Source organism: Lycium ferocissimum, chromosome 5, assembly GCF_029784015.1.
Source record: "Lycium ferocissimum isolate CSIRO_LF1 chromosome 5, AGI_CSIRO_Lferr_CH_V1, whole genome shotgun sequence".
NCBI lineage: Eukaryota > Viridiplantae > Streptophyta > Magnoliopsida > Solanales > Solanaceae > Lycium > Lycium ferocissimum.
In genome coordinates, this window is record NC_081346.1 from 34,073,437 (window position 1) to 34,144,674 (window position 71,238).

Sequence of the window (71,238 nt, forward strand, 5' to 3'; positions counted from 1 at the left end):
GTCCGGCATACACGCGACCCAAACCTTGCCTTGCAATTTTTTTTTTTTTTAATTTATGCTTGAGCGGGGGTTCGAACTCAGAACCTCATGATTTCTGCGTGAAAGCTCAAAGTTGCAATGCGAAGGGCAAAAATTAAAGACCAGCAATATGGGAGGTATAATTTAAAGACCACAAATATGAGGGGCAAAATTTAAAGACCATCCCAAAAGAAGGGCAATCCGCGCAAAAAAATGAAGTTGAGATCCAATGGGCTTGAGTGCACAAGTAACCACTTTTAGGGTCATTTAGAATATAACTAGTATTTGCAATATATATAAAATATAGCCACAACTTCTTCAAACTATCATGAAGTTCATTTCTTGCAATTCAACTTCAATGCAGTATTCTGGAGTTCATTTCTTGCGGCTCAAACTTCAGAACATTGTCTGAACTTCAAGATATTAATTTATTTATTTTTACAATTTCTACCTTGTCTTTCCGTAGACAAAAATGAAGCAGCATTTCGAGAAAGAATCTACTAGAAACTCAAGAGAATCAAACTCAATAGTATCACTTAGTGCTCCTAAGTATCAATTTCCTCAAAAATAGAATTATTACAACAACATACGTATCAATTAATTTTTACATGTACGTACTCAAGATATCTCACTATATGCTTGCGTATTTATGTTCCTTTCTTCTATATCCAAGAAAATGAGTTTCCAAAGGAGAGGGGTTGTAGAGAAAGCGAGAGAGTAGGAGGGTTTAAATTTTTATTTTTGAAGAGTGACTTAGAATTACAGGGTCATTCGCACAAATGCCCTTATTCGGGGGTGGTCTTTAATTTTTGTCCCTCAAATTGCTTGTCTTTAATTTTTTTCCCTTCGGCATTTTGTGGCCGAAAATACCCCTAGATTTTAAGTTCGAACCCCAGCAGAGTATAAAAAAATTCACAAGGCATAATTTCGCAGCAAATTAGGCCTATTCAAGCAAAAGTTAGCCCTTAGCCTAACTTCTGTAGAATCCCAATAGAGTAAAAAAATAAAAAAATTATAAGGCATAGTTTCTATATAGAAGTTATGTCTTAGAACTATTTTAGTTATGCCTTATAAGGCCTAACTTGGGAGTACATCATAACTAAGTCTTTCGCAAAATCTTGCCTTGCGAAATTATTTATTCTTTTCTTGAGTGATCTCAAAATTCGTGATATTTTCGATCACTTTTTTAGGCAAACGAAGACAAATATTAAAGTCGAGCAATTTGATTTGAGGGACAAAAATTAAAGACCACGGCGTTCGAAGGACAATCCGCGCAAGAAAATGGTTTTAAACGGCAGGCCTAAAAATGGCTATTTCTGCACTTCACCCCAGCTTATGATACTGAGCCGCTAAACCCAAAAAAAGAAGAAGAAGCTAATCTGAGAGAAATGGCGCTTCAGATACTGAAGCTACCAATATCTCGCTGTTGCAGCAATACCTTCTTTTTCTCCTCCAAATCTAGCCCAAACCTCTCTGGTATTACTTTCTTTCTCTTCTTTTACATAACATGACCTCAAGACTTTGTAAATTTGGAAGTTTCTTTGAAAAGATTGCAGTTTTTGACTCTTTAAGTCCAGGGGGGCTTAAATTCTTTATCCGTCTTGTATTGAGCTGATATGTATTTAACTTCTTCATTGTGGGTTTATACATACGGCATATCTGATACTCCCTCTGTTTCAGTTTATGTGAACTATATCTTTATTAATCTGTGACCCTTTCTATATTGGGAAATTTTAATAGCTCATTTGGTTGGCCACCTGAACTTTCACCTTGTTGGTGAGGTTCATTCCCACCTTGTAATACCTTCCTCCATTTCTCCTTCCCCTAATCCTGTATAATAAAAATATTTTTTTTAAAAACCCCATCTATATTTGAAAACAATTTTTCAATAATTTATAGTCACACAAAATATATGTGACTCATTTAACCCCACAAGTTCAAAAGTCATTAACTCTATGCCCAGTCAAAGAGTATTAATTATTTTTGTTACTTGTATTGTTCAGCGAGATGGTTGGAGTTCAAAATGCGCAATCATCTATCTGTAAGAACCTTTGCTTCCATGACTACAGACAAGGGCCAACCAAAGAAAAAGTAATCTCTCTTTCTTGCTTTGTGGTTATCATATCAATTTATGCTTTGACCAAAATTTGCATTCGTTTGAACTTACAGTAGTGTGCAATTTCTCAACGAAAAAAAATATCAAAAACATGAAAAAAGCATACTTGTAATTCGATTTGAATACTGACACACCAACTAAACATAATGGATGTTTGGAGGATAGAATTAAAGACAAATCAGTTGAGATAAATAGGTTTTATTGAACTCATTTTTTTTAGAATGGTGACATTAAGCTCAGCTTAAAATTGGGCTTTACTAGATGCATTTGTGTTTTACTATTTTGTGTAGATGCCATTCCCTGAAATTGTACTAAAGGCGTTCGTTACAATTATGTTTTTACATGACACATGCCAGGCAACTTGTCTTAATTAGATGTCTCTTCAACCATTCAATTGCACAATTCTCATATTCTTTCCAGAGCATTATTGTACTTTAGTCATGCTTACTGTATGCATTTTTATATTAGAGATGTGATTTGCTATGTTCAATTGTACAAATGTTGTCTCGTGAACGACATAGTATTATGTAAAAGTTGCACATGACGAATGAGGTTTGCGTAGAAGGATGATATCCACTTCATTAACTAGAGTCGTCGCATCCTGTCTTTTAACCTTCAACATTGAAGTAATACCACATTTTGCCTTTCCAATTTTACTTAAAGCTATAAAATTTAGCCAACATTTGCTTAACCTGTACATCTGGTTAGACTTGTATATGGTTACAAGAACCTTCCTAGTTTTCACATTCTAAAAAACACACTTGTGCACATATGTACTACACAAATCTCACACATTCTGGTCAAAGATTTAATTAAAAATATTAAATAACTACGCCTCAATTCCGAACAAGTTAGAGTTTTCTATATGAATCCTCACTGGCCATGTTACTCCATATAAACTCATCACATGCTAATATTATAAAAATAAAATAAAAAGTACTAGAAGTTCTTTATATCTTCTACTGAGATAAAAATCTCTGAAAGGCTAAAAAACTCCTAAAGAAGCATATCCTGTAAAGTAAAAGTGCTAATATGACTGAAACGTATTCTCAACTAATAGGTATAGCCTATATATATCTTTTTCTTCCAATGTGGCCCTTTCTTTTACTACGTTTGGATGAATCCCAAGAGATTGTAGGTCCTTCGAGACGACTTCCTTCCAAGTGATTTAAGATCTACATCGTCCCATTTTGGTAGGCATCCTTCTATCACATAACACCCCGGTAGCAAGTCTCCATTTCAACCTTCTGATTTTGATTCTTGTCTTGGAATAACGAGCCTTTCAGATAGAATTGTTTGCATTCAGGCATCACAATCCCATTTAATCTCACCTTAGTTTCGGTCTTCTTATGTTGGCTAAACTTGCAGTGCATATATTTAGTTTTACTTCTACTTATCCTAAAAGCCTTGCTCTCTGGAGTGCTTTTCCATAGTTCAAGATTTTGGTTGACAACCTCGCTGGTTTCGTCAATTAGCACAATATCGTCAACAAATAGCATACACTATGAGACCTCATCTAATTTTGATTCTTCTCTTGGAATAATGAGCCTAGATATCTGAATTGTTTGCATTCAGGCATCACAATCCCATTTAATCTCACTTTAGTTTCAATCTTCTTATGTTGGCTAAACTTGCAGTGCATATATTTAGTTTTACTTCTACTTATCCTAAAAGCCTTGCTCTCTGGAGTGCTTTTCCATAGTTCAAGATTTTGGTTGACAAACTCGCTGGTTTCGTCAATTAGCACAATATCGTCAGCAAATAGCATACACTATGAGACCTCATCGGATTTTGATTCTTCTCTTGGAATAACGAGCCTAGATTTCTGAATTGTTTGCATTCAGGCATCACAATCCCATTTAATCTCACCTTAGTTTCGCTCTTCTTATGTTGGCTAAACTTGCAGTGCATATATTTAGTTTTACTTCTACTTATCTTAAAAGCCTTACTCTCTGGAGTGCTTTTCCATAGTTCAAGGTTTTGGTTGACACCGTCGCTGGTTTCATTAATTAGCACAATATCGTCAGCAAATAGCATACACTATGAGACCTCTCCAATTTTGATTCTTCTCTTGCAATGACGAGCCTAGATATCTGAATTGTTTGCATTTAGGCATCACAATCCTGTTTAATCTCACTTAGTTTCGCTCTTGTTATGTTGGCTAAACTTGCGGTGCATATATTTAGTTTTATTTCTACTTATCCTAAAAGCCTTACTCTCTGGAGTGCTTTTCCATAGTTCAAGATTTTGGTTGACACCCTCAGTGGTTTCGTCAATTAGCACAATATCGCCAGCAAATAGCATACACTATGTGACCTCATCTTGTATTGTATTGGTTAGTTCATCGATAACAAGGGTAAACAATTATGGTCTCAATATCGATCCCTAGTGCGAACTCACAGTCATTGGAAGCTCCTTTCTATCTCCTCAACTGTTCTCATGCTAGTGACGACTTCTTTATACATGTCCTTTATTTCACTTGTATTTTTAATATGAATTACTTTTTCCTCCAACACCCCCAAAGGACCTTTTTAGGTACTCTATTATATGGTTTCTTTAGGTCAATGAACCCATGTGCAGATCTTTGTTCCTCTCGCGACAAACTTCCATCAATCTCCTTAGCAAAATTATAGTCTCCGTTGTAGATTTATTGGGCATAAATCTAAATTGGTTCTTTATCACTCTTGTAGCGTTCCTAAGGCTACACTCTATCTCTTTCAGAGTTTCGGCGTATGACTCATGAGTTTAATACCACGATAGTTTGCACAACTTTGAATGACTCCGTTGTTTTTATAAATTCGAGTGGTACTCTTTCTCCTCTTATCAGGTACCCTACCACTTCTCAATGTAGCATTAAATGGCGTGCTAAGCTATCATACTCCAACCTCTCCAAGCCACTTCCAATTTCCAAACCTCCGTGGGGTTACCTTCTGGACTACATGCCTTTCTAATGCTCGTACTTTTTGTGACATGCTTTACCTCTGCCAGCCTAATTCTAATTGGAGTGGAGAAAAGGCCCAAAATCATCCACCATCTTTGAGTTTAGGTTCAAAATCATCCACATAGTTTCAAGTGGAGCACTAATAATACACAATACTTGCAAAAGTGGTGCACTTTTGCACACAACCCAAACAGCTGGTTAAGTTTTAATAGATTTGTTGTAATCTGCTCATCAAACGACTACTTCACCAAACAAAACAAAATAATAGTATTAGTTTTACAATTACAAAGGGAAAAACAAATCAATATATATCTTGAAAATTAATGAAGAACCAGTTATATTTAAACATTTCTAGCCAAGAGGAAAACGGATTGGGCAAGCAAACGATGGATTCCCATTGAGTTTTATTGATCAGTGTGTCTCCATCAAACAAAAGCCTCTTGCTCCTAAGTTTCTCAAGCAGTAATTTTGGAATAAACCTAAATTAGTATGTAAAATTAGTGTTCAAAAATTGGAGAAAAGAAAATAAAGAAATGTATTGGGTGTCTGACATTGTCATAAACCCATTGCCCCATACGAAGATCACAATCTTCACGTAGCGATTGAGTTTTTTCTTCTTCACCATCTTCAGTGAGCATTTTAATCCTCTGCCTTTTCTGCCCAGTCTCTATTCCTCCTTCATCCCTTTTTTCAGTTCTCACAACCTTTTGCTCTCATTTCATATGTCTATATATTCACATAGTCCGTTTAATTTGATTCAAATTGGGAGCTGCTCGTGAATCCTCCAGAAAGTGAGAAACACGAAAGTGATTGTTCTGGAACATAAACCTCACTGCATGTGCCTAAGACAATTAATGGATCCGTGGAGGCTATGACCCAAATAACATATTAGGATTGGGTAAGTGTGGATTGAACATTGGGTTTTGTTTGGTGAAGTGGTCATGTGATGAGCACTAAGAGAGTGGAGCAAAAAGCAGCCAAGGCAACCTGAAAGTACAAAAATCAGACCTGCTTAATCAATTGGCAGTACTGGACAGTGTACTAGAAGTAAGAATTCTAACTGAAGGGGAAATGGAGGAGAAGGCATCACTATTGCTGAAGTATGAAGATCTTCTGAAGAATGAAGAAGTGGCCTGGAGGCAAAGGTCCAGGGCCATCTGGCTCAAAGAAGGAGACAAGAATACAAAGTTCTTTCATAAGACTGCCAATGCTCACAAAAGGTGCAACAACATTGATCACTTAATGATACAGGAAGAATTAATCACAGATCCACAGAGAATCAAGAATGAGATAGTAGATTTCTACAAAACACTCTACACTGAGACTGAAGAATGGAGACCTGCAAGCAATTTTGGGAATTGTCCAACAATAACTGAGCAAGATAAGAATTTGCTACAAAGCAGATTCGATGAGCAAGAAGTTTTGGGGTGTTTGAAAATGTGTGCTACGGACAAGGCACCAGGACCTGATGGCTTTACAATGGGATTCTTTATCAAATGTTGGGAGGTACTTAAACAAGACATCATGGGGGTGTTTCACAACTTCCATTCCCATGGCCTATTTGAAAGGAGTTTCAATGCAACCTACATTGCCTTGATCCCTAAGAAGAATGGTGCAAAGGAGCTGAGGGAATTCAGACCTATAAGCCTAATAGGCAGCATTTACAAGATTATTGCAAAAGTCTTGACTGAGAGGCTGAAAAAGGTGATGGAAAAATTGGTAGATTCTCAACAAATGGCATTCATAAAAGGAAGGCAAATAATGGATGCCATACTAATAGCCAATGAAGCAGTAGACTCAAGACAGAAACAGAAGAAACCTGGCATCCTTTGCAAGCTAGATATTGAGAAAGCATTTGACCATGTGAATTGGAACTTCTTACTAAGCATGTTACAACAAATGGGATTTGGAGTACAATGGGTTAAATGGATGAAATTTTGCATATCGACTGTCAGATTCTCAGTCATCATCAATGGTTCTCCAGAAGGATTCTTCTCTGCTCAGAGAGGTCTCAGGCAGGGTGATCCCTTGTCACCTTTTCTTTTCATAATAGCTATGGAAGGTTTGAACAACATGGTCAAAACAGCCAAACTTAATGGGTGGATTAAAGGCTTTGAGGTAGCCATGAATGGACACAACATTCAGGAGATTACGCATCTTCAATATGCTGATGACACCTTAATTTTTTGTGATGCAGAAGTGGAACAACTGAGAACTTTGAGAATTATACTGGTCCTTTTTGAAGGCATTTCTGGGCTGCATATTAATTGGAGAAAGAGTCATCTCTTCCCAATTAATGAAGTAACAAACATGGAGGATTTAGCACTGATCTTGGGGGGAGAAGTGGGGACTCTTCCTACTACTTATCTTGGCATGCCACTGGGGGCCAAGTCAAAATCTACTGGTATATGGAACAATGTCCTGGAGAAATGTGAAAAGAAGCTCTCAAGATGGAAGTGTCAATATTTGTCAATGGGAGGAAGGCTCACTCTGATTAACTCTGTATTAGACTCTCTACCAACCTATATGATGTCCCTTTTTCCCATTCCTGTGGGGGTCATTGAAAGATTGGACAACATAAGGAGGAACTTCCTGTGGCAAGGTAAAAAAAAGAAAAAAAAAGCCTATCACTTGGTCAAGTGGGAAGAGGTAATTCTCAGCAAGGCTCAAGGTGGATTGGGAATTAGAAATTTGAAGAATCACAGCAAAGCCCTCAAGTTGAAGTGGTTATGGAGGTACTCTCAAGACCCTCAAAGCTTATGGAGCAAGGTAATCAAGGCCAAATATGAAGTAGAAGACAACTGGATGACTAAACCAGTGAACTCAACTTATGGAGTTAGTCTTTGGAGGTCTATAAGGGTACTATGGCCAGCTCTAAAGAGTCAAGTTTCAATCAGAGTGCTAAATGGTAACAGGACATCCTTCTGGAATGATAATTGGCTGGGGAATGGAGCTTTGAAGGATCTATTCTCTGACATATATGCTCTAGCTCATCACCAACACAGATCTATAGCTGAAATGTGGTCACCTCAAGGTTGGGAATTGATACTCAGAAGAGACCTGAATGATTGGGAGATAAGTAGAATGGTTGAGTTCTACAAACAACTGGATGACTTCACAGGAACTCAAAACGGGGATGACACATTGAGATGGCAGGGACATAGTAGTGGAAAATTCAGTGTTAATGCAGCCTATAAAATGATAAACCAACCAACACCCCAAGTCACCAACTGGCCCTGGAAGCATATTTGGAAGACCAAGATACCATGCAAGGTTGCATGCTTCTCATGGTTACTGGCAAAGGAAGCTGTGCTCACACATGAAAATTTAAAGAAGAGGAACTGGACTATGTGCTCAAGATGTTTTCTCTGTGAAAAAGAAGTAGAGACAGTTGGTCACTTATTTTTGCACTGCAGGATAACTGATCAGCTATGGAAGATCTTCATTAATCTCAGAGGCATAGCCTGGACAATGCCTAGAAAGATTACTGAAGCTCTCTTTAGTTGGGAGGCAGCTGGAGCTGGAGCAGATGACATAAGCAGATGGAAGATGGTCCCTGCTTGCATTTGGTGGGCAATTTGGAAAGAAAGGAACTCTAGATGCTTTGAGAACAGCAGCAACACAATGCAGGAGATCAAACTTAACTGTATTAAGCTTTTTTCTTTTTGGTGTAACCAGATCTACCCAGAGGATACTATATCTATCCTAGACTCATTAGGTTCCTGTTAGAACTGTAGACTGGTTTACTCTCTTCTGCTCACTTGTAAATATGGTTTCAGTACAACCCATGTACTGTTTTGTGTTTAATACATACAACATGTTACCTTCTCAAAAAAAAAAAAAAAGTGGTCATGTGATGAGCAGATGAAAATAGAGTTAAAACTTAACCAGCCATTTGGTTGTGTGCAAAAGTGCACTACTTTTGCAAACATTGTGTATTATTAGTGCTCCACTTGAAACTATATGGATGATTTTGAACCTAAACTCAAAGATAGTGGATGATCTTGGGCCTTTTCTCAATTGGATTGGTACTCTTTCTCCTCTTATTAGGTACCCTACCACTTCTCAATATAGCATTAAATGGCGTGGTAAGCTATTATACTCCAACCTCTCCAAGCCACTTCCAATTTCCAAACCTCCATGGGATTACCTTCTGGACTACATGCTTTTCTAATTCTCGTACTTTTCGTGGCATCCTTTACCTCTGCCGGCCTAATTCTACTAGTGTAGCTAATGTTTCTATGGGATTAATTTACCTCCACCTGTATGAGCTTACTCATATTGCCGGTTTCAAGTCCGGCTAAAGGAGGAGGGTTACCGTAGGCTGACAGCCTGCGTAAAATAGCTAATTTCATGATGAATTCTCACAATTAAAAACGTAAAAATAAAAAATAGATTCAACTAAAAACATTATGTTTGGTATCATCCTAAAAATAGCACTAACACTGGAATTGATGAGCATGAAACTGGACCAAAAGAGATATATGGAAAGACAAGCAGGAAAGGTCAAAGCTTCAATTAACATCAACAACACTGTTCCAAAGGAGCTTTGGAACCTTATTTTTGATATGAAGTTCAAAGATGGTGAACCTAGAACTAGAGGGAGGAATCTAGCTATTAGTCATCAATGAGAATACAAATGATGTCATGGAATGTGAGGGGGCTCAATGAGGATAGAAAGAGGGGAGTAGTCAGGAATCTGATTAATCAATGGGTAGCAGATGTGTACATTTTGGTAGAAACTAAATTGGTGGGCAGTGTAAATAATATTATTCAAAGCATATGGGACCATAGATGGGTGGGGGAGGTGCATTTGGAGGCTGTTGGGACTAGTGGAGGAATACTGATCTTATGGGATAGGAGAGTTTGGGAAGGGGAGATGGTGGAGTGTGGCAATCAATGTATAACTTGTAAAATGGCCGGACAAAACTTAGGTTTTACTTGGTTTCTAACAGCTGTCTATGCTGACTGTAAAAAAATTGAAAGAAGGAAAGTATGGGGGCAGCTATACTCAATGAAGGAAAGGTGTGCAGGGCCATGGGTGGTGGGGGGGGGGGGGACTTTAATGTCATCTGATACCCTATTGAGAGAACAAACTGGCTGAGAATCAATGGAGCTATGGCTGAGTTCTCTGAATGCATAGCAGAACTGGAGTTAGTGGATCCTCCTTTATTTGGAGGTTCCTTCACATGGAGAAGAGGTGAAAATCATAGAAGTGCTTCCAGAATTGATAGATTCCTCTACTCTTCAACATGGGAGGAACAATTCACTCTTATTAAACAATCAGTTTTGCCTAAGATAGGATCTGATCACTATCCTATTTTGCTGTCTTGTGGAGAGTTGAACTTCAAAAAGTCTTACTTTAGATTTGAGAACTGGTGGATCGGAGTAGAGGGGTTCAAGGAAAATGTGAAACTGTGGTGGGGATCATTCGTGGTAGACGGGAGGCCTGGCTTTGTTCTGGCTAAAAAGCTGAAAATGTTAAAAGAAAAACGGAAGGACTGGAGTAAAAATAACAGGGGCAACTGGAAACAGAGGAAGGAGGATATTCTAAATCAATTGGCTAGTTGGGAGGCAGTACAAGAACAAAGAATTCTTACAGATGATGAGGCAGTACAAAAATCAAATTTAGCTATGGAGTATGAGGAAGTAGCAAGAAATGAAGAAATAGCTTGGAAGCAAAGATCCAGGATACAATGGCTGAAACAGGGAGACAAAAATACAAAATATTTTCACAGGATAGCAACAGCTCACAAAAAGGTTAATTCCATTGATAACCTGACAGTGGGGGGAAATGAGGTGACAAACCCTGAGGACATCAAAGAAGCAATCCAAAACTTCTACAAGACTTTACAAAGAAATAGAGGAATGGAGGCCAGATCTGGTGGTACATGAAGTCAGAGGGATTACTATGGAAGAGCAAGAGTGGCTTCAAAGACAATTTGATGAAGCAGAAGTTCTGGAATGCATAAAAATGTGTGCTATGGAGAAGGCACCTGGGCCTGATGGATTTCCTATGTCATTCTATTTAACTTTCTGGCAGATAATGAAAGATGACATACTGAAAACCATTCAATATTTTCATGAGAATCAGAAGTTTGAGAAAAGCTTTAATGCTACTTTTATCGCATTGATCCCCAAAAAAGCAGGAGCATCAGAGTTGAAGGACTTCAGACCTGTAAGTCTCATAGGTGGGGTTTATAAGATAGTAGCAAAGCTACTATCTGAAAGGCTCAAGAAGGTAGTTGATAATCTGGTGAACAAGCATCAAATGGCTTTTATAAAGGGGAGACAAATCAGGGATGCTGCACTTATTGCCAGTGAATGTGTGGACTCCAGAATCAAAGGGGCAGAAGCAGGTGTCATGTGTAAACTGGACATAGAAAAAGCTTATGACCATGTTAAATGGAAATTTTTGTTGAGCATCCTTAGACAGATGGGCTTTGGTGAGAAGTGGCTGAAATGGATTGACTTTTGCATTAAAACTGTCAGGTTCTCTGTTCTTGTGAATGGAGAACCTGTAGGTTTTTTCCCTTCCGAAAGAGGACTTAGGCAGGGTGACCTATTGTCCCCTTTCCTGTTCATAATAGCAATGGAGGGTTTTGATAGCTTGATGAGGATAGCTTTGCAGAATAGGTGGATTAAAGGTTTTGAGATAGGGGATATTGGGGGGCAGAGAAAAGAGATATATCGTCTACAGTATGCAGATGACACAGTGATATTTTGCGAGCCCAAGGTCGAACAGATTGGTTACATAAGACTTGACACTATTTGAAGCATCTTCAGGCCTAAAGGTAAATTGGGGAAAAACCAGTTTGTTTTCAATAAAAGAGGTACCAAACATACAAACTCTTGCTCTCATTTTAGGATGTAGAGTGGATATTTTGCCTACAACTTATCTAGGCATGCCTCTTGGCAGCAAACACAAAGCAGGGGAAATTTGGGATGGAACAGTAGAGAAAACAGAAAGGAAATTGGCAAAGTGGAAGGCACAATACTTATCTCTAGGAGGAAGACTTATTCTTATCAATTCTGTCCTGGATTCTCTTCCCACATATGTAATGTCATTTCCTTTACCCTCCAATGTTCAGAAGAAATTAGATAGACTTAGAAGGGAGTTCTTATGGCAATGCTGCAGAGAGGGCAGAGGTTATAATCTGGTTGAATGGCAGACAACAATGAGAGGTAAAGAAAGGGGTGGATTGGGCATTAGAAACTTGAAAGCACAGAATAATTGTCTGTTGATGAAGTGGCTATGGAGGTACAACCGTGAGGAGAATGCATTATGGAAAGAGCTGATCAAGTGCAAGTTTGGTGAACTCAATCCTTGGTGTACTAGAGTGAGCACTGGCACTTATGGTGTTGGAGCATGGAAAACAATCAGAGCTTTATGGCCCAACATGGAAAGTAATATGCAGATGACTGTAGAAGATGGAAAAAGAGTAAAATTCTGGAAAGATTCTTGGAAGGAGCTAGTTCCATTGAGGGAAATATTTCCAGACTTGTTTACTCTATGCAATAATCCAGAGAGCACAATAGATGAGATGTGGAGTGCACCGGGCTGGAACTTAAATTTCAGAAGACTGTTGAATGATTAGGAGGTGGAAAGGGTGGCCGACCTGTTAAGCAAAATTGGTGATTTCAATGGCACCAACAATGAACCAGACACCCTGAGATGGAAGCATAATAGTGATGGGAAATTCTCATTAAAAAGGGCTTACAAAAGGGAGTGTAATCTATAGAATAGAGAGCAGCCAAAGCTTTGGAGAAACTTATGAAGTGCCCAGTTCCAAACAAGGTGAAATGCTTCACATGGTTGGTGGCAAGGAGGGCTTGTTTAACTCATGAAGTTCTAAAGAGAAAAGGTGCCATCATAGTTTCCAGATGTTTCTTGTGCAAGGAAACAGATGAAACCAACAAGCATCTATTTCTACATTGCAAATTCACTGCACAACTGTGGTCCTTATTTCTCAACATAACAGAGACACAATGGACTATGCTTGAACACCCTGCAGATTTGCTTAGCTGTTGGATGAAGAGGGGAGACAGTAAGAGTCAAAAGAAATGGTGGAGGATAATCCCACACTGCATACGGTGGACAGTTTGGAGGGAGAGGAATGATAGGTGTTTTGAAAATAGATCCAATTCCCTTCAGAAAGTCAAATGGAATTGTATAGTATCTTTCTACTTTTGGTGTAAAGAAATAGGATTAGAAGATATAAATCATTTGTAGATTTATTAAAATCTCTGTAAGTATTTCTATTTCCTTTTTTTATGTTCCTGCTGTAACACTTTTGAAGGTCTCCAGCATGTCCTAAATGCTGATGAATACACAATTACCAGTTTCAAAAAAAGAAAGTACAATAGCACTAAAAGCATTGTGTTCACGAATTCATTCTTCCTTTACATATTGCTGGGCAGGAAGTTTAAGATACAATATGCATACTGAGGTTACAAACTAACGAAAGAACGCTAGATGTTAACTACATGTACTCTACCGACATATTTGGCTCTTGGGTCCATCAACTACTAGGTGGTGGCATCATCAACTGAGCTTCAATTTTGGGTTATTGTAAAGGCTCTGGGAAAACTGTCCTTTCTTCTGCCTGGGACTGTTACACTTTTAGCTGCTTCAGTAGCTGTTTCACTATACCGAAGCTTAGCTGTTTCACTATACCGAAGCTTGTATTAATGTTCCTCAAATAGAGGTCTAGGCTCTTTGTGTATGTAATTTTATTGACTATTTTGGTCCTTTTCCTGCCATCATATTGACTTAAGCGTTCATATGATTTCATTAGGAAAAGGAGACTGGATGAATTGTGTCTTGAGAGATTTCAGCAATACAGCCGGACATTTATACAGTCATGGATTCTTCAAGGTAGTTGATATTCATCAAGTCTATTTGATACTTCTTTTTGATGTCTGGATTGCTGCCGATATGATAAATAGAACATCTGGATAGCTCAGTAACATTTAACTTTTGGTAATCAAACCTGATTTTAGCAATTCTCATTGCAGAGTGAAGAGACTTCCCGTCTGTGTTCTTATAATTTGGTTTGAGCTGTTTAGAGTTAGAATATTATTCTTTATGGAAGAGTTACAGGTAGAATAGCAAATATTTGAGTAGTCTGTGTAACAATATTCTAGATATCATTCGGAAGGACATCACCCTAGTGGAGTAGACACTAAAATTTTCTAGACACAATGTTTCAAGAAAGATAATTTTATAACAGATTTCTATCAATTCTATCGTGCCTGGAGTGCTGCCTATATAATAAGTAGAACATCTGGATTGCTCAAACCTTGAGCTTTTGGTAATCAAACCTGATTCTCATTGCAGAGTAAAGAGACTTCCTATCTGTGTTCTTATAATTTGGTTTGACTTGTTTAGACTTTAGAGTTAGAATGTTATTCTCTATGGAATGAGTTACAAGGTAGAATAGCATTACTTGAGTAGAGTCTGTATAACAATAGTCTAGCTATCATTAAAAAGGACATCACCACACTAGTAGTGTAGACACTGAATTTCAGAGGTAATGTTTCAAGAAATATAATACTATAACATACATCTATCAATGCTTAATTATATTTTTTCGGGTGTCAATTTTTGTACATCTATGTCAAGTGGGCTTATTGAAGAGTATGTCTTTGTCTCTGCGAAGAAATGAACGTTGGCCTAACTAAACCCCAAAGCTAGCTCATGAGGGGATGATTGCCCAATACTCTATATAAAGAGACTACAATCCATTTCCTCAACCAATGTGGGACTTAACATTTCCCAGTACACTCAAGACAACTGGAGCGTGGATAACATAACACGGAGGTCCAGCATTGAGAAATATAATAACAATGATCGATGGATCTTGCTGTGATGCCATGTGAGAAATCTAAATGAAAGAAAGAAATGAAGAATGTAGGTTATCAAAAAAAAAAAAAAAAAAATGAATAATGTAATCATTAAAGACTATAATATTTGTAAATACAAGTGTGCTCTTACCTAAAAGTTTAAGCGGTTAGAGAGAGTACACTTTTATTTACTTAGTTATGTCGTTTACACGCCCCTTCACGTGCGGGCCTCGATTCTTTTTTCGTGGACCAAGTATGTGGACCTTCTTTTGGATAATGGGTGACCTTTGTCTCCAACACTTTAGTTTCTCTTAATCTTTTGTCTTGTATCTCAACCTCACAAAATGCAAAGCTTCTCTTTGGGCTCATTAGTCTCCAACTATAAAAATTTATCCAGATCATCTTGTAGTGGTTGTTGAATACCTTCTTTATGTCAGGTTGACAACTTATTGTAACTTCTTTGCTTAAACTTTGCTTTCAAGTTGATATATCCTAACTAGCGGTTGATTTGCTTTTATCACTCTGCCTCCATCTCCTTAACTCCCAACAATTTTCTAGCTTAGGCAAAGTGCTTGTGGATGGAAAAGTCGTTACCAAAGCAGGGACTCAAATCCCTGATAAAGCTGTTGTTGAGATCATGGCTGAAATTCCTAAATACGTATGCAGGTGAATATTCCTCCTCTGAGCCTATAATTTTATTTTTGACATACTTTGCAGAGATCTCTGAGCTCTTTGACTTGCTTGTTGATGTATCTTTAGAGGAGGACATAAACTGGAGGCTGCTATTGAAAACCTGGGGATTGATGTCACAGGAAAAGTAGCTCTCGATTCAGGCTTGTCTACTGGAGGATTTACTGATTGTTTACTTCAGTATGGTGCTTCATTTGTCTATGGAGTTGATGTAGGATATGGACAGGTAATATCACCAGAATTAAAAGCTGAGGCTTACAAGGCTTCTACTTTTTTGAATTTCCTATACTGGTATTTACTCCATTCAATTAAGCAAGTTAAGGTCCTGAGTCATCAAATTTGAGATATCTGGAGACAAAAATGGAAAAGACACTGAAATATACCACAGTGTCTTGCTTGTTGGAGCAACTCTAGCGAGTAGCTTTTTGTATGTCAATAGATAGAGAAGGAACATTGGTGTAATGCATTGCAAAAATTCTAGTGCAATAGAAAAGGAGGGGAAAAACTTGCAAGACCCACCATAAAACCTCTTATAATAAAATTAAATTGCAAAAATATAAATCATAACTGAATAGTCGGGGTGCGCACAAGCTGGTTCTGACACCACTGTTATAAAAAAAAAATCATAATTAAAAGTAGCTGTCTGTACGAAGCAGAGCTGAGCTCTGTAGCAGCTGGAAATGGTAACCAGAAATTACTTCTATAATAAAATAAGCGGTGCTGGTGGAACAAGGTAGCAATGGTAAACTTTATAAAAAATAATGCAGCGGTTGATGTTTTGAAGAATCAGTTTTTTGTTCTCTGTTCTCTTTTTGCAAAGTATACTAGTGGCACATAAAGAAAATTTCTACACACTAGAATCCTAGAGCATTGAGCAAGAAACCAAATCAAATGTATGGATGTACTGCCATTTTGAAAAACTTTCCGTATGCTTTGAATTTAAGTTCAGCGGTTAAAAATCCTGAATTATGAGATTTTCCGTCTATGTTTGGTCGCTAGATAATATCTTCTTTGAGATTAATTAGTGGCCAAACAGTCCTGGATCCATTTTACATTGCTGAACATTTGGTTATTTATATTTTAAAGGCTCGCTGATTTCTTCACAGGTGGCTGATAAAATTCGTCGAGATGAGCGTGTAAGTGTTATCGAGCGTACAAACTTGAGATACCTTTCTGAACTCCCGCAAAAGGTCGACTTAGTAACTCTGGACCTCTCCTTTATTTCGATACTTCTGGTAAGCTTTTTCTTCTCCAAAAAGCTACCAATGTAATTGCTTTAATGTTGTTTCCTACATTAATGATTTAGCATATAAAACTAGGCTGTTCCATTTCTGTATATGGTTAATCAGCAATGTTTCTTACATAGACGGTGTTCGTCAATACCTAGTAATACTCAAATGTTCATTGCCCCCTATCCAGGTGATGCCTGCAGTTGTCAATTTGATGAAGCAAGAAGCTACTTTAGTGACTCTGATTAAACCTCAGTTTGAGGCTCGGAGATCCCAAGTAAGCATTTTTGAGAGATCCTGCCTGCATTTGTAAAACATTAGTATGGCTTGAGAAGTGACCCTTTGCAGACCAAATATCCATATACAATAATTAAAGCACCCAGCCCCTATGCAAAATGTTAATCTGCTCCTGTACCCTTCGAAATACAGTCTATGTTGGATAAAATTGTAATTGTAAATACTAACAATTGGGTTTTTGGGGAAAAACCAAATGTTGTGAAATCTAGTGTAAAAAAGGTCTATTTTCCACCAACAATTGATGTCATTTTACATTTAACGAAATTTTCATTTTATTGTTTTCTCAATATTTAGAACTTTGAAATCAACTGAAATTTTGTTTACTAAATCTTTCTTATTTGAGTAATAATGTAGGAAGCCCTAATATTTAGGCGTTTAATCAATTAAAATTTTACCTTATATAAATCCTTTCCTTATTTTGACTATGCAATATAATTATATCCTTCAAAAAATGCAGTTAGGCAAGGCCAACAAGCTCCTTACCGAAAAATCACATAGAAATTTATGGGTGCAACATTCTCCTAAGTCCTAGTTGCCTTCACAAACAACTGAAGCATACAATTTTCTCTAGCAATTAAGCAACTAAGATAACTGGTAAATATGGAAAAGCAAATACTTGTACCAGAGGGACACAAGAAATTGTTATCTATTTACGAAATAGGAGTAATATTCCAAAAATTTACACTTTTTACTTTAAATTCGTATTTCATAACTCAATCATGTTTCTTCCCCTCCGTCCCAATTTATGTGACACTCTTTCTTTTTGTTCAGCCCCAAAAAGAAACATCTTTTTATATTTAGTAACAATTTCACTGTAAACTTCCCATTTTACCCTTAATGAAATGTTTTCTAGCCACACAAATATCTATGGCTTATTTTGGTCCACAAGTTTCAAAAGTCTTCCTTTCATTCTTAAACTCCGTGCCAAGTCAAACACTCTCACATAAATTGGGACGGAGGGAGTAATATTTATATGATTTTAAAAAAATTGTACTCATTAATATGGGCTACACGCGCAATGTGCGTACCCAAAGACTAGTAAATAAATAGAAGTGTTACTTCTTACCAACACTTTAATCTCAAAGCTCTTATCCGCTAGCTTAGAGAGGGAAATTGATGAAGTCTAAGGCTTCTGTATCCATGCAAATTCATGTTTACACCTCTGATGGACCTCATTGGTGACTATCTTTTTCATGTTTTACATTACATTGGAATGTCGTGCATATGGTAATGAAAGCTGAGATGCTTCTATCTAAGTAATTTCATACCACACTGCTTCCCTCCGTCGCCCTTCTAAGCTGACCCATATTTTGACATTGGTTAATTGCATGACTACTCATCTAATAGCTTAATCTATTAGAGAAATGACTTCTATTTATTTATATTAGGTCAACAAGACGACCGTCATCCCCGTTATGCGGGTTTGATTCTTTTCTTGGACCAAGCATGTGAGAAATATTTTTGTTGATGGTGGCAGTGAGATATCAATATAGGATCTCTGCTTGCTTTGATACAATGTGGAATTAGGTGACGACCTCATCTGAAAGTGTAATATTTATATCGGTCTGCAACGAATGTTCTAAAATGGGGAATTTTAAGTGGACTAGACTTGGTATAGTACTTTTTTTTTTTTTTTTGATAAGGGACTTGGTATAGTACTTTGACTTGATGAATGAACCAATTTTGCTGAAGCTTCGTTGTAATTGAAGTTTTTTCAGTTGTTGGTCAACTCCTAGCAAATGCAATTAAATGAGCTTCTTGAGGTGGTGCTCTCGTATGTGTTTGGATGTGAAGGATTCTGCATATGGAAATAATAGGGTATAAGCATCAGCTTATCAATGTCCTTTTAAGCCAAGTGATGCCTCAATCAGACTTATTTTTTTTTTTTTTTGACAATGGTGACTTGTATATTGAGAAAAGGCACTAGCTTAGTGCCAAAACCATAGATACAGAGAAAATAGCACAGCAGATCCAAATATGAAATCCTAACAGTTACAAAGCACCTATCAGATCTATTAAGGATAACCCATCAACTGAAGCTTAATCATTTGTTCATATCTAGAGTCTTGTCTTAGTAGTTAGTACTGCTTTCATGATGCCTTGGCTTTTATTCTGCTGTTAAAGATATCTCTATGTTAATGTTGTGATGGATTTTGCATGTGAAGGATTCTATATATGGAAATATAGGGTATAAAAGATTGGCTTCACCGATATATCTTTCAAGCCTTTTGTTGATTCAATCAGATAAATAGTTGTAAATATTCCACTGATAACTCAGTCATTTGCGCTTATCTAAAATCTCTTGTATTGGTATTGCTTCCAAGATGCATTGGTTTCTATTGTGTTCTTAAGAGTTGCCTTGATTTTGCAAGATACTTCCATATTTTGATGTAAACTTTTATATATATGTTAGGTTGGAGGAGGTGGAATTGTAAGGGATCCCTTGGTCCATCAAGAGGTAAGCTTTTTCATTTGTTTACTTTTGATGCTTTATGACCTACTCAAAAGCTGATTATCAAGACTTTTTTTTTGGATTTATTTCTTATTAAAAAAACTGGTTATTAAGACTTTTGCTTTAATGCTAATGATATTAGTATCTTGGTACTTTGAGGAGGGACGATGGCTATATTGAAAGCAACTGATAGTCTTTCCAACTTTTATAATCAGTCCGAAGGTATGAAAAGCCAAGAAAATATTTGGTCAGTGGGAGAATAAAATTTTCTTTAGAAAGAAATGACATTTGAATCCATGCTATAATAATCTTTTGGACAACAGTTTCGACGAGTAGCTACATTAATATGTGAAATTTCTCTGAGTGCATTGCTCATATTGTTACTTGAACGTTAATTATGTTAAGATCTCTCATTTTCTTGTTGATTTATTCTCCTGATGTCTTGTCTTAACATGATGCATTTTCAAACAAATCCCCTTTTCTCTATATATATTACATACATAGCAGTTTGATGTTGAGGTGACTGCTTCCCATGAAGTTGTTCCACTTCTACAAGGAAATTAAACCTTGTATAAATTCATACTTGGGGAAAGCAGTAATAAGCTAATCACCCGTCTAATTTCATAAAAACAGACACCTTTGTGTTTTGTTAGTTAAACTGATTTGGCAGCTCATGGACAAAGTACATCACAGTCGACACTGTTAATGGCTAGTCTTTGGTTATTTTATACTCTATTCACTATTGGTTATTAATGTTTTCCCCAATTTGGCTGCTCAACTAGAAATTGAGTGGATAGGGCACGAGAAGGCTGAACAAGTAGGTCAATCAGAGGGAAGTAGCCAGTAAGACTGCTTAACTTCGTTCAGCACTCTACTGATTTTTGTTTTCTTATATGAAATACTCTGTTAACTAAAAGTCATAGTGTACTCCCTCTGTCCCTTTCTTTTTAGTCCGTCTCAAAAAAATGATGCCTTTCTATATTTAGAAATTATTTAACTTTAAGACTTTCCATTGTTCCCTTAATCAGATGAGTTGTAGCCATGCAAATATCTATGGTTTGTTTTAGACCACAAGTTCAAAAAATCTTTCTTTCTTAAACTCCACGGCCAGTCAAAGTGCATCACATAAATTGGGAGGGAGGGAGTAAGATACAACAAATTTAGAGTATATTTCGCCTTAAAGTAATCAATCCAGTATCTCGCATAGTTCTCTTCTTTCTGTCATTGAGTCCCAGAAAGTCACATTCGCGGATGCATATAATACAGGAGGAACGGGGAATAGGTGTGAACATTTTTTTCCCTTTGTACCTGGTTAAGTTTTTCTATGATATGCTGCTAACTAACAATGGGTGAAAGTGAGAGCTCTGACTAGATTAAGGATTTGGATAAAGAGAAGGGGACTTCTGTCAACATAGATAGGATGGGAAAATCAGTGATAGGCTAACCAGCAAAAAAGAGAGCTGAAATACACAAAACTGTAGCATTCCATTTGATTGTACATCTAGCTGTTTCGTGTCATGGAATATACTAGGTCTCACGGGCATGTTGCTTTTGTCAGTCTGCTTGTTTGTGCTCGGGATGTGCCATATGGCTGAACTCTTGGAGAAGTCAATTTTGGTTCAGTTATCAGTTCTCAATCTTTTTAGTAGATTTGCCAGTGTTTAATGGGATTAGAGCGGGAGGAGGAGAAGAAGAAGACGAATGACATGGAATGTGGTGCCACTTGCATTAATGTGGGTTGTCTGGAAGAGAGGAATAGAAGAGGTTTTAAAGGTGTAGAGTCGAGTTTCCCCCAGTTAAGGAGTAGCCTGCGTTCCCTTATTTTCTTTTGGTGCACTCAGAAAGTTCCCTGTTGTATAGACGATTGGGTGGAGTTTGAAGAGAATCATATGTTTTTGTCGATGCTTTTCCTTTTGGTATACATCTTGTATATGGCCGTTTTATGGCCTTGTTTATGAAATGAAATACCTTTACTTGATCGAAAAAAAAGAAAAAAAAAAAAGGGATTAGAGTATTTTTACCATCAAAGGAGATATCAGGAATCTTGGCTGGGTGAGGTACGATGAGTTTGATAATTTTCACTATAATCTCACTTGAGGGGAATCTGGAGATGCTGGAATCCCACTTGGTTCTAATGTTCCTTCTTCAACATCCCCATCTCCTTTTCCCATCATCAAATTATTTTTGGTGTTTGGTACACAACTTTTAGCAAGAGAAATAATTGAGAACAGAAGAAGTTAATACTCCTAGTCACATCTCTTACTGTTATTGTTGTCACGAGATGCTTACCATTACTGTCATGCAGGTGATTGAAAAGATCATAAATGGGGTACAAAACCATGGATTTCAATGCAAAGGTTGGATTGAATCTCCTTTGAAAGGAGCTGAAGGAAATATAGAGTTTCTAGCTTGCTTCAATCGAGCAGTCATCAGTGAAGAAGTTGAGAAACAGTAAGCCTACGTAACATTTGGGATCAAACATGTATTGTACGGACATGCTGGATACCTACCAAAAATGTTAAAGAGCACAACTTCTAGAGGAGCTGGATTCGATTCAATTACATGGAAGCATAATTTTGAAGTCGGAAGGCTAGATAGTTTTACGAGGGCCTTTTGAGTGTGGTCCTTTCTTCTCTCTATAAATAAATAATGAATGACTACACTTGCAATGACAATTGGTTCAAAACCAAATATTCAACTGCTGTTTTCCTTGATGGCTACCCACCTTCGAGTCGACTAAACTCTTGGACTAGATGAACGGGAAAGAGGGAATTGTATAAGGTATTTTTTTCACTTGTGTACGAGGACAGTGTTGAAGGAAGGAAGATGGGATTGGAGTTTCTAATTTATGTTGTGTAGCTTCTGCTTTACAAAGGTGAAATTGTAGTCCATTTGAAACATGTAGTTTATAGCGATACTAATGTTCTACCCTAGTCTCATGTTTATATAATATGACGGTTAGACGGAAATGGAATGAAATGTACGTCCATATTGTTTATCGAAAAGAAAAACGTGGGTTACTCAAATACCTTTGCACAGGGTATATGGCTGTTCCTCCAATGCTTACTAGCACAAAGGTATCTTTTAGCACAGGTTATATACTAGGGTTTCCTTGCATGATTCTCTTGCATCTTTGGATCGCTCAGAGTTTGACAAGAAATGCATGATCATATGTGAGTATAAATCACTAAGAGCTCCACGATGTGTTGCTGTTAGTTTTCATTTTTAGCAAATGGACCAGCCTGCTTTATCTAAAATGAAGACCTCCACATTCGGAATCTACTGGATCCCAAAGTGTAATATGAATTCACTTTGAAAAAGTTTGATATTTTAATCCGACCCGTGGTGTAAACTGTCAAAAGTTGCCAAGGTTACGCATGGGATGCTGCTAGTAAATACTATCAAATAAAGAGAATGTAAATTGTTGCAAACATAAATAAGCAGATAGAAGTGCGATCATATATTTCAATATAAATAATTATCCCCTATTTTGACTGTTTTGCAACTGAATGTAATCCTCACCAGCGTACACCATAGGAGCTCATTGAAGTAAAGAACCAAGGGATCCTAACATCCGACATAAGATAGTAAACACCGCACAAATTTTGCATCTTAGCAGATGATTTCATTTTTTTGCTACTGTGTTGTGAAGAACATTTACATTGAGAAGAAAAAACTAAATCTATATTATACTAGCGACATTTCTAGACCTGTTAAGTGTACAGCTCATACATCTAGAGACAACTTTAAGGGGATTTTAAGACCAAAGATAGGCAATACAACTGAAAACCACGAGGTTAGATATTTCTCAACTGCAACCCCCACTTGAGACACCGCCGAAGGTTCATTACTGAAAAGTAGCTTCATCCAGTCACTAGTCCCACATGGATGTAATGTATACCATGGCCGATTCAGGTACGGGTGCTCCTACAGATAATTCAGCATTCAAATTAATACGGATCTCATCGCTGTGCACATTCATCACATATATTATTTTCCACTGAAATTAACTTCATTCTAATAGGTAGGAGGCATAGTGGAGAAAAGCAAACTGCACTACCAGGAAGCTTAAAAAAAGCTAAGAAATGTCTTAGCTGCACATATTTCTTTTGCTTTTTACTGGTGAAGGAGGGTTAGGGACGAAACAAAGTAAAAAAGAAACAGAGATACTATTTGAGAGGATATGACAAGGATCATCCAGGAAGATTCAGCAATTAAGGGAGTTTTGCCGGAACCTAGACTTTCGAATGGCCTTAAACAGAAATGAAAGAGTTGGTTTTTTTGTTATGTGAGAGAAAAACTCATGTGTTGGATGATTTTCTATTACTTGGAGCCAAAGGATGCTCAATTACTTGGAGCCAAAGGATGCATTGCTTGGAGCCAAAGAATGCTAAGATGTGGAGGAGAATTGAAGAGCTCATGTAGCACACTTGGAGCCCAAGTCATTTTATGCCTATAAAATGAGAGGCAATTCTTCCTTGTTTAGCATCCCAAAAGTCATACAATACATTGTAGTGAGTAGAGAGTTGAGAGAGCAATTCTCTTAGGTGTAATTGGGAAATCTCCCCTTCCTTTGTTAATAATATAAAGGCAACTGTTCTCTGGTGGATGTAGGATCATTTGAATCCAAACCACGTTAAATCTTGTGTTCTTTCTTTTACGTTTCAGCTAACAATTGGTATCAGAGCGTTAGGAATCTTTGAAGTTCCTAGGAGGAAGACCAAGCAAAGACGAGTTCCATGAAGTTTGAAATCGATAGATTCAGTGGACGCAACAACTTTAATATCTGGAAGATCCAGATGATGGCGTTACTGCGGAGGGAAGGTTCAATCCATACTATTGCTAGAAAGTATCTCGATGGTATATCAGCTTCCGACAAGGAGAAGATTGAAGGGGATGCACTGAGCGTAATCCGTCCCTTGCACCTAACGTACTTTATGAAGTGAGTATAAGTACCAAAGAGACGGCCAAACAGTTATGGGACAAGCTACGCAGCTTTACCAGACCGATGGTGACAACAAGGATGTTGTTACAACGGCGTCTTCACACATTTAAGATGGGGTCAAGTACTTCGTTTACAAGATCATTTAGACGCGTTCAATAAACTTGTCATGGACTTACACAGAATTAAAAAGGACGAGGACGACTTCGTATGTGCTTTGCTATTTTCATCGACTTCGTGATATCGTGATATCGAGAATTCAATAATGTATAGCAAAGGAGCCTATCGACCTTGAGCAAGTGCGACAAGCACTTAACTACAGTGATGTGAGGAGGCATCGGAAGGAGACAGATGATCGGGCAAGTGGGCTCTTTGTGAGAACCCGGGACTACGACGGGGAAGAAAGCAAATCAAAGCACAGATCAAAGTCTCGTGTGAACAAGAAGAATGCAGATTGTTGGGGCTGCGGCAAGAAAGGGCACTTTGAACGAGATTGTCCAACGTCAAAGTCCAAGGAAAAGGCAAGTGCATCCACAGTTGGACAGGTGCATGATTTTGATAATGATTATGTACTTACAACATCGTGCAATAATGAAAGTTATGGAAACAAATGGGTGTTAGACTTTGCTTGAACTCTGCCTATGACGTTCCGAAGAGACTGGTTTAGCGGCTATGAGAAAAGTGGAGGAACCATAGTAATGGGCAATAATGCAACTTGTGCAATAGTTGGCATTAGCTCAGTTCGGATTCGCTGCCATGATGGAACCGTGAGGACTATTACACAAGTCTGTCATGTTCCTGATCTTAAGAAGCATTTGATCTCCCTGAGTACTCTGGATAAACAAGGCTATAAGTACAGCGAAAGGTGGGAATGAAGGTGACTAAAGGTTCTTTAGTCATCTTTGAAAAAGGCAACCGGAGGATGGCCTTTACACATTGGCGAAGCGCCGTTGTTGCTGCTGCAATGCATCTACGACGCAGATTATCTAATGATGACAAGGCAAGATTATGGCACGAAGTTGGGTCGTATGAGCGCACGTGGATGGAGATATTGAGCAACCGTAACCTTTGGAAGGTGAGAAGATCAAAGACACTTGAATTTTGTGAGCAACCTTTGCGTTCTAGGGAGACGAGAAGAAGGTCATCTTCGACGCGGCAAACACAAGACGGAAGGGTGCTGGACTACATCCATTCGGTTATGTGGTCCTCTAAACTTCCATCAAGGGCGAAAAGAGGTATCTTCTCACTTTATTGATGATTTCTCACGAAAGGTTTGGGTGCGTTTTTCGAAGGCAAAAAGTGATGCTTTTGAAGCATTTAAAGAGTGGAAAATTTTGGTTGCGAATCAAATAGAGCAAAAAATCAAATATCTTCACACAGACAATGGCTTGGAGTTTTGCAGTGAAGAATTTAATGATTTCTGCAAGGTTCATGGAATCTCAAGACATAAGACTGTCAGGCACACCCCACAGCAGAATGGAGTTGCCGAGAGGATGAACAGAACTTTTCTTGAAAAGGCTCGTTGCGTACTCACTGCACAAGCCAAAATGTCCAAAGTATTTTTGAAATTTGAAGCGATTCATGACTAGCTCGTATTGTCAATCGATCTCTCCGGCGTGGCGATTGACTTTAAGACTCCGAATGAGGTATGGTCGGTGAACCCTCTAACTATTCATACTTACGAGTATTTGGGTGTACAGCTTATTATCGTATTGTGAAGGGAAACCTTGAACCAAGGGCTAAGAAGGCCATATTTGTAGGGTATGTGGATGGAGTAAAAGGGTACAAACTTTGGTGTTTGTCTTTACTCAAATTTATAGTTAGTAGAGATGTCACCTTTGATCAATCCTCTATACTTGATCCCCGTAAAGTTTCTGTGGAGTTTTCAGGAAACGAGAATAACGAGCAGGTGAAGCTTCCGGTGGAGCTTACCAAGGAAAAGGATCAAGAGACTCAGGTTAAAGATGAGTCAAAAGATGTAGATCTTGAAGAACTTCTTTGTGAAGGAAGGAGAAAGGCGGATACGAAGGCCAAACGCCTTATAGACCAAGCAAATCTGATTGCATATGCATTCGTAGCGGTAGAAGAAGAGATTAAGGATCTTGAGCCCTCCTCGTATGTTTAAGCAACTTATTGCAAGGGTGCTGCACAATGGCGGTTAGCCATGACTGAAGAGATGGAATCTCTTCATAAGAATCAAACATGGGTCTTAGTGAAAAGGTAAAAGGGGAAGAGAACAATTGGATGCAAATGGGTCTACAGAAAGAAAGAGGGAATTTCTGAAGTGGAAGATGCTAGATTCAAGGCGAGATTGGTTGCAAAGGGTTTCAGTCAGAAGGAGGGAATTGACTACAATGAGATTTTCTCTCCGATCGTGAAGCATAGCTACGATTCGCGTGCTACTAGCATTGGTTACAATTTGACTTGGAGCTTGACGACTTGATGTCAAAAGCTGCTTTCTTACATGGTGACCTAGAAGAGACAATCTATATGGATCGACTCAAGGTTTCCTAGCGGGGAAAAAGAAGATAATGTATGCCAAGCGAAGAAGTCTTTGTATGGTTTGAACGATCCCACAGAACGGTGGTACAAAAGGTTTGATGCATTCACGTTACTACACGTGAATTCTCTAGGAGTGCGTTTGATAGTTGTGTGTATCCACGAAGATGTCTAGTAAATGATTTATTCTTGTTATATGTTGATGATATGCTTATTGCTGCTAACAATATTACAGAGATAAATGCTTTAAAGAAACTGTTAAGTAAGGAATTTGACATGAAGGATTTGGGAGGCTGTGAAAAGAAAATTCTTGGTATGGAGATTTCAAGAGAAGACGGTGTTGTACATCTTTCTCGGAGAAGAGGTACATTGAAAGGGTTCTCGAGAGATTCGATATGCGTACGCAAGCTTGTAAATACACGCCGTTAGCTCACTGCATTTTAAACCTTCGGAGTTACAAATGCCTCGTCCGAAGATGAGGTGGAGCATATGTCAAGGTTCCTTATGCCGGCGTAGTTGGTAGCATTATGTATGCTATGGTATGCACGCGTCCGGATATTGCTCAATACGTAAGTGTGGTAGCGAGATACATGTCCAACCCGGGAAAGAAGCATTGGGAAGCCCCATCGAGTGGATATTGAGATATCTCGAGGAGGCTTCGATGTTGGTCGACTTTTGAAAAGGTGGTGGAGGTATTTGATTCTCGGTTATGTGGATTACGACTATGCGGGGGATCTTGACGAGAAGGGTCCCGCGTTGGGATCGTCTTTACTCTTGTTGGCGGTGTGTCGTTAGTTGGAAATCGACTTTGCGGTCGATTGTCGCTTTGTCTACGACGAAGCGAGAATACGTAGCGGCGGCGGAGGCGGTGAAAGAAGCTATCGGTGAAAGGTTTAGTGGCGGAATTGAGTTTGGTTCGGCAGGAATCAACCATGTTGTGATGGTCGATGCTATTCATCGATTAAAAATCAGAGATTTCATGAAGACCTAAACACGTTGATGTCGATTTCATTTTATTCGAGATGTTGTTGAAGAGGGAACTATCGAGTCGTGAAGGTTACCACAAACAATACAGCTATGACATGTTGACAAGATAGTCCCGCTAGCTAAGTTTGCACATTGCGAGGACTTAGCGGGAGTACGCGTCAGCCGTACGACTTCGAGAGAACAGTTGTTAGGTGGAGGTGGCGTGTTCGACAATGGTTTGATTATTGCTTGTTTTAACTACAACGGGGGTTGATAGCTTAGAAGTTTTGGCCAAAAAAGTTGTTCATACGCGTGCTCGGAACACGAACGAGGTGGAGATTGAAAGAGTTGGTTTTTTGTTATGTGATGAAAAACTCATGTGTTGGATGATTTTCTATTACTTGGAGCCAAAGGATGTTCAATTACTTGGAGCCAAAGAACGCTAAGATGTGGAGGAGAATTGAAGAGCTCATGTAGCATACTTGGAGCCCAAGTCATTTTATGCCTATAAAATGAGAGGCAATTCTTCCTTGTTTAGCATCCCAAAAGTCATACAATACATTGAAGTGAGTAGAGAGTTGAGAGAGCAATTCTGTTACGTGTAATTGGGAAGTCTCCCCTTCCTTTGTTAATAATATAAAGGCAACTGTTCTCTGGTGGACGTAAGATCATTTTGATCCGAACCACATTAAATCTTGTGTTCTTTCTTTTACGTTTCCACTAACAAGAAAATAAGAATAACACTGGGAATACTTGAGAATTACTAGATGTTGGCAGCGGTTATGATTGTTGACTGTAAACTAAGGGGGTTCATGGTCATGATATCATTTGCAAATACTGAAGCATTGCAAGTTGAAGTTTGGCCACCAGTACTTGCAAATATTAAGTTCACTCCAGTATTTGCAAATACCCGTGAACTAAGTTGCTCGAATCCTCCAAAAATATTGTCGTACCGTGTCGGATCCTCCAAAAATGAATAACTTTTGAAGGATCCAACTCACATCCGACTGCTGAGCACATAGCTGGTGAAATAATGAAAAACTTGTTTGAGAAGTATTTCAGGTTAAGTACTGGTTCCCTCAAAAAAACTTCAAACTTTTTTCCAAGAACTTCAATACTCCCTGATAACTTAAACTGCAGCAATGCATTATTCCTCTCCGTCATGCAGAGAGAACCCTGATTTTTGTGGCCATGAAGAATGGTAAAGGCTAAAATGCAATGACAAACGAGATGATTTTTGTTATTAGAGTAATAGAGTCTGGTAGATTAATGTAGATGCATTACATAGTGAGGCATAATGGGATCAGGCCTTGATGGTTAAATGAATTTGAGAGGAAGAGGATACAGATCAGAAGTATTTCAGAAAAGTAAGATTGGTTGAGATAAGTCTTCTTTTTAAATAGAAGGTGAAGCCACATAAACATACCAAGTGCAAATTGAAATTAAAGGTGAGAAAACATGATCAGCTAACAGAAAATAAATGAAGCAAACATACCTCCTGAGTTATAAAGGTCCATTTAGATATTGCTAGTTCCTTTGCAGTATAGGCAGGAAAGTCCTTTTCCAGGTCTTCTATTGCCAAGGGTTCTCCATCTATGGATGTAGCATGATCAGAACAATATATCTATGCTGGTATATAAATGATCATGTATTAGCTGAGACCTAAGTTGCTCGGACTCGGGTGTGGGTATCCGGGTATGGATACAAGTGCGGGGATTAGGCTAAGAAAATTCAAAATTATAAAAAGTAGAGCTATAAATGTTGAGAGATATTCTATGAATAACTTACATGTATATTCTCTAAAACACGAAGCAGCAAAAATGAGACAAAAGTACTATAATATTGAAGGTATGTCATTTCCCTTATCTTTAATTTTGAGAAATCAAAATCTCAATTTTCCCCCAAATTTGTCGATGGACTCCGGTCAAAGTATCCGAACTTGGTTGACCGTATCCCGCTCCCGACCCGTGTCGAGACGGGATCGGCACCAAAAATGGAGAGTCCAAGCAACTTAGGCTGAGACAGAATTGCATATTAGAAACCCAATACAGACTAGCTTGCTGTTTGGTTTGAAGTAATTAATGAAGCAAAAAGCTGATGACAATTGACAAAGAAGTATGAAGTATACGACAAACATGTAGTAGAGGCAGAATTTAAACTATGCAGATCATTGGGTTGACCAGAGACTAGAACTAGTCATCATCTTTTCCATTTTATACATCAGACGTAAATTGTACAAGCATAGGTGAGATATCAAGTATCAAGTTCATCATGAGTTGTCTGGCCAAGATTTTCCGCTTACCTCAGAAAGAAAATGTTACAACTAGTGTCTCAGTGGTGCAGTTGTAAAGATGCTATCTTGTTTTCAATCACCACTAACGTTGTAGCAATCAAGTCGTAAAGAATGATTTTATGATCACAAGACAGCCGGTCAGTGATCCTATAAATGTATGATTCAGAAATAATTATATCAAGAAGCAAGAAAACTATTCTATTCAGAATTTTTCGGCATAAAATGACTACAAACATACCACTGCAGTATGCACGGAAATAAAGAACGGGAACCCTGAAAGAGGAGCTGTAGATGACATGAAAGTCGTAATGATGTCTTTCTTTGCCGCCCTTTTGAACCTTTAGAGGAAGATCATGTGACAGTGTTCAACCACTTTTAGTTCAAAGACAGATAAGAGAGGAAAACTGGAACAGATATATCAAAGCAAAGTATGTGGTATTGAACATGGAGCAGGGATATGTATAAATGTTGACAGCCACATACTGCGATGGAACTATAAAAGATAATGAATCCAAAACTGCATCAGACACAAAACTCACCCCCCCCCCCCCCCACAAACCACCAAAACAAAAATAAAGTAAGATTGAAGATTGATATTTAGTGAGTGAGGTAGAATATCTAAAAGAGGATCAAATTGTTGATAAGAGCACCAACATCTACCAAATTAGCATCCAATAGATAGCACAAAATTACCGGAAGTCTTATTTACAAGAGTTCAGCAGTTAAAACCTTCAACGCACGTGAGTAAAAGATAGATATTTTGAAACTCAAGCACTCTATCAAATAAAATGTTGTTTCCTAGGTAAACGAAATTACTCCAAGAATAAAATGTGTAACATACCAATATGGCAGTATCATCAAATACATCTTCGCTAGAGCAAGTCAAATCTTCTATTCCATCAAGACCACATTGATGTTGATCTTCCTATAAGAAAAGAAAGAAACTAAATCAGCAAAGTCTTACAGGTACATAAAATCTTTCTCCTTTAGTGCCAATTTAAGTGTTTTAGTTTGATTGGGTACAAAGTTTAAGGAATAAAAGGAGACTTTTGAATCTTCTGGTCCTTAATTAAAGATGTGTGTAATGTACTAAAATGTCCTTTGAATCTTGTGGTTTTAAAAGGATGTTGAATTGTCAATTTACTAAATATAGAAAGACACGCTCTTTTTGGACAGACCAAAAAGGAAAGTAAGACACTTAAATTGAAAAGGAGTAAGTAATAATATAAGTTAAATTGAAGTTCCAAGGATGGACCTCAGTGGATCTAGGAAGAATCATATTCTCCAAGGATAGATATCCTTGTACCTGCATAAATTGCAGAAAAAGCAAAAAAAAAAAAAAAAAAAAAAACAAGTTTAAATTACTATATAGAACACGACGAAAGCATGTATAAAGCAAATGGAACAAGGACCAACACCGGTAGAAGCAAAACCAATTCGCTTTGGAGAGTTGATCCATGACCAGTGAGGAAACCCTAGAACCAACTTGTTCCATAGCTCAGCGAAAGTAGAAGCAGCAATGTGAAAATGAGTAGATGTAATGGTACCATCCCATGAGGGGGAGATGTCAATTATGGCCTTATCTGATGACATTGATTTCTGCCCCAAATATAATGGACAACAGAACATGTAATTCAAGACTAATGTATTGAAACATAAATAAATAAATGAATTATGTAGCCATTGATTTATATATATATATCTCAAATTTAACACCAAGCGATACAGGATATTGACTTGCGCAAATATAGAGAAAGATGGCTGGGTATCAGAGGATTACCTCTTTGAAGGGAATTATGGAATCTCTGCTTAAGAGTTAATGTATTCAGTTACAGATTTTCAAGAAAGAGGCGCCAAACACGACGATATGAAGTAATTGTCAACCCCCAACTTCACATTGTAACTTCAATTTCTAGCTCCAACACAAATATTCTCCAATTGCCTACTGTTAATGATTTTCATTTGTTTTGATGTGAAAAATCAAGAGTGCGTTTGGACTTTAGATAAGTGCTCGTAAATTGATAAAATCACCAAACATCATAATAGCTAGTTTGGTCAAGTTTATTATTCTCAAAAAATGCTTATTTTAAAAAGAAGTTCGGTGTGTGACCAAGTTTCGAGAAAAATAAGTGATTTTGGAGAGTAGCAGAAGTTGTTTTTCAGAAGTTAAAAAAATGGTTTTTCCTCAGAAGTAATTTTTTAAAAAGTATTTTTGAGAAAAATACATTTAAAAATATTTTTTTAGAAGCCTAACACTAATTGCTGCTCAAAAGTGTTATTTAAATTAATTGGTCAAATACAAATCGTTTCTCACCAAAAGTTCTTTTTTAAAAAGCACTTTTGAAAAAAATAATTTTCAAATTAAATTGATTTTAGAAGTTTGACCAAACAGGTTATAAGTTCGATCACTCAAGACTTATCTCATGACTTTTTAGCTTATATGCCATTTTTTTGTCTGATCAAGATCTTTATTAAATTATTTATTTTTAATATTCTTTTTGTAATTCATAAAATACTATTTCCAAAAGAAAAACCCCGACGCCATCTCCATTACATTGTCGTGGTCCTTCTCCATGTAAATAACTTTTAATTTATACTTTTTAAAATAATTTTGAAGATATTTGAGTTATTTTAGTAGAAAAAGTGTTGGTCTTACCAATATTTCTTAAGTCGTAGTTATGTGAGGCCCGGGCTTAACTCAAGATATAAAAGTAAATATTTTAATTAAAGAAATATAATTTGTGTTAGTATAAGTGTACAACAACAACAACAACCACCATATACCCATTGTAGTCCCACAAGTTGGTAATTACGTTAGTAATAATTAAATTTCATATAAGTATATTTTCAATATATGAAAGCAAAATTTTCATTCCGCTCCTTTAATATTTTAACTTTCATTTTGATGAAATTATTTACTTCAAATCAAATGTGGAGCCAGAATTTAACATTTATAAGTTGTGTATCCTAATTTTAAGAAGTTATTTAGTTAAATAAATAATCTATACATAGTTAATGAACTTTTAAAACAAATACATAATTTAACTTGTGCGGCGGATGGGCTCCTCCATAATTAGGGATTAGGGGTTCGAACATGGATGTGAAAAAAATCTTTGGAGGGGCCCAGCTTGAATAGAGCGCGATACGGTCAAATTATCTGAATTAATTGGGCTCAAATGTGGATATTGAGCACCAAGCAGAAAACAAAGAACGTAGAAAAATGAGGTAGGAGGTTCGATGAAGCTTTTGAAAAGTAGACCTTAAAAACAAAAAATAAAAATTAACTTAAATAAATAAGATTAGGACCTAAAAGTAATTAATTAAAAAGTTTTTAAAAAATTTGAAAATTCTTGTGAGGATTACAAAAGTCCCTAAGTTTGCTCTTATATATAGTAGTAATATATCAATTGCTTGTTATAAATTTTTAACCCCTCATCCAAACACCTAATTTTTTCATTCATACAGTTATTGTCAACGCTTGAAGATACTTTTCATCAGGACAACAATGGTAACATTTCGCCCCAAAAGTCATTGGGTAGATGATAGAGTAAATGATGTCCAAATAAATAATACCCTTTTCTAAAGTTCATACGTTAATTATGTTTTTTTTGACATGTGATTCGTAGGTTAATTATGCTAATCAAGTCTATCTAATATTTAACCACTTCGCCTCTCAAAGTTGTGTCCTCTTTCTTTTGCATTGTGCTATCAATCGGAACAACATTTATTTACAGTTCAGGGTTCGTAGTCTTTTTTTTTTTTTTAAGAATAAAAAGAAAAGGGGAGGGTGGGGGGAGAAATGACAAGAAGATATTGGAACATAAACTAATTGAGGAAACCACATCCCTTACACTCTGTTTGGATGGTCGTTACCCATGGTTTCATAATGTACAGTATCGTATTGTATAGTATGGTATTGTATTGTGCTGTACTGTATTAATGAACAAAATGTTTGGATAGACTGTGTTGTTTGTTGTGGTTTAATAACATTTTTATTGTTTGGTTTGACTGTATAGTACTGTATAATAACATGTAAGTTTATTAAAATAATCTTAACCTTTAAGTAGGTTGTTGGTAGGGGTGGTCATTGGTTGGGTAGTGGGAGTGGTAGAGGGGTGGGTGGTGTGGGGTGGCGTGGGTGGTGGTGAGGGGTAATGGGTGGTGGTGCGGGGGTAGTGGATGGTGTGATAGGGGTGGGGGTAGGTGGATTTAGGTGTGATGGAGGGTGGTGGGGGTGGGGTGGGCGGCGGAGGGTGGGGTGGTTTTGGGTGTGATGGACGAGGGTGGGTGGGGTGGGTTTGGGTGTGATGGAGGTGGGTGGGTGGGGTGGGGGTATTATGGGGAAATGAAATACGTAACCATGAAAAACCCACTAAATCCATGGTTACAAAAATGGGGCTTTTCATGATTATTTCACCACGGATTACAACGGGTTTACAACACCATACAACACAAATTTAAGAATAATGGAAACAAACATGATTTAATAAAACAAGACATTAATGAACCACCGGAAACAACCATCCAAACAGCAGGTTAGTACGTCAATGTTGTTATCACATTGGTTTATTCTAGTTATCTGAGTGATTCAATGTATACGGCACCAAGAACATTCTATAAATATGAAAATTCTTCTGGAATTTGGATAGAGTTATGAAATAAACTAAACCCATTCGCATGTTTAGCTTGTAAATATATAAAATCACGTAACAGAGTTAGGAAGTTAATTCCATTTTCTGTTAGTCATTCTTTCTTGAACTTGGAAAAACCATTCCAAATCGGGGGAAAACAGACATTAACGCACAAGGAAAATCCGATGATTCCAAATGCGTTTACAAGATCTATGAAAACCTTCTAGTCATTTGTTCAGGAAAACCAGTTTCTCTCACTGCCCTCTAGGCCTTAGCCATTTAAGAGCAGATCATCAATCAATCATCCACAATCCCTGGGGGTATGGGGAGAGGAAGGAAAAGGACATTTAAGAGACATAGGCTGTAATTTGACAAAAGAGCTTGCTAAGAGGGAGCTAGTTAACAATTCTTTTTCATAATATTGTCATAAGATCACAACTCGTACACTTAAAAAATAAGAAGTCTACCAATGCCCAAACCTGGAATGTAGAAGTAATTCCGCATTCCATGGTAATCTGAGGAAAAATCAGAGCAGGCATTGTTTGCTTTCATTTTTCGGCGTGTATCTGCCATACTCTTCAGAAACATGTCAAGCTGCAGTTGAGACATGGCAAAGATTTTCACCATTCACATGATCAATGAGCTATGAGGCATCAAAGGAATGATATGCAACTGTCATCAACTTTGAGGCTTTGAAGGAGTAGGGGATGATGGGGGCTTCAAATCTGGGTACTGCAAGATATATAAATAAATATAGTCAGTCTTTCACAAGCCTAAAGTTGTTCTCAGCAAAAAGCATTCTGATGGTTCTGTGCAAAGAGGAGAGATAAAAAGAAGCTTTGCAGAACCGTTCTTAGCATTAGTACATGACCTAAACTGACTGACATCACCAAAACAGATAAGGAAAGGAGACACAAGAATTAAGCGTTCCACTTTGGTGAGTTTGGCACTGTTGAACTGCTGCCTACCGTGGTGGTCATGTAATAATTTTCGAGAAAGAATTTAGATCAATTGGGAAAAAGAACCACGAATTAAAGCATAAAATGAATCCATCGCAGTCTCTATGAGCAGCCAACTTGGATACCGAAGAAGCAAGTGGCACATGGATATATTCAAGAAACATCCCAAGCACCCTTCCACTACTCCTGAGGTGCACTAAATATAGTCTTTTAATCGCTTTGCAATATCAGACACTTGCTCATGGATGTGTAATCAGGGTGGGAGGGCGTGCACTTATATGTGTGCATGAGAGAGAGAGAGTTCATACATTTGGATATGGGGATGATGACCTAGGACCGCATTTTGTCACTGAGGTTGAGTCAGCAGACTTCTTAACAGAACCATTGCTTATCTGCTCAACTTGGGTCACGCCTATAGCAGATGGAGATTGACTATTAATTTCATTTGCTTGAATTACCCCATTATTGCTGTCTTGCGGCTGCAACCCTTTAACCTTCTTCTTGGGATAGATATGAACAGATGGAGGGAGAAGGGTTTCTTGGATCTCCTGCAAGAAAAATTAAACATTTTAACTGAAAAGGATGAAATTATTCTGTGCAGAGTTACTGGTAACTAAAAGCATCGAACTTCTGATTTCATTCCAAGACCAGCAACATAAGGAAAAAGCCTACGGCCACATTTTCAGACTGCCAATTAGGCCAAGGCCAGGTAGATGCAAGTTATCATGACACAAAAACTATTTGAATCTCTTAGCATTTGAGAAACGACAGACTTCTACACAAAGAGCCCGTTTGGATTGGCTTATAGCTTAAAGCTGTTTGCAGCTTATAAGCTGAAAAAAATAAGTTGGGGTAGTCCAACTTATTTTTTTTGGCTTATTTATAAGCTGCTTTAGATAAACTAAGTTAAATGGGTCCAATTATTTTTTTGAGCTTATTTTAAGCACAAAATGACTTTAAGCTGGCCAGCCAAACACTCAAAAAGCTGAAAACAGCTTATAAGCCAACTTATAAGCCAATCCAAACGGGCTCAAAGAATATAAGCAGATTACTCGAGCTTAGTTACGCAAAATAGTACAGTTGAACATGAACGAAGAGATTAAATCAGCCTAACTCAAGTACTTGGAAGAAAAGAAGAATACCTGCCATCCTTTCTTGCCTCGTATCCCACCTCGGATAGCATAAGCCTCTTTAAGTCCATTTTTGACCAATAGCTCAGCCACTTTAATTGAGTTTCCATCAAAACTACCTTCCACATCAAAGAAAGATATCCGTCAAACTCTTTGAACTACTCAAATAGCCGAGTGTTACTACGTCACTATCTGCTATTACAGCAGCTACCTTTAGAAGCATCCAGTGTTGGTCAGAGCAGAGGCCATAAAGGCAACTCTCAGTAGGCGAGAGACATATTCAACAAATACATATTTGCTAAGTGGGAAACTTAGCTATTCTCTTCTTTGCAGGAGCTATCTGATCGTAAAACACAGTTATAAGGCTAATATTGTATTGGGTTGACATCTTGGTAAGCAAACACCCTCGTTATCCCCCAAGGAAATCATCAGAGATAGAAGGTGAGGTAACTTAGAAAGGAAAAACTTCGGTGGAAAGGGCATTTACACCTGCCACTACTTGGACAGCCAGGAAGCATCCTAATCGCAGCTCCACCCACCCCTCCAGCATCTACATGTTAGTTGACTGTGTTGACAGCCTCCTGGCATCCAGAGGGGGGACAGGTGCAAACATCCTTCTCACCCAAGTAATGCAGTCGAATTGCTACAGTCATGAAGAACATACATTAGGAGCGAAATAGAGGCTAATCCAAATCTATCCATAACCTCCTCGACTAACCATAAAGGTGATGGTTAGTTGACATTATAGAAGATCTTACTTTACAATAACAGATGCACTTTTTTTTAAGAATATTTTTAAAACGATGGTGTCCAAACCAGCTTGCAGGCACCTCGACCATTCCACCGGTATCTGCTAGTACAATAGCATTTGCACTTTTTGCATACAAAGAGAGTTATTTGATTTAACGAGGAGAAGGGTCACAAGAGAACTTGCAATATTATTTGGCAAATATAGGGGTGATAAAGAGATGTCTACTTACATACCCTAAGGTGCACGCACATTACACACCAGAGACAGACACACCGCGCACACAACACGCACATATGTACCGATATATTTATGGAATGGAAGATGTTTGATCCCAAACAGGAGCAGTCTAATAATTACAAGTAAATAGAAAAATATTATTCATAATTTTATATCTTTCTTCCACTATGAGCCAAAAATAGAAAATTGGATATTGACACAAAAGCTTGCCACATCTTTACTATGCCAAAGCAGCTAATATCTATTTACATGGGAAAACATCGACCAAAAGCTGCTTAGAAAAGGCCAATCAATACTGCCACTGGAGAAATTAAGTCATCAGTCAAATGCTTCACTTTGAACTCACCGTTAGATGAATAAGACAAGTATAGAGTTAGAAGTGAAGGACTCAAAGTTAGTAACAGGCAGTTTAGTTAGGCCCCTTTACGTCACATATATTTATGGTTATAATGTACAACATATGATCCCAAACATGGAACATACGATGCCAACGTGCAACATACAATACCAAACGTGCAACTAAATAATCAATATACAGGATATACACTATCATCATACATGAAATACTTATGCTCACTGGCATGATAATTACCCCTACTGTGCAACAATACTTACTACTACATGTGAAGTCCTGCAAGTTTGAAAAGGCCATTTTGAGGTGACCATACTATGACTCATATAGGAAACACACCAAAGATATTATTCTATCTTAAAAACAACTACTCCCTCTGTCCCAAAATAAATATCTTACTTTCCATTTTGGTTCGTCCTAAAAAGAGTATCTCTTTCTATAAAACATTCTACATGGCAAGTTTAAAACCACAAGATTCAAATTGTACAACACACACATATTTAATTTAGGGCTATAAGATTCAAAAGTCTTTGTTTATTCCTTAAAGAGATTATAAAATAAAACAACATATAATGAAGCATGAGGCGTCAAAGGCTTAAATGTAAAAATTCACATACATATATTGGTTCAATCTGTACTAAGAATTCTACTAAACAAAATGTTGACCACACTTACTTGTCTATAACACAAAGTGTAGTATTTTCTCGCTCCTTTAAATTCTCAAACACCTTCTTAACAAAGGCATCGTCATCTCCTTCACGGAATTCAACCTGCATTACACTCTTATTCAACATTCTCAAATTAGGAGAAGGCAAATACTCCAAACTCTTTTTATCCCGAACATCTAACAGCTGCAAATTCGGGTCATCACGGAGCTTCCCAAAGGCATCAACGGCTGAGATGAACTTATACTTTTGCAAGTACTCTTCAGCTAATGGGATCACAACAAGCCAAATGAATGTAACCCCAGCAACAAAAAATGGATACTTGTTGAAGAATTCATCAATAGAGACCAAGATTGCTTCTACGTTGATTTTAGTGGGAATTTCTTCAGTGGGTATTGTAGTTTCAGAGGCAAGGGAAGTAAGAGGAAAAGAAAGACTCATACAAAGGAAAGATAGATGGAGTTTTGGAAAGATTTGTTGGAATTTTGTAGAATGATGAATTGGGACTACAGTGGAATTGTATGGGATTTTTCTGGTTTTAGGGGAGTTGAATTGTATTGAATTGCAGGTGAATTTGGGAGAGGATTTGTGGGTTTTTAGAGGTAAACAAGTTAAAATGCCTACAGAAAGAGACTCCATTAGAGAGAGAGGACTGAGAAGGGAAATGATGTTCTGGATTTGGTAAAGAAGATAGGCGATAAGATGTGGCGCCATTTATAACTAGCAAATTACTGTTTTAGACCTTTTTTTGTATTATCTGCACTTTATAGCGAAAGAATACTCCTACTTATCAATAAATTGAATTAAATTTGCACTTGATTCACATTTAAAAAAATTTAGAAGTCATTAAAGCTAATTAGAATCCTTATGCCGAGGGTCTACCGGAAACAACCTCCCAAGATAGGGTAAGGTCTGTGTATACTCTAACCTCTCCAGACTAAACTTTGCGGGGATTCCACTAAGTATGTTGTTGTTGTTGTAAATTTAATTAAAAGTTTCTCATAATTAGAGAGGGTAAAAGGAGGATAATTCTGAAGAAAAATCATGTAAGTGTTGTAATTAATTAAACTTCAAACAGGAGACATTTTAGCATGGAGAAGTTGAAAAAAGTTTTTTCGAGGATAAGTTGAATTCACATACGTGTAGTTTGGTCAGCTAACAAAAGGATGCTTTCATTAAGTAGAAAATGCAACAACCAGATTATGTTATCATCAAATTCACGTCATAATGAGATTATTTGGGGAACATTTTATTTTAGAAACAATTGAATTACAAGTTATCTACCTTCCAAAAGTAACACACACTATAACAAGTGAAGGTTACTGCGAATAAGTTTTTTCCGAAATTTGACTCCTAATCCTCTTTTTATTTTGTGCTTCAACTTTTTCATGTAAATTAGACAAGTTAGGCTATTATCAAGGAAACCTTGGATGTAGTATACGAAGTAAATGTGTTCCACAAGTTGTAAAGCCGGATAGGCAACTTTCACAAAATTACAACTTCAGCACCTGCAGTATCTATCCATGATCTTATGTGCAGAGAGGAATTTAGCGTCTGGATGTTTCTATAAAAGTGCTTTGACAGTCATCATGCCCCTGATAATTTCTTCTCAAACCCTGCAACAAAATCTTCCATGCATGACCTGTATGTTTGCATCCCTGGGACTTTCTTGGCCAGGTCCAAACCCATAGACATCCACCTCTTTGCTTCATCCATATGCCCCATCCTCACAGGGACAGCTGCTCTATTCCATGCTGTCATGGCAAGCCATTTCGCTTCTTCAACCGGATATTCTCCTTCCTTCAAACCCACCATTATTCGATGTGCTTGCTTGTACGTCTCCATTGTTGCATCATCATTAGTATCAACTCCATGGATGCTTCTTAGACTAACAAGTTTCCTCAGTATGAGTGCCACACTTACATAATCAGGCAAAGGCAAGGCCAGGAGGGTAGAGAGGCAGGTGCTTAATGCAAAGGTGGCCACCTCGTGGTTGGAGCGTGGTCCTTGTGAAGCGTCAATGCCAATCTGAAGTAGATGCTTTGGGTTGCAACATTTTGAGTCTGCAAAGCGCTTTATAAGGACGAGCTGTTGGCTTCCCGTGTCATCAAGCCTTGAATGTAGATCAAAAGCACACCAAGTGTACACAAACAAGAAATTAGGCTCGATGATGGCCTCTAGCTTCTCATATTCTGTTGAGCTTGACATTAACATCTGCATCAAGCATCACATGACAGTTAAAACCACGTCCTGGAGATAATAAGTATAATAGCTCCATTATGTTGCGGCTGAGAAAGCTCCAATAGATAAGAACCAAAATAACAAACAACAAAGCAATAAAATGTGAAGGACAAGCAAATAAATGGAAAAAGAACTATCCTATGATCGAAATTGGTTACCTTTCCTGCTTTGTCTAGCAAAGAAATAGCTTCCTTCACTTCATTTTCCGATAACGTATTCGTTCTTTGCTTCTCATATGAGATTATTGCAGATACTGTCATAATCAGTGATTTACAAACCATTACATTGTTTCCTTCTTTCTCTTCATCAATTGAAGAACCATAAAACTCTGATGCCAATCTAAAGAACTCTGCACAAATTGCATATTGGTTTTCCTGTCCTGTTTTAACCCCCGAATTCCATGCATTCACTGAAAACCAATTCCTTTCCCTTCTTCCGATCTCACCTTTCCCAAAAAATTTGTCAGCACCCATCTCACATAGCCGAGAATGAGCTCGTTTCATCTGCTTTAGGATATCAGAATCACTCTGAGAATCCTGAGAGAGAATCATGACTAAAGTCCTGAAAACTACAACCTCAGTTGTTGGCATCTGTTTCCCCCTGGAGTAGAAGTTCAAGAGAAGTGACAGAGAAGCAGCAGCAACTGGTAGACAACGGCAAGCAATAGCTTCATGAGCTGCTAGAGAAAGGAATTCAGTGGTGAAGTCAAGGCAACTTGGCATTGCCTGCACCTGAGTAATAGCACCATCGCTTTCGTTCTTTTGCAGGTAGATCTTAAACTGCAACATACATATATATCTCAAATTTCACATAACCAAACAATTAGGAGCATCAAGCAAGTACACAGATTTTCAGAGAGGGGAGAGCAATCACACCTTCAGGAAGGCACTAGCTATATTCGGTTCAAGCTGTGAAAGAAGAAAAAGTATCAGATCAAATTGTTGAAGAGACCAAATGTGCTTAATCTATTGAACGCACCTTCTCTGCCTCGTTTATGTATTCTTGAGCACGATCAAGCTGTGAAAGGCCCATATAGCACAGACATAAAACTCTAAATCCCTTTGCTTTGAGATTTCTACTCTCTATGTCAGAAGGGACATAAAGCATAGATTTTTCAAATATATCAGCACTGGTCTGGAGATCTTTTGATCGGAAGCGTTCTGCTGCGCTGTGGAAGAATCAATAGTAGATGTTAAATGATTCATCGAAATCATTTCCATTTTATATACATTTGCAATAACATAAAAAACCAGAAAGAAGAATTGCTCAATGCTCTCTTTTTTCTTTCTATACGTCCATTCTCTGCTCAGCTTTAAAACAATTATGATAGGCTGCTAGTAACTGCCAGAAGCTTTCTATTTCAATAAAATAGTTATGCTTCTGTCCCGACTAGTTGAGGTCCGCTATATGAATCCTTAATAACCATTCGACTACATCTAATAGTAATGCGTAATCAAATTGAGAAAGCAACTTCTTTTCTTAATCTGCTTGAACTCATAACTTGTGAGTTCAATGACAAGGATCAGAATATGAAAGAAATATTGAGCTGGAAAGCAATATACCAATTCCAGAGAAGAGCATGCATAGCTGTTCTCTCCTTGGAAGCATCCTCTCCACTCAAGAGCGTCCGAATCCTGTCATCAGACACCAGGTCAGATACCACCTTTGCCCTCAACCTTGCCTCTTCACCACCACCAGAAGGATCCCCTATTACCTTATTCACCACCCTAATTGCTGCATCAGCACTTACATGGCACCTTCCAAGAAGTCCTAAAAACACTCCTTTCACAGCTGCTCCACCAGCAGCCCCCACAACTTGAAAGTATGACTCAACAGCTGATACCCAAACACCTTCAGGAATTCCCTTATCCACAACCATTCCTCTTAGCTCCTTCTCCGCTTCCCCGTACCTCCCCAATCCCAACCATGCTTTCATCACCAATACACTAAGACTCGGATGCTGATCCTTCTCACCCTCTCTCAAAACCTTTACACATTTCAACACGCTCTCAAATTCATGTCTCTGCAAATGAGATGCCGCTAAAAATCTAAGCGTCTTCGATCTCAGTTCCTTCAAACCTAAAGTCTCCTCTTTCCTCTTAACAACTCTCAAACCCCTTTCACACAATTCCAGTGCCTCATTCATAAGTCTCAATGCTTCATTCACTCCAGAAACTTCGTTTTTCGACAGCATTGCTTTTCCAAACACCAAATACTGATTAGCTAAAGCTTTATAATTCTCCGCAACAGCAAACAGCACGCTTTTCGATCGACTCAATAAAGCAATCGCTAAATTTCTATCAGACACTTCCCAAGCCGTTCGTGATCGTGCAATATTGAGATCTAACAGAAGCTTTTTCTCTTCATATTCTGAAATACTAGCGACATCAACTTTCGATAACAGATCCGAAGCTTTCTCGAAGCAATAATTCGCAAGTTCAAATTTACCAAGGTCATGCCAAATAAGACCTGTTGTTAGAAAAAAAATTAATTCAACATTGTAGGAAACGATAATTGATTAGGATTTGGTATTTTAATTCATGCCTAAATAGAATTTATAGTCAGGAATAGATTTTCCAGTTTATAGTCAAAATAGGTTTCATACTACTCCCTCTGTATCAATTTATGTAATACCCTTTCATTTTTAATTTGTCCCAAAAAGAATGATGCATTTCTATAATTAGAAATAATTTAACTTAAAACTTACCCTTTTACCCTTAGTGAAATAATTTACAATCACACAAATATCTATGGCTTGTTTTAAACCACAAGTATCAAAAGTCTTTATTTATTTGTTTGTTAAACTTCATTCCTAATCAAACTCTATCACATAAATTGGGACGGAGGGAGTAAATAATAGTAGAGAGGAGTTTATCAATAAAATGGTTTCCATGACCTGTTTTGTAAAAGAAGGATGCGGATTTAAACGCCGGTGAAGGGATACCGGATACGTCAATAGCGAGGAAGAGAAGGTCAGCTGAGATTTGACGGAGTTTGGCGTGTTCCTCATGGTGTTTATGGGCAGCGTTAGCATTGGAGAGATCGACACAAGCATTCCAAAGGCGATAAGAGAGTTTCCAGATGTGGAGTTTAACAGAGTTATTAGGGAAAGGAGAGAGGGAATTGAGCTGAGAGATGCTACGCCTGAGGTCAGTGGAGAAGGAATCAGTTCCATTTCCAGGTACGTGTTTTTCGATGTCTTTGATTGATGATTCGATTTGAGAGCAAAGTTGATTGTGGAGATCATCGTTGTTCTGACGGGGATCCGGAGAAGAGAATTCGTCAATTTTCATATTTGAGGAGTGATGCGATCGCGATGGTTATGGGGATTTTGAAATGACTGGTAATGTCATAGTGCTTCGTTTTGGAGGGAAATGACTGGTAATGACAAGTCGACAGAATGCCAAGTGTTACAATTATTTTAGAAAATAGTTAATTAGTTATTAGTTAGTGTTATTTAATAATATATATAGATGTAAATATATATAAAAAAAAAAGGAAAAAACAAAAAATGGGAACTCCCCCGTTTCAGTTTTATATAGGGGGCAAAAAAAAAAAAAAAACTTTAAAAAAGTAACTGGATACATACAACTCCCACGTTTTAGCTTTATAATTTGGCAATTAATTTTTTAAGTTGTACTACGGAAAACACTTTCCTAAAAATTGTGAAATAGGGATACCACGTCCCGTTTCTCCATGAACCCTAAAATTAGGGATACAAGTTTTTCATAATGGAGCGATTAAGAGCGAAGCAATAGATCACGATGCGGTGGTATTTCTTTTCATAGTTTATGATTTATGGTTATATCTTTTATTAACAGGAGGAATTTAAATTAAGCGGAGTTGTGTTTGGAAAAACCAGAAATAGTCCTTTTTCAAGCTTATTCGAGCACTTTAATTCTATTTGTGGAAAAACTTATTAGTGTTTTGTAGGGGCGGCATTCAAAGTGTTGGCGAATATTATTCAAAGTTTGAAAATGATGAAACAAGAAATCAAGGAATTGGGTTTGTACATCATGAAGAATTTCATGGTTTGAAAAGTGTAACTTTTCACGGGCAGAAGACCATTGTTGAGGAAATACGGGATCCGTATATTTTGACATGTGTATTTTTTACACCGAACTATTCGGTAATAAAAAAATTATATACTTTAGATTCTATGCAACAAAAGTATTACTCCATTCTCTCTCTTGTTTGTTGGAGGATCATTTGTTTTCTTGTGGTGAGTACTATAGTGGCTAAAATAATTTGGATGAGTCGAAATGTTTGTGTAAGCTATTGTCAGTCTAAAGATTTTTAACTTTTGAAAGGTGAATGCAAATTCCTCACTGTAATTCACGCATACATGATAATGTGTGATGTGGTATGAATAACTTTCTATTCTTTGCCTCGTTATATCAAGGCCATGGATTCATTAATATCCTTTTTTTTTTTTTTTACTTGTGTTGGTGGGAGGAAACCTAAACTAACAATTGTATTAGTTTAGGTTCTACTGCAACCGCGCCAATAGACGGGCGGTGTTGATCATGAGAGAATTCATATGGATGTCCATGTCACTTTCATGAAATAATAAAAAGAAATTCTTTTTTATAGCTTTAAACATAAATTATTTCTTTGGTCAATATTTTTGTAGATGTTATATAAAAACTTAACCATGTTCTTTGAAACTTTTTGGATTATAGCTTTCGACAACTAAAAATTACTTTGTAATTTTGAATCATTTCCTTAACCTTATAATAATTGTAGGAGCAACAACATATACGCAACATTTTGGGGGCGACTTTGGGGATCAAGCCACGTTTGATTGAATCGAATGATAAGCACGTTGTAAATTTTCCGGTTTGTTAAGTCCGAGGTTATTAAAACAATTCTTGTCTTTGTACAATTAGCAAACTCTTATTAATATAAAAGCGTTTCATAAAGCTTTGGATCAATTCTGAAAAAAAAAGCTAAAGTCATTTCAAATTAAATTTTAACTCTTTATTAACGTATCTCAATTTACAATATGGTCGGTTGTGGAGAAAACAAAGGCACTAAATTAACCGGAAGTGTTGAAGTTAAAACATTGAGGCTTTGATACAAATGTGAGTACCTAATTATAAATAATCAAAAAATTTTAATCATAATAGTTGTATATCACTAGGAAACTTGGATTGTAGCAACCATTGTGTCGATCTAGAGCATGGATGGTCTTATTTAGCATGCGTGAGAGCCGGGAATAAGTTCTATTGTAAAAAATGCGGGCAAGCCCTTAACCATTAATTTTTTTTTTTAATTGTTTCTATAATACTCTTTCCAGAGTACTAAAATTGTGATATCTTTGAAAACAAATAGTTTGTGTGAAATATGGAGTTATTTGTGGTGAAAGTTTAGATTTAGTGTTCACCTTAAACTTTGGTACGATGTCATGTACTTTTTAAATTGTAACATTATCATGATAGTTAAGTTTATTTCAGAGACATCTAAAGCATCCTAATATATTGATACAGTCGGAAAAATTAACCAAGAATGACAACAATCAAAAGAACGGATTGCTTTTGCCATGACCATCAATAAAGCCAAAGGTCAATCATTGTGTAATGTGGGATTATTTTTGAAGAAGCCGGTGTTTAAACACACATGGAAAACGGGTATGTTGCATTTTCTCGAGTAACAAATAGAAAAGGGTTGAAGATCTTATGTTATGATGAAGATGGAAAAATAACAAATGAAGCTACAAATGTAGTGAATAAAAAGGTAATTTGCGTAAATTTTCATTGAATAAGTGTCAAGCGTGAAGAATAAGAAGTTCAATGTACATATGCAAAATATATTAGACAAACATAAAGTTGTAAATATTTTTCTACATTTAATCTACTTTGTAAGAGTGTGAATAGACCCTATCTTGTTATTTGATAAATTATCTATCTATATTTGCGATTCAAATTTAAATTGTATAGTTGCGGAAAGATGGAACGTGATTGTTGCTAGGTATGACATAGTAGTTAGAATTGAGTTTTATTAGTAAAAAGATATAATGTCTCTATTTAAATGAAGAAAAATGGTGTTGAATTTTCCTATTTATTTGGGCATATGATCGTGATGTGATTAAATTTACAGAATTCCGGATGCAAGTATTACTTTCAATGTCATGATTACCTTGAAGAAAGTATTTTTTTATTTCTACATAAAATGATATTGCTATCTTTGACTTACATGAATTCAAATGAGTAGTTCTTGCATCAAGGATATCAATTTGGTATCGTGTTTCTTGCTTTTTAAATTAAAGGGTGCTAACATGTTAAGAATTCATCAACATGGATAAAGTTCAACAAAAACGGTACGTTAAAGATAGTAATTGTCTTGGTTATATTGTTGAATATTTGCTCCTTTCACTTATTAGAGTGTGCTTATGTAGTTATCCATTATCCATCTCGTGAGAAAGTGACAAAACAATCGGTTCTATTTAGGAAGGTATAAATATTTTATACGACGTCGGAATAGAATCTCCTAATTCTTTTTTTGAGAACGATAGAAGAATGGAATTATGCAAAAAGAAACTCGGCATGATCTTATTATTGACAACATATCACTTAATCTTAAAAAATAATTGGCCTTTTACTGCTTTATACTATCAAATATAAAGTTTTGTTTGAGCTAAATTGCTTTTGTTGTGTTGATCGGGTCTTTATAGAAGAAGGTGAATCATTCTTTGTGATTCTTTGATGGTGAAGATGCCAATGGGAAGCCATTGTGATCCATACCATACTTAACGATTACTTGGTGACTTCGCTAACTCCAAAATCGTAAGCTTTTAATTCCTAATTATTCGAAGAAAAATTTCACCTATTACGGAACTGCTTACTAATGTAGCTACAAATGTTTCATATTCGGGTGAATATCAAGATTACTAGAGTTTGTTGATAAAGAAATGGTTAATAATGAAGTTGAAGCAACTATATATACCATGGGAAAATGTTATTACTGATCCGAGAATATTATATCCAATATGTCACATATGGATCCTATACATCTATTTCTTATCTCTCCTTTCTATTTTTCTTTTGAATAATTTGCGCATTTTAGTATGTGATAAGACTAATGCGAGAATATTATATCCGCAATATGTCACGTACGGTTATAAAGTTCTTATCTCTCTCCTCTCTATTTTTTCTTTTGATATATAGTAGTAACTGGGTTTTTGGACATAAAAATTGTGAAATTAGATTTTCAAGTTGAAAATCTTAAAAAGCGGAGTTGTGTTTGGATAGAAATACAAATTGGAGTTTTTAAATTCTTGTCAGTGATTCCGAAAATTGTGAAAATAACTTTTTCGAGTTTTTTGGATTCCGAAAAATTATATACTATTCCCTCCATTCCAACTTATGTGATATAGTTTGATTAAACATAGAGTTTTAGAAAGAAAGAAAAACTTTTGAAACTTGTGGTCTAAAATAAGTCATACATAGTTGTGTGACTGTAAATCATTTCATTAAGGATAAAAAAGAAATTTTAAGTTAAATTATTTCTAAATATAAAAACTTATCACTCTTTTTGGAATAGACTAAAAAGTAACATGTATTACATAAATTGGGACAGAGGGAATAACAATTTTCTGTCCAAACAATTTTTCGGAATAAAATTTCATAAAGGAAAAAAAAAAGAGTAAAAATTATCCATGGTCAAACGGGCACTAAATTAACCATATGAATACAAAAGTCTCTTTATCATTAGTCACTACGTCGATTCATGTGATACGCGTTAAGTAGCCCTTAACCTTTTTAAGTACGTACTGTGTATCTTTGACAAATATTGTGTGAAACAGGTGAAGATTATTCTATCAGGAAGTGCAGTAGAGAATCTAATATATGATACAGTAATTAACCAAGCAATCAAAAGAACGGAGCTTTAGAGCTTTTAATTTATGTAAAAGCACATTCACTCTAACGGGTAGTTTTTTGCAGAATGAGTCAGTAAAAGGATGGCTTAAGCAATTAGTTATTATTAGATGTAATAACCGTGAATAGAGCCCGGAACTTTTTTAACCCAAAAAATAACGTTTGGAACCAAACTAACTATTTAAAAAAAAAAAAAAAAAAAAACCGCACGCGCGAGAATTTGTTGAAAGGGAAAGTGTACATTTACACTTTGCTCCTTTCACGCACAGATTCTGTGCGTGAAATCCTATTTTCCCCGACCCCAATCTTTGTTCTTTGGAAATCAAACTCAAAATTAAGCTTTTTTCCGTACTTTGACCGAAGATTAGTCACGTTTCAAAACATTAGAATATAAATATTTTATACAGAACTTAATATTTTTTTTAGCGTAAAATAATATCGGCTCATTACATCAAGTATCCATATATGTTTGGATCGTCGTTTTAGGGGTTATAAAGTGCCTCGAAGTAAGTTTGGAAACTTGTTATCTTTAAGTTTTTTTTTCGTACTTTGACTGAAGATTAGTCACGTTTCAAAACGTCGGAATATAAATATTTTATATAGAACTTAATTTTTTTTTTTTAGCATACAATAATATCGGCTCATTACATCAAATATACATATACATTTGGATCATCGTTTTAGGGGTTGTAAAGTGCTCCGAAGTAAGTTTGGGATGCATGGCGTGTAGTCAAATCAAGCATGGGGTGTAAATACACTTGTATTGCGCATTGAAATGTTGCGCAATATGAATTAATGTCTAATGAAACGGTCAAATAATACAACATTGTATTGTCAAATCGGTCCTTCAAGTGTCATAAAAAAGCTGAAATTGGCATGCATGATGTATTGTCAAATCAAGCATGGGTGTCATAAAAAAGCTGAAATTGGCATGCATGATGTGTTGTCAAATCGGTCCTTTATGTGTGATAAAAAAGCTGTAATTTTCAACCATGATGTGTTGTCAAATCATGTTATATTGCGCATTGAAATGTTGCGCAATATGAATTAAATTCAAATAAAGCGATCAAAAAATGTAATACTATATATAACATGATTGACAAGCAACTAGTATTCACTTTAAAACGAGTTATCATGGCATTCTACACCCAATTTGGTAATCTTGATTCTATTACATGTTTTATCCCAACAAACATATTTGAAGCAATGGGTAGGACATGGGAACTAGATGATGATGATTTTCATTATTCAAATAACCCTAACAAAAGATTCAGTCGAAAATACAATAAAACAATTAGAGAGGAGTGGAATTGGCATGTTAGGGAGGTCGGAGCAAAAGTTAGCTTCAGTAGGGCTTAAACGCCCAAAAAACGTGCTATGTCAATGCCTCGTGCAACTCCACAAGAGCTTAATCGTTTTCGCAAAGAGAACAATCGGATGCAAACACGTTACCATAGGGTAGAATATGGTATACAATCTAACACAAGATTTAGATCCAAGTGGGATTCGGACTGTGAAATGTCCGATGAAGATTAATATTTTTCTTATAATAAGGTAACTAGGTAGGGTCATAAAGACCCCCCCTCCCCCCGTCGAGGGTATTTGGGGGTTTGCAAACTATATAAGTAACCCTTTCTTTTGTTATTAGACTACAACGTATTCAATGTCGAGTAGTAGAAACGCAACTTGGTCTTTACTCCTTCCAAAAGAACCAAATAGCAGTGATGATGAGAGTTCAAATCATAGTAGTTTTTCGAGTGATAACAGTGAATTCAAACTAGACGAATTGAATCCCCACCTTCTTATAGAGCGTAATGATAATTTCTACAGTGTGAAATATTCAAATTCGCGAGAATATTATTGCGGGTTATGCCGAGAATGGTCACATCGTCTTGCCGAATCAAAACGTCTTGTTCGTAACTTGAAAAATCTCAACGCTCCAATCCCAACAAGGTACTCAATAACCATGCCTCGAGTAGGTCCAGAAACCTACGAGTTTGCCGTACAAAGGATTAGAAAAGAAAACAACAGAATGTTGGCAAGACGTTGTAGATTTTACATGCTAAAGTTCACCGAAGAACAAGCATCATCAACCGGTAGAGAACTAACATCTCCTGAAAAAAGATGTGTGTTAAGAGACCGCCAATATCGTTCTGAGGACGATATTGAGGACTTCTATTCTGATGACGATTAGGGTCTATTTAGGCTCACTGTCTTAGATTATGGGTTCATTTAAGTTTCGGACTAAGGCTATTAATTTATATTTTTATTTTATGATGAAGTCATCAATTTGAATTAGTTTGGCATGTTTTTAATTTGCTTTTATTGTTAAAGTCTACTATTAATTTATATAAGCACCTTAGAGTTAATAGTACATAAAAAGTTCAACAATTGACAATTTAACAAAGAAACACAAATAAATTAGTACATAAAGGGTGCGAATTACATTATAGGGGAAAAGATACAACTAGTAAAACACATAATCGATAGAAACATTAAACTTAATAAACAAAATATATATAAATAACAAACAACAACAAGATAGCACAAATAATCTTCCACAATTTAAGTTTTTCTTTCAAAGCTATTTTCTCGTGTTGAGCATCTCTAAGGTAAGCCTTGAGCAAAATTCATTTTTTTTTCGGAACCATTGAGCAAGACCTCCAAAAGTTCAATTTTTTCTTCAGCTTCCACAAGCTTAAATTGCGAGTCCAACTTAGTGGTATCTCTACAGATACGTGAAGTCGCGGTATCTCTATCAAAAAGTGGATCTTTAAACTTCACCGCCACCGTTTTATCTACGTGAATGCTATCTTCCCACTGAAAGTGTTTGCAACCGCCCATATCCTATAAACATTACAAGAAAATCAGTTTTTTAAAGTAAAATATGCGGATAACGTGAAAAAAGAACACTAAAAAATGTAAAAATACTTACTTCGGGCACTTTACAACACCAAAAACGGCGACTCGGATTATCTTGGGTCTTTGATGTTTTTAGTTTACAGTAATAACTGCATTCACAAATATCAGGTTGTATAGCAAACTTTGAAGTTTCGGAACTTTGAGACATGTTTTTGAGAGTGCAAAAGTGTGTTGAAAGGGTGAAAATGGAGGGAATGAAAGAGAAGAGTATGCTGGAAATGGGAGGCTTCTGGTGGGTTTTTGTTACGCCTTTCACGCAGAGATTCTGTGCGTGAAAGGACCAAAGTGTAAATGTACACTTTGGCCCTTTCACGCACATATTTTGTGCGTGAAGCCTAGTTTGTTTGTTTTTTTTTTTTTTTTTTAAATGGTTAGTTTAGTTCCAAACGTTATTTTTTTGGGTTAAAAAAGTTCCGGACACCCGTGAATAAGGCATGAGGGTGACAAAGTGGTAGGTACAACTACAAAGTTGAGCAGTGTTGCTGCACTACTATCTCTATCTAAGTAGAAACATTATATTCCTCACTATTAATTCGTCCTATATCTCTTAGTAATTGGAGTATTATTTTAAGCATAAAATACTGACAAAGATAACACCTAGAGACAGTGGCAGATTCAGGATTTTCACTCAGGGTGTTTGGAAAAATAATTGAACCTAAATATACATTGTAATATATGTTGAGGGTGTTCAAAAGTTAATTTATGTACATAAACACATAAATTTACCCTAAATATACACTGTAATTTTTTATCCAGGGTGTTCGGGTGAACACCTTGGCTCTTGGTACATCCGCCCCTGCCTAGAGAACGCTTTCAAGATTTTCATGCACCAAAATCTGGTTACGAATTTTCACCTCTATAGGAAGAAAATGAGGCAAGGACATGGACTCCTCTGATTTTTGCAGGAGGTCTACGAATAATCTTCTAATCCACCTAGTTTTGATTCTTTCTTTTCCTTTTTTTTTTCCTAAGCCAAGTCGCAGTATCGATTGAACGAAAGAGCAAAATCATCGAAGTTCTTGTGCAATTCTGTTCACAGCTCTTCTTCTTGTTTCTCAATAAACTGCTACAAAGATCTCAAGCAACCAACAGAAGATAGCATAATTTGGCAAATAGGCCAAGGTGATTTGTCTTTCTGGTATGATAATTGGAGTGGAGAGGGTGCCCTATACAAACAGCTTCCACAAGAATATATTCCTGTCAATTGTAAACTGAATGAGGTCTACATGAATTATGTGTGGAATTGGGATAGAGCAGGTTATAGAGTGCCTTTGATAATAAGAGCTGCTATACAGCACATTTCAATTCATTTCACCACAGACAGGGCTGATAAACCAAATTGGGCTTTGAATCCTGAAGGCAAGTTTACAGTTTCATCAGCTTGGGATTTACTGAGGAAAAAAGCAGTTGGAGACTGGCATGATAAAGATAAACCAAATTGGGCTTTGAATCCTGAAGGCAAGTTTACAGTTTCATCAGCTTGGGATTTACTGAGGAAAAAAGCAGTTGGAGACTGGCATGATAAAAGAATTTGGCATAAGAATTGCCCATTGAAAGTCAATTTCCACTCATGGAAAGTCATAAAAAATAAGCTATCTACAACACCATTGGAAGGTTCAAAATTCATGGGCCTTCTATTTGTTGTTGCTGCACTATTCACATAATTGAAACTGTTGAGCACCTGTTTGGACAAAGTGATTTGGCTAAGGATCTTTGGTCCAAAATATGTCAACCTTTGGGGATCAAAGTCCTAAACATCCCTCTTAGACAAATTCTGGTAAATTGCTGGATTTTGAAAACCAAGAACCCTGTAGCAATGCTTGTCAAAGGCATTCTTCATCAGGTGGTATGTTGGGAGATCTGGAAAGTTAGATGTAATATCAGATTCAGCTTCATCAATTTCAACAGTGCTATGTCATTTAGAAATATATCATCACACATCTTCCAGATCACCAACTGGCAATTTCCCTTACTGCAACCAGAAGCTGACTGGTATACCTTCTGCAACAAACTGAATAATAACTATTCCAAGATGCCAATCAAGTCTGTCAAATGGTATCCTCACCCACCTGGCTTCATCAAGCTCAATCCTAATGGAAGCTGTAAAGGAGATGACTGTGGGGGAGGTGGTGTAATCAGAAACCATAATGGCAAGGTTATTCATGCTTTCAGTATAAACATGGGTAAAGGGACCAGCAATTGGGCTGAGGCAAAGGCACTACAACATGGTGTAGAGTGGTGTTTGAACATGAGAATGGAAAATTTCATCATAGAAGCTGACTCATTGCTGCTAGTCCAGGCTATTGAAGGCAAAACAAAGTCACCATGGAACATCTCTCAAATTATAACTTGGATGCAAAACTTACTAAGTCAGAAATTATTTCAAATCAAGCACTGTCTGAGAGAAGCTAATCAGGTGGCTAACAAGTTGGCACAGCTCAGCCACTCTCATAATGATATAGTCTCTTATAATACATTGAATGAACTGCCCAAATCTGTGAAGGGTTGTCTGAAGATGGATAGATGGGGTCTACCAACCATCAGAAGTAGAATTAAGAGTAACAACCTTTATCAATTTGATCCTCCTTGATCTAATCCTAGTTGGTTAGCTGCATTAGAGTCCCATGTAATACAAAGGGCACCAAACACCAACTAAAGATACGTGTTTGATGTCTTTTGTACATAGGAATCATGCATCATTTTTCAGTATCCCACCCTCTGTTCAGGAAGACTACTTCCACCCCATAGGACATGCATCATTTAGCTCATGATAGGTTGTGTATATTCATGCACCAAAGCTGGCCTGTCCAGCTTTCATTTTGCATAGGGGCAAGGTTTATGTCCTCCCCTTCATGTTTCTTCTTTTCTTATCAATAAAATACCAGAAAATACCACCCAAGTTCTGATTTTGGAACTGGGTGGTTCCCCTAAAAAAAAAAATTTAACTTAAATTAGAAAAAAATTTAAAACAAAAACAAGAATTAACCAAAAAAAAAAAAAACTCAAGCCATGCTTCGCACTGTAATTTCCTTTTTTAAGTCCTTTCGAGTGTGAGGACTCGAGATCGAGGGAACGAGAAAGGAAAGACATTCTGAAAACTAGAAAAGGAAAGACATTCTGAAAACTAGAATTCAGACCTCAAGGACAGCCTTTCAATCAAGGTGCTAAGTGCTAACTATTATTGGCCAAATTCAGTGTTTCCATAGAGACCAAACGAGCATAGTAGCTTTACACGCATTATTCTTTTTCTCTTTTTATTTACTATAACTTCGCTTATCATGAATATTTCTTCTTTGGTGCTAGTACTCCTCACACATCTTCCAGAGCAAATAAAAGGAGGAAGAATATTTTCCTGCAGAAATCCTTGAAACAAGGCCAAGTTAGAGCCTCCGGTTGCTCACAAGGTGTCTTCAGACCACAAGAAACTACACATGAAAGAACCTAAATTAGGAACTTGATGATGAAATATAAACATCGAAACATAGTGCACATATTAGAAGTATCAGCTGTTACAACAGACTAAAATTAACAAGGTTATATTCAGTATAAAATCTGCCCACATGAGCAAATTAAGCAAACTTCCATGGTTAACACTACTGGCTAAAGAGATCATTGTCAAAGTCTACTGATTAGTGCAGGTAAGCGGCCTGGTAATGGTAGCCATTTCCAAAGAAGTTGCCATGCCCAGAGGAAACGCTGTAAGCAGGAGTACCCAAAAATGATGGAACATGGGTGTCACTTGAAACGGTGTAAGCATATGGTCTGTCATACACATATTGCGGGTACCTATCAGTCGCCCTAGCATCATAGTAGTTCTTGTCAGCAGCAACGGTAGTGACTCGGGGCCCATTTCCTACACCGTTGGCACGAGGCCTCTTGGTTTGAGGTTTCACAACTTCGGTTGCCCTTTTCTTATCTGCCTTTGCTTTCTCCAACTGAAGAATCCTTTTCTGGAGGTTATCCGCTGGGTATTGCTCCTGAAGCTCATGGTCTTCAATGCATTTAATCACAGACTTTAAAGCAGCCAGTTCCTTCTCATTGACATCATTCTAGAACAAGAGAAATACAATTGGATAAAGGTAAGCAGACAGTTATTTCAGGAAAAAAGATTCTCTCATCAGACAGGTTACATTAGTCACAAGAGCATGGACTGCGAACCAGTGTCAACCACCATTCCTCCACCCCACCCCAAGGGAACTGGTGGAGGAGCAAGGGGTTCTTGAACATAGATATGATGTCACCATAAACACTTTCATCATCTTTAGAAATACATACCAAGGAAGAGGGAACAAACCTGTACAGTAGGCGAAGCATTTCCGGATTTCACAGGTGAAGATGCTTTACTTGCTTCGTTCAAGTAGGATTTCAGTAAGGAAACAGGTGAGAATCGCTCAGTCAGCTCAAAGGCAAAAGTTAGATTAACAGCATCTATATGCCTCCCTTTACTAACCAAGATATCAATAACACCTGTAGAAGTGCAACCAGAACGCAACAGCTATGTGAGAATGTAATGTATGCACAACGGAGTTACTGAGCATATGCAATCAAATCAAACGAATATGGTTCCCTACCATAGCAGTTGGTTCACACTTAGACAGGATAAGAATTAATGGTATGTGATGTAACCCTAGGAAACACTTTAACTTGCATAACCTCGTAACGCTGGCAACAAGGGCAGGAATGAGGAAACATCTGATTCTGTATAAAGACACCTTTTTCGCTGCCCCTGAGACAGTTACTTAGATTTGCAATTGTTTAGAAGATCTAATGGAAAAAATGATGCAGGACCAGATGAAAGTTTTAAAAAATGGTGTTATGATAGGAGTCTAGGACTCTAGCTGCCACAAGGAGATATTGACAAATCTCTGTAGCTAAGAAATTCACTCAAGATATTCTCTACTAAGGTGGTAGAACAAAAGGGAGTGCTTTCGTTCTTACTGTACATATTTATATGCCTCCCAATTATTTTCCCTTTGGAAGTGAAATCTACAGTTTGCCTCTTTTGACCTTAACAACCATTCTTTCATTAGATCAAACACAAAACCAAACAAAAACAGGCCAGGAGAATAACAATTAACTGACATTACTCTCTGGTTAAACTTCCAGCCCCCAAACTTTCCCCCCACCTACGCTGCTCTTGGAGGCAAGTAAAAGATGAAAAGATATACCAAAAGAAATTACAGTGTCTCTAAAAGGAGAAGAAAACTGGTTGCAGTCAGGAGTATACAATCAACTGACATGACTCTTCTGGTTAACCTTCAAGCCCAAGCATCCCCGCACCCCACCCCATCCCAACACACGCACATAAACCTCTGCTGCTCCTGGAGGGCAAGTAAAAGATGAAAAGAGCTACCAAAACGAAATTTAAGTGTCTCTTAAAATAAAATAAAAAGAGAGGGGGGGAGGGGAAGCGGACTGCACTCCACAAATTGCAAGCAAGGAACAGTTAACAGATACTGCTCCATAGAGCGGAATTAACTAGCAGTCTAGCATACAACCATTTCAGAAATATATATGACATGCAGATCTCTAGGTGACAAGAAGGACCACCTTGACATTGCGAACTGCTGAAGGAAGAAAATCGGAAATAAAAAGTAAGGAGATAACAAATGAATAAAATAGCATAACAATGTCAGTATCAAACAAGTTCTAAGGAGGTTATTATCAAATTCCGAAAAAAACTGACTCCATTTTTATTTTTTTCCCTAAAAAGCAGTGATACAAATAGGACAAAGAGAAACATGCATACAACTTGAAACAATGTAGTGGTAGCTGAGAAATGAATCATATGAGTAATCTTAAGGAATGTGTGTAAAGTTTGATTTTTAAAGAAACGAGAGTGACGAAGTCTTGGGCAAGGATATAACTATTTTACTTCTTCTGCCTCACAAAGATTGTCCTCATTTTCTTCTTTGTGTTGAATCTACGGTATGCATTTAGCCTTGACAAACACTAAATGACAGCTAGGGTACACCATATGAATCCTTTAAAACACACTTGAAATCTGTACATACACACAGATCAAACCACTATCTATTTACATCAACTATATACAACAACATCATGATGCCCAGTGTGGTCCCACAAGTGGGGTCTGGGGACGGTAAGATGTACGCAGACCTTACCCCTACCTTTATGGAGTAGGGAGGCTGTTTCCGATAGACCCTCGGCTGAAAGAAAAGACTGATGTGACAACAAATATCAAGGTAAAAAGCATGGTATAAAGAGAATTATGGCACCAAAAATAGCACGATAAAAAGCAAATAAGGTAACAAATAGTAATACACTTACATTACCTATATATATATATATATATAAAGCACGACGCCCGTTAGTGAAATGTCATCTGTCTTTTTTACCCTTTTAAAATAGAAACACATCTGATAAAATAGTCATTTAATTATTTTCCTAATAATTAGAACTTTGAAATCAACTAGAATTTTACTTATTAAATCTTTCCTTATTTTAATTATGTAGAAAGTCCAAATATTTAGAATTTTAGAATCCATTTAACTTTTACCTTATATAAATTCTTTCATTATTAAACTATGTAACATAATTATACTAGAAGAAAGGGGGGAAATCAAATAGCAAATAAGAAAAGAAAAGAACAACGAGGGATACAGAACAAAATTGAAAACTGACTTCGGTTTTGCCATTGTCGAGTTCCACATTACTAAGTCACCTTCTTATTTTGATCTTATTTAAGAATGCATATCAATGTTTGTGTCATTGTTTTATTTACGTCATGACCTAAGTTACACGGACTCGCCATTTAGGGTGTCGTCCCCGTCTGGGATACGGTCGGGTGCGGGGACGGCAAACGTCCGGGATACGGTCAATTACATACGGATACTTTGACCGGAGTCCATCGACGGGGAAAAATTTGAGATTTTGATTTCTCAAAATTAAAAATAAAACAGATTTAACTATTTAAGATAAGGAAAATGACATACCTTCAATATTCTAGTACTTTTATCTCATGTTTGCTGCTTCATGTTTAGATAAACCAAGAATACAAGGTTGTGTTGAGTTCGGATGGCAGAGAGAAGCAGTGATATAGATGGAGGGTTTGTTTTCGGCCTTGAATGACTTTCTCTTTCTATCTTGAGGAAAGAATGAAAGAATGTGAAAGAGACGACCTCTGTAAAAGGTTTGCTCCGTAAAAGGTTTGCTCTGTAAAAGCTTGAAAAGGAAATTTGGGGAATATGAAGAAGACGACTGCTTACAGCTGGAGGAGACATGTAGTCGTGTACAAGCTGAGTTAGGACTCTTAAAAGTCTTAATTGTATTAACGTACAAAAATGACCCCTTTATTCTTCATATGTGCTATTTTTATCCCCTTTATTTTCCATTATATGCTACTTGTGACACAAAATTGAAAGGCACCTAATTATGCTATTCATAAATGTTTCTTTCTTATACAAAATAGGGATAATTTTAAAATTAATTATTAGCATGTCAATTTTTTGATAATTAATTTATATTTTTAATCGCACAAAAGCACGGACATATTTCTTTTGGTTGAACATAATAAAATTGACCCCTTTGTACAACGGATTATTCTTGGAACGTATTTTTTCATATGCCTTCTATATTTTTTCATATTTACAGCCGAATCCCCGCACCCGTATCCATAACTGGATCCGCACCCCGAATCCTAAAATTTAGATTTTGCCGAATCCGACACTCGAATCCGTACCCGTATCGGATACCCGCACCCGAGTTCGTGTAACTTAGGTCATGACTATTACAGTAAAGCTTCTCCTTGATGTGATGTGTCATTGTATTGCACATCTTGATAGAGAAGATTAGGATAAACCTAGATATTTTTCTTGAATTATTTTAAATTGTTTTTTTACATCTTTGAGCTATATAATAAGATAATGAGTAGTATTTTTTACATTTCGTCATTCCCAAAAAAAATGACGAATAATTATATCTTTTTATTTGAATTACATAGGAATTAAGTCAAGTGTTATCAAAAGCGAAAAGCGCAAAAAAGCTCTAAGGTCAGCTGGGCCTTTAAGCGCAAAGCGCAAATAAAGCGTGCGCTTTAATGAAAAAAAGCGCAATGGTACAATAATACAAATATATATGTTTAGTCCAAGATTAATAATAATAAGCACGAATAACAACTATATGGACAAAGAAATTGTAAAAATATTGCGATAAAGTGAAATATCAATCATCTAGTGTCACTAAATCGAGAGGCTCATTGGCAAGGAAAAGTATGTCTTAGAGCCTTGATGATGACAAAAGCGCACATAAAGCGAGCCGAAGCGCTCAACATGTTTTGAGCCTCGCTTTGGGGCTTAAGCGCGCTTAAAGCGCGCCTTTGATAACACTGATTAAGTCTTAATATTTAAACTTTAAAATTAATTAACATGTTACCTTATATGATTTTATTTAAATAATACAAAATAACTGCAATTCTATTCATATTACTTTTGAACTATTTATATGAACTATAGTACATTTCTATACTACATTTGATCTCCTTTCCTTCTCAAATAGCGTACACTCCACCCTCCCCAGATCCCACTCGTGGGATCACACTAGATATGTTGTTGTTATAATAGAAAACTACACTCAACAATTAAAACATAACTAAGAAGAATTTAAGAATATAAAGAGGGGGGGAGGGGGGGGGGGGGGTGTGAGAGAGGAAGAAAAATGATCGGCGAAAGTCAATAGCACTAACTCTACGAACACAAAGATCCAAAAGTGAAATGTTGATTGGTTTTCGACCATTTGAAAACATAATTCTTATTGGAAACTTTTTTCTTTGATCAAGCATGAATCGACTCATGACCCTAAGGAGAATAGGAGATTATGAATCTATGACCGTTGAGCTAGGCTATTGGGTTGTTAGGAAAAATTATAATAATAAAATTAAATATTTAAAATTTGGAATGAACTAATACTAAAATTTTGAATCAATTAAAGGCAAGTTATTTCCTATTAATGTTGAGAGCAAATGATTAAGTCTTTGAATTTACTAATCAACAAAAGAATCTCAAATAATTCATTAAGAGACCAAAAGATTCAATTTTTTAAACTTTATGTTACTTGACTAATATTTGATAAAATTGTAAGAAAAAGTATGTAATAAATTTCACCACGGTTATCAAACAAAAAAAAACCGGATCATTTTAGATTTAGTATTGGATCATATAAGTTAAATACCAATAATTGTCATAGGATATCCATAAGAAATCAATGTTGCGTCCTAATTCCTATTGAATCATATCTTTTGCATGTGGATTTTAATTTCAGGAAGTTACAGGTTTGCCTTTATTTTATAATCCAAACGCATTTTTATACTATTAACGGAATTTTTAAAAAAATGTATACTCATAGAGGTGGCAAAATGGGTAAAAAATATAGTTATCTGCCCGATCCAACCCATTTTAAATGGGTTGGATACCCAACCCATTTTAAATGAGTCCAATATGAGTCAATCCATATTATCCACTTAAAATATAGGTAAATTAGTGGGTAAAATGGATAAAACCCACAACATATAGAGTGTGTTTGGTATGGACGAAATATTTTTCAATTTTCCCATGTTTGGTTGGTCAAAATGTTTTGGAAAATACTTTCTCTAGGAAAACAAGTTCCTTAACCATCCCTTCCTTAACCCCCCCCCCCCGCCCACCTAACCACCCACCACTTTCACTTGCCCTGCTTCCCACCCCACCCCACACTTAACCACCCCGCCCCCGCTTTACCTATCACCTACCCCGTCACTACCTCTCTCTCCCTACCACCACTCCCTATCTCTCAACTTTGCAAAACTAGACATTTTGTGAAAGTAGTAGCTTTCAAAAATAGCAACTTTACAAAAGTAATCACATTACAAAAGTAACCGCTTTTTCAAAATATTACTTGCGAAAAGTAGCTACTTTTCAAAAATAGTTGTTTTGCAAAAGTAGTCACCTAAGAAAATAGTCACTTTGTAAAAGTAGTCACTTTTAGGAAATAGCCACTTTGTGAAAGTAGATACTTTTGAAGAATAGTCACTTTTTGAAAGTAATCAATTTTCATAAATAGTCATTTTGTGAAAGTAGTTACTTTAAAAACTAACTACTTTGCAAAAGTAGCCATTTTTTAAAAGAGCTTCTTTGTGAAAGTATTAAAATAACCATTTTTGCAATGTGCCATCCCTAAGATAGTGGTCACTTTTGTAAAGTAGCCATTTTTTTAAAGTGACACAAAAATGGCTACTTTTGTAAAGTGGCCATTTTTTGAAAAATAACAAAAAAGTTGCTACTTTTGCAAATTTGCATTTTCGGTGGTATTGCGAGAAATATATTTTTGCAAAAATAACCATTTTTATGTCACTTTTCAAAAATGGTCAATTTACAAAAATAGCCATTTTTTGTGTCACTTTTAAAAAATGGCTAGTTTACAAACATAGTCACTTTTTGGGGTTGTCTTCAAAGTGCAAAGTAGTCATATATGAAATAGACGCTTTGGGAGGGGGGTGGGTGAGGGTTGGGTGGAGCGGTGGTGTGGGATGGGGTGGAGTTGGGGTGGGTAGGTGAAGATGAAGTGCGTTCGAGGGTGGTCGTTGGGTGGGGCTGGGATTTGGTTGGGGAGTGGGTGGTGGGGGTTGGGTTTGGGTGGATAGTTTCAAAAAAAGATTTTCTTGGAGGTTGTGTCATTGAAAAGTGTCGAAGTTCTATTCTTCCCACAAATGTTGAGGTGCAACTATGTACTAGGGATTGGATTTGTGGACAAAATGACTGACAATGACAAAGGCTTGCGAAACGTCGTAGGCATATACGGTGACATACATCATTTGTTGATTCAAATCAAAGATAGTGAGAGTCTGTAAATCATCAGTTGGAGAATCCTTTTTACAGGGTAGGCATGGTGAAGGCAGAATGGAAATAGAAAACAACTAAATGACTTAGTCTTGCCTCACATGAACTCTCCTCGGGATTGGACTCTTTCTGACAGCCCTTTTGCCAGCGTAGATGAATCTTACATCCGGATCGATTTCGACCGTCTTCCAAGACACCGCCCCAACCAACGTAGAGATCGGGGGTGAGTTCGGCACTAGCGAGCACTTTCTCCCCGTGTGCGCGAACGTAGACGCCTTTCGATGATGGACACCGCCACTTGTGTTAAAGTAGCGTCGAGTTTCGCTGGAAACCGACGAAAGTTTCGAGTTTCCGAAATAAGTGGTACCTTTTAACAAGTCCGAGGAGGTCGATTAAGTTGCCTAAATCTCTTCGCTTATCTGTCGCTCTGTACCGGCTTCCTCGCTTCAACGAGCTATGCCAATACTATTATGAAAAATGCTATAATCCTTGAGCGAATTGTTAGATCTTTCAGTTAGTCGAGAAGGACAGTGAGACAATAGCTCACAAGAAGGAAATTAATCTTCTCCATATTGGCTACATGAAGCCAACATCTTTGAAGTAGCTTTGGATAATATGGATAAGATGGATATCCATATTATCCGTCGGGTAACCCATTTTTTAACAGTGTTAAATATGGGCAGGTCGGGTAATTGATCCGTTTTTTGTCACCCCATTTTCGACCCGGCCCATATTCGACTCGACCCGCCCGTTTGCCACCCCTAACTCATTGATATGAGGTAAACAAAAAAGTGTGTACCTAGAAACTAGAATATATTTGTCTTCCCTTAATGTTTAGAAGTTTTAAATCAGCTAAATGTTGTGCATTAAATCGTTGCTTATTTCAAATATATAAGATATCTTGTATAAATCTTTTTCTTCTTTGAGTTATGCAACATAACAAATTTACAGAAAATAAAGAAACCCTAAAAGGCAAATTCCACAAAGAATAAGTAAGAACGAACTATCACTAAAGTCGGTTATATCGATTCGCAAGTCCGATGAAACACGAGGCTTGGCATGGAAGTGTTTGATACTCGGGCATCCATAAGAGAGGAAGTTTCAAATATTTTGGGTCTATTATCCAAGGTATTGGGGAGATTGATGATGATGTCACACATCGTATTGGTGCACGATAAATGAAATGGAGGCCCGTTTCTGGAGTCTTGTTTATAAGAAGGTGCCACAAAAACTTAAAGGCAAGTTTATAGAGTGGTGGTTAGACCAACTATGTTGTATGGGGAAAAGTATTAGTCAGTCAAGAACTCGCACGTTCAGAAGATGAAAGTTGCGGAAATGAGAAAGCTGAGATGGATGTGTGGGCTTACTAGGAGAGATAGCAACAGAAATGAAGATATCTCAGACAAGGTGGGAGTGGCCTTGGTGGAGGATAAGATACGAGAAACAAGGCTGATATGGTTCAGATATGTGAAGAGGAGATGCACGGATGCCCCAATGCGGAGGTGTGAAAGGTTGGCTATGAATGGTTTCATGAGAGGCAGGGGTAGGCTGAAGAAGTATTGGGGAGAGGTGATTAGACAAGATATGACGCAACTTCAGCTTACCGAAGACATGACCTTAGATAGGAGGCTATGGAGGACATGAATTAGGATAGAAGGCTAGTAGGTAGTTGGGCGTTGCCTCGCTTATCCTGTCATACTAGTAGTCGTAGTATTACGCTTGTAGCTTCTTGTTCTTCGATTTTTGTTACTATCTAATGTTTCTTGCACTTCGATTAGCATATTATTTTGTTGTAGTTACTGTCCCTTTTTTCAGAATGTTTTGTCATGCTATCTTTAGTATTTTGTTGTGGCTTTTTCACTTCCGTTATCTCTTTTCCCGAACTGCTTTGAACTGTTTTTCCTTGAGTCAGGGGCATATCGGAAACAGCCTCTCTACCTCCCAAGATAGGGGTAAGGTCTGTGTACATTTAAGTTCTCAGACTTTGTGCCTTTTACTTTGTAAACATATATGATGTTTGAATCTCTTTTTAAATGTTATTATCATTAGTGCTAAGCACGTACCCTAAAACTAGTTTATTTACTAAACCAAAAGAGTACTATTTTTATATTGAAATGCAAAAGGTTACAACTTATACCAATTTCATTGAAAGTTCTAAAGGACATAATAATTACCATAAACATGAAAAAGTTGAACAATAAAGCAGAGGAAACAGAACTGGACACAGGCAGTATGTAAAAGGTAAAATGCTAAATACTTAAAGTAGAATAGGAGATTTGATTACTATTGGCATCAACCACATCGAAGCCAACTTCATATAAGGCAATTCACCTGGCACTTGAGTGCAAATGAATCAATATACAGGCTACAGCTGCATTGCTTAACAATCTGACTCTATACTTGTGAAATGAACCTGAATTGGGTGATCCCGACGTTATTCTAATAAGATTATTCTTCAACATTGGTCAGTCAGAAAATAAGGAGTAATAGAGAGAGCAAATCAGAGAAGCAGTACAAAGGAGAGGAAGAAGATTAAAGGATCCTTGCAAAACTTGTCAAAAATACTCAAAATGAAAAAGTAGAAGAATATCCTTGAACAGTAACTTAGACATGTTATGGACACCCACCTGGCATTCTGTCAGACAGTCCAAGGGAACGACAGAGATCAGCAGCTTGGCGACGTCGTGAAACCATTGGAAGCAACTTGAATAAATCATCCTGGTTGAAGTTAGAACTAATATCAAAAGTAGCTAGAAGCTGTAAAAATGCATGAGCCTCCAAGGAATTCCCATTATTTGCACCAATGTCAAGTTCATCTAACTTAGGTTTCCACCCTTTAGCAATCACTTTTGCACGTTCCTTTACATTTTCAGATATTATTCTTGACATAGAATCAATTTCCAGGGTGGTTAATAAAATGCTAAGGCATTCCATTAGCATAATACAAGTTCGTCGAAGGCCTAAAAGATTTGCATCCTTTTTAGCATCAGAAATTGACACTTCTGAGGGATAGAAACCCTTGAGTGAGTCCAGAACAAGAGAGGCAGGGTCATCTGCAGCTCTTAAAGCAAGTGGAATCTCCTCCCTTACAGCAGCCAGGTTCCTGAGGTTGTCTGATATAAATTTATGGAGGCTGTCTGAATCCATGTCTTGGCATAGCTTCACTAGCTCTGGATAAGACTTGACTTCCACAATTGCAGTCTCAGAATGTTTTCTATTATCCTCTGTATAAGTCTCATTTGCCCCAGAAATGGGCTTTGCCTCCAGAAAAGATGGGCCACCTTGCTCCTCCGCACTGTTAATAACTACAGGCTCTGCTGAATAAGGTTTCCTTTGCTTCTCCAGAACAATAGCAATGGCAGAGACGGCTGCATCCCTTTTCTCCTGGAGTCTCTCAAGTGAAGCTTGATCCTTAGCAATAACAGCTGCTTGACGCTTCTCTAATAGCTCATTAGATTGAACTATTTTTGTTTCAAACTCCTTCTCTTGTTCTTCCAGTTCAGTGAAACGCCTTTTCAAGGACCTCTGCAGCCCATCAAAGTGTTCTTCAAGTTGCTTCCATTTCAGGTTGAGAGTAATAGCACGGTGACTTTCCAACTCAGCAAATGCTTTCTGTAGTTGATGAATCTTAGAGGTTGTAGAGTCCATCAATGTTGCAACTGATTGTGTGTCTTCCATGATAGTAAGCCCTAAAAATTATTTCAGACTTTAGGACAAGAAGTATCGAGATGAAATTTAATAACATGACAAAAAGAGCATTCACTTTTAACATCGAAGAGAACTAGGATGACTTTTATTTCTAAACTAACTTTGCTGCATCATCTGAAAAAATTGTTGAAAAGTTCATAAATATCTCACACCTACCAATCGGAAGATAAACCTAATCAAGATTTGAGGTCAGAATGTAAACTACAGAAACTACCATTATGTATCAGACGTTGAAATTCGGTATATTGCACAGCCGTCCATAAATGCTCCTTAACTGGATCTTCTACCCATCAGGACATTTTATTTAAGAGAATTTTAAGAAATGAAACCATGATTTAGTACTAACAGGAAAATAATATGAACCATTGAACCTCATGAATAAGAATAAAAAGAAGAAAACAGAAATGCCGGTGATAGAGCAGGAGAGCTTAAGAAACATAAACAACATAAATGCCGGTGATGAAGCATGAGAGCTTAATTCAGAGTTCTATTCATTCACTTGTGCTTAAGCTTGATCATGCATATGACCTTTTCTTACTTTCCTTGGATAAAAGTGATTGATCTTTTTAAGTTACCAGTTTAAAAAAAAAAAAAACAAAAAAAAAAGTGATTGATCTTTTTAAGTTTCAATGGAATCTTCTATTGTGACATTGTGTTTATTCAAATTCCAGCAGTATCAGCTTTTCCGCATGATCACCTTTTACCATCTACATACTAGTCTGCTCACTCAAGAAGAAAAGGAAAAAAGTCAAAGCCTTATGTTATTCTTCTTATTCATTTATTTTTTTGAATAAGTTAAAGCCTTATGTTAAACTTTGTTTTCTTTTTTTGGGATAAAGCCTTATGTTTATCATTTACCAGAAATTTATGATTTTATTCCATAGAGTGGTATTAATGAGGACAAAGCACGGATTATATTGCAGATAGCCATTTCAGTTAGTAAGTGGAAAGTAAAACACTGTTCTCTTCTCCAAGAAGCAACTCATCGAGTACCAGGACATGTTAGCTGTTAGAATGTCCTCCATCGGCTGGAAAAGGGATAGGTCAGATCCGAATGACCAGCCTAACCCCAAGGAAAAACGATCAGTGCTGGAGACTACCAGTGAGAGCGTTGGGTGTGTGAGATGGTGCGCTGCCAGAGATTTGACTTCTGCAGGCGTATGGTGGCGCGTCAGAGGTTGGTTGCCAGAGATGTTTAAAGGGTTTTGCTAGTCGAGATGTCCCGAACATTGTGGTGGTGTTGATTTTCGCAGAACACTCACGAAACAAGTAGGTGACACAAACAATGATGAGAGTCACCAGAAAAATGCACGGTGATTATCTTTTCATCTATCAGACGTCGTAGGTTACTGCACAGCGAGAATTTTCTCACCAAGGCTTCTCCGGTGTATTTTCCTTTCTAACGTGGTTTAAGAGCAGACAAAGATTCTAGGTTCAAATCTCATCACCACCCCAAAAGAAATTTTTTTGTTTGGTCCATTAGAAAAAAATAATGTCCACACATAGGAGGGCACATTGAGACATAATACAGTGGTTTACTCTCTCCAGCAACTTAAACTTTTAGATGAGATGGTCACACAGTTCAACAAGCTCCAATTCTATTAACAAAGTATTAGAGCCAGACCCGTTCATATTCTTGGGTAACCAAATGTTGCACCCCTCTGTTATAATGTCCACGGTCCAGACGTCCAGCGCAGCATATGTAGAAGGGTTGTTAAAGTTTCCCACATTTGTTGAGGGAATAATGGTGTCTTCTTGTACGATCTTGGACAACCCTCACCTTAAAAACTAGCTTTTGGGATAAGGCCTGCCCAAAACATATAACAAGACAACTTATTCTTTCAACCAATGTAGGACATTCTAACATTGCCAACACTAGGAAACAATGTGGTAGTATCATATCCTGCCACATTATATTTCCATGCGACCAAAAGCAACTTATAATTAACATTTGGTTTGCCAAAAATTCAAGTTCTTCGTCAGAGGAAGATGACAACATATAAAGATAAAATAAAACTAAAACAATATAAAGGGGCATGGAAAAGAGAGAGGAGACAAGTTAACGTGACTGTCGCAATACTATGGAACAAAAGGACCTCCCATTATTGTCATCATATCACGACACCCTATATTACAAGGTCAAATCTGCAGCTACCCTTGGTTGTCTGAATAAGTTCCTCCATCTTCTTATTAGTATGGGGTTAAAATCAGTAAAAGAGACTAACTTCCTTAGCTCATTGCACTTGACTTATCAATAATGTCAAATTTTTAACATACACATCCGAAAAATAAAATTTCTAAAATTTACACAATTGTTGGCAACTTTCTCCTATGCATTTGACATGAGAGAGGCAGCAAGAGAGTCATCTCCAATCAACAGAGATGTAGCTTTGCTGCAGTAGGTTCTCATGGTCGCTGCCTTTAGCTCAAAGAACATCTACTTCTTTCAGCTCGAACTGTATATACAGTTGAAATACTTTTAAAATATAAATCCATACTCCCTCGGTCCCATTTTATGTGGGTCTTCTTTCACTAGGAAAGGAGTTTTAAAGAGAAAGCAAAACTTCCGAAATTTTTTGTCTAAAACACGCCATAGACATTTGTGTGATTATAAATCATCTCATCAAGGGTAAAATGAGATTTTTTAAGTTAAATTATTTCTAAATATAGAAAGGTGTCAATATTTTTGGAATAGACTAAAAGTTAAGTAGCCACACAAATTGGGGGAGACAAAGTACTAATTCACATCCATTATTAGAAAAAGATTATCAAGTTATTTAAAATCACAGATCCGCCCCTAGGGCTCAGAGATTCCGGTTTTCCTTCTTTTGGCATTTTCTTCCAAACATATGAAATTATCTATAAAGCCAACAACATCTGATATGCTACAAATGTGCCATAACAGAATTACTCATGAAACTAAAAGAAGTAAATCAGAATCAAGAGGCAGCAGATAATAGTTCCTTCTAATAGAAAACAAAGTATAAAAGACTTCACTGATGAATTCCAGAAACAAGTACTCCCTCTGTCCCAATTTATGTGATACATTTTTCTTTTAAGTCTGTCCCAAAAAAATGATATATTTCCTTATTTGACGATAATTTAACTTTAAACTTTACTTTTTAGATGATCTATAATCACATAAATATCTTTGACTTATTTTATGCCACAAGATTCAAAAGTCTTTCTTTATTTCTTAAACTCCGTGTCCGATCAAACTATATCACATAAATTGGGACGGAAGGAGTAACAAAAAGGGGGAAAAGACAAGAATGAGAAGCGGGTACAGCATACCAGCCAAACGGGGCACTATAATGTCAGGTGACCTAAATATTAGGAGTTGAAAAAGAAATGCAAAGACATAACAAATGACCAAGATGAAATGTCAAAACTTAGCTACTAACATGAGCGTTTTAATAAGCAATTTGGTAAAATAATAGAAGGACTAAAGTCTTGAACTGAAGGAACAGAGTGAGAGCAACGTGAAAGTGGACTTACTGGATTGGTAGTGACAAGTGGAACGAAGTGAGAATTTGGGGGAAAAATCAGACCATTTTTGGAGTCGAGGGTTTGTGTGTCGTGATGCCGTAGAGAAAGAGGAAAGTGTCTGTCAGTCCAAATGTTAGACTGCTACTTTATGACAGCTTCTACACACAGACCACGCGGCCGCAGACACTCTCTCTCTCTCTCTCTCCTATTTGCTTTTTTATTTAATTTATTATTTATTAGTATTATTTACTTTATTTATTTACGGGCAAAGGTGCAAATATACCTCCGTTAAAAAAGTGATGTGTATATACCCTTACCGTTACAAAATAATACAAATATACTCTTTTGACTAACATAATTTTTTTTAAAACATCATTTAGCTAATTTTTTTAATTAAAAAAAAGCCATGTGGCTTTAAAAAAAAAAAAAAAAAGTCTACTCATTTTTTTAGTAGACATATTTTTCTAACACCACGTGGTAATTTTTTTCTGGTGGGTTAGGTCTGGTTCATTTAAAATATATCTCCGTGGCTTTAAAAAAATAAGTCTACCCACTTTTTAAATGAATTAGACTCGACATACCAGAAAAAAATTATCATGTGGCTTTAGAAAACTATGTCTACTCAAAAAAATGGGTAGACTTTTTTTTAAAGGCACGTGGTATTTTTTTAATTAAAAAATAAAGTAAGTAATTTAAAAAAAAAAAAATCCGTCAGCAAAAAAGGTATATGATAAGTCCAGGTGCATTTGTGTTTTGATGATTATCAAACTATTTCAGAACTAGATAGAGGCTTGGCCAGTAACCTGCTCTCTGTGCACCTTGCACCGTCAGTAGAGAAGAACTGTAAAGCCGAGCCACTTGCTGTACACAAGTACAACTGTGAGTTGGCCCATGCTTTAGGTCAAAGTGAATAAGTGGTCTTTATCCATCCCACATGCTCCCACTATATATACAACATGGTGCAACATAATTGGTATCACTTGAAAAACCTAATCTAACTTGTGCAAAAGTTGTCGCCGCAAGAATTCAAGTGATCACAAGAACAAATCACTTGCAAAACTGAAGAACCCGATCCAGATACAGATTTAGTCTATGTTCTTTATGTTGTTGTAAGTCTTTATTTTGTTGTGCTAAAATTGTAAATCTACTCTTCCC

General features: G+C 36.9%; 5 protein-coding genes across 15 annotated transcripts; 1 reads left to right on the forward strand and 4 right to left on the reverse strand.

The window, feature by feature from the left end:
• The first annotated feature begins 1,294 nt into the window (after positions 1-1,294).
• LOC132056749 (uncharacterized) lies at positions 1,295-22,228 on the forward strand. 11 transcript variants are annotated; one of them, XM_059449077.1, is made up of 10 exons: positions 1,301-1,494; positions 2,022-2,109; positions 13,874-13,953; positions 15,485-15,587; positions 15,681-15,837; positions 16,718-16,846; positions 17,031-17,117; positions 19,551-19,595; positions 20,825-20,871; positions 21,148-21,846. In XM_059449077.1, exons 1-10 carry the CDS (start codon positions 1,407-1,409, stop codon positions 21,182-21,184), a joined length of 861 nt encoding a protein of 286 aa, XP_059305060.1. In that variant the 5' UTR covers positions 1,301-1,406; the 3' UTR covers positions 21,185-21,846. The 11 variants fall into 11 exon arrangements, 10 of the variants coding, with proteins under 10 accessions (XP_059305066.1, XP_059305068.1, XP_059305060.1 ...); XM_059449080.1 differs by lacking the exon at positions 21,148-21,846 and adding an exon at positions 21,895-22,105 and having other exon boundaries at positions 1,304-1,494; XR_009414927.1 differs by lacking the exons at positions 20,825-20,871; positions 21,148-21,846 and adding exons at positions 18,526-18,664; positions 21,895-21,985 and having other exon boundaries at positions 1,306-1,494.
• A 941-nt stretch (positions 22,229-23,169) lies between these two features.
• LOC132056752 (ubiquitin-like-conjugating enzyme ATG10) lies at positions 23,170-32,316 on the reverse strand. The gene is made up of 7 exons (XM_059449087.1): positions 32,070-32,316; positions 31,706-31,888; positions 31,545-31,595; positions 31,131-31,214; positions 30,528-30,627; positions 29,492-29,589; positions 23,170-23,516 (listed from the first exon to the last, which is right to left on the reverse strand). The coding sequence occupies exons 2-7, from the start codon at positions 31,880-31,882 to the stop codon at positions 23,316-23,318; spliced, it is 711 nt and encodes a 236-aa protein (XP_059305070.1). The 5' UTR covers positions 31,883-31,888; positions 32,070-32,316; the 3' UTR covers positions 23,170-23,315.
• Positions 32,317-35,316: 3,000 nt separating this feature from the next.
• LOC132056754 (rhodanese-like domain-containing protein 4A, chloroplastic) lies at positions 35,317-39,743 on the reverse strand. Its single transcript, XM_059449089.1, has 4 exons — positions 39,025-39,743; positions 37,022-37,124; positions 36,188-36,427; positions 35,317-35,652 (listed from the first exon to the last, which is right to left on the reverse strand). Exons 1-4 carry the CDS (start codon positions 39,726-39,728, stop codon positions 35,599-35,601), a joined length of 1,101 nt encoding a protein of 366 aa, XP_059305072.1. The 5' UTR covers positions 39,729-39,743; the 3' UTR covers positions 35,317-35,598.
• Positions 39,744-40,242: 499 nt separating this feature from the next.
• Positions 40,243-44,626, reverse strand: LOC132056753 (TPR repeat-containing protein ZIP4). The gene is made up of 6 exons (XM_059449088.1): positions 44,152-44,626; positions 42,818-43,724; positions 42,234-42,423; positions 42,131-42,163; positions 41,414-42,034; positions 40,243-41,228 (listed from the first exon to the last, which is right to left on the reverse strand). Exons 1-6 carry the CDS (start codon positions 44,546-44,548, stop codon positions 40,602-40,604), a joined length of 2,775 nt encoding a protein of 924 aa, XP_059305071.1. The 5' UTR covers positions 44,549-44,626; the 3' UTR covers positions 40,243-40,601.
• A 10,874-nt stretch (positions 44,627-55,500) lies between these two features.
• Positions 55,501-70,257, reverse strand: LOC132056755 (FRIGIDA-like protein 3). The gene is made up of 4 exons (XM_059449091.1): positions 70,093-70,257; positions 65,514-66,575; positions 56,349-56,521; positions 55,501-56,103 (listed from the first exon to the last, which is right to left on the reverse strand). The coding sequence occupies exons 2-4, from the start codon at positions 66,562-66,564 to the stop codon at positions 55,684-55,686; spliced, it is 1,644 nt and encodes a 547-aa protein (XP_059305074.1). The 5' UTR covers positions 66,565-66,575; positions 70,093-70,257; the 3' UTR covers positions 55,501-55,683.
• Between the last annotated feature and the right edge of the window lie 981 nt (positions 70,258-71,238).

Excerpts from the sequence above, each read along its gene's own strand:
- LOC132056749 (XM_059449076.1), top strand. The coding sequence starts at position 1,407 with ATGGCGCTTCAGATACTGAAGCTACCAATATCTCGCTGTTGCAGCAAT. Across the intron at positions 15,588-15,680 it reads ATTCCTAAATACGTATGCAG|AGGAGGACATAAACTGGAGG; the intron begins GTGAATATTCCT and ends ATGTATCTTTAG. Across the intron at positions 15,838-16,717 it reads TTGATGTAGGATATGGACAG|GTGGCTGATAAAATTCGTCG; the intron begins GTAATATCACCA and ends ATTTCTTCACAG.
- LOC132056755 (XM_059449091.1), bottom strand. The coding sequence starts at position 66,564 with ATGGAAGACACACAATCAGTTGCAACATTGATGGACTCTACAACCTCT. Across the intron at positions 56,522-65,513 it reads ACTGTCTGACAGAATGCCAG|GTGTTATTGATATCTTGGTT; the intron begins GTGGGTGTCCAT and ends GCACTTCTACAG. Across the intron at positions 56,104-56,348 it reads ATGCTTCGCCTACTGTACAG|AATGATGTCAATGAGAAGGA; the intron begins GTTTGTTCCCTC and ends CTCTTGTTCTAG.
- LOC132056753 (XM_059449088.1), bottom strand. The coding sequence starts at position 44,548 with ATGAAAATTGACGAATTCTCTTCTCCGGATCCCCGTCAGAACAACGAT. Across the intron at positions 42,424-42,817 it reads CATGCTCTTCTCTGGAATTG|CGCAGCAGAACGCTTCCGAT; the intron begins GTATATTGCTTT and ends ATTCTTCCACAG. Across the intron at positions 41,229-41,413 it reads TGCTAGACAAAGCAGGAAAG|ATGTTAATGTCAAGCTCAAC; the intron begins GTAACCAATTTC and ends TGCTTGATGCAG.
- LOC132056754 (XM_059449089.1), bottom strand. The coding sequence starts at position 39,728 with ATGGCGCCACATCTTATCGCCTATCTTCTTTACCAAATCCAGAACATC. Across the intron at positions 37,125-39,024 it reads ACACTTTGTGTTATAGACAA|TTTTGATGGAAACTCAATTA; the intron begins GTAAGTGTGGTC and ends TGTGGAAGGTAG. Across the intron at positions 35,653-36,187 it reads CATCATCCCCATATCCAAAT|TACCCAGATTTGAAGCCCCC; the intron begins GTATGAACTCTC and ends TATATCTTGCAG.
- LOC132056752 (XM_059449087.1), bottom strand. The coding sequence starts at position 31,882 with ATGTCATCAGATAAGGCCATAATTGACATCTCCCCCTCATGGGATGGT. Across the intron at positions 31,215-31,544 it reads TTCTTCCTAGATCCACTGAG|GAAGATCAACATCAATGTGG; the intron begins GTCCATCCTTGG and ends CTTTTCTTATAG. Across the intron at positions 29,590-30,527 it reads TTTCCGTGCATACTGCAGTG|ATGGAGAACCCTTGGCAATA; the intron begins GTATGTTTGTAG and ends CTACATCCATAG.